At 47.3% G+C, this 67,487-nt stretch overlaps 4 protein-coding genes across 5 annotated transcripts; 3 read left to right on the top strand and 1 right to left on the bottom strand.

Moving 5' to 3' along the window:
- The first annotated feature begins 8,113 nt into the window (after positions 1 to 8,113).
- LOC135389833 (galactoside alpha-(1,2)-fucosyltransferase 2-like) lies at positions 8,114 to 13,382 on the top strand. Its single transcript, XM_064619869.1, has 3 exons — positions 8,114 to 8,241; positions 9,520 to 9,692; positions 12,390 to 13,382. The coding sequence occupies exons 1-3, from the start codon at positions 8,219 to 8,221 to the stop codon at positions 13,271 to 13,273; spliced, it is 1,080 nt and encodes a 359-aa protein (XP_064475939.1). The 5' UTR covers positions 8,114 to 8,218; the 3' UTR covers positions 13,274 to 13,382.
- Positions 13,383 to 19,697: 6,315 nt separating this feature from the next.
- On the bottom strand, positions 19,698 to 27,953 carry LOC135389832 (galactoside alpha-(1,2)-fucosyltransferase 2-like). 2 transcript variants are annotated; one of them, XM_064619867.1, is made up of 3 exons: positions 27,783 to 27,953; positions 22,927 to 23,086; positions 19,698 to 21,806 (listed from the first exon to the last, which is right to left on the bottom strand). In XM_064619867.1, the coding sequence occupies exons 2-3, from the start codon at positions 23,084 to 23,086 to the stop codon at positions 20,908 to 20,910; spliced, it is 1,059 nt and encodes a 352-aa protein (XP_064475937.1). In that variant the 5' UTR covers positions 27,783 to 27,953; the 3' UTR covers positions 19,698 to 20,907. The 2 variants fall into 2 exon arrangements, with proteins under 2 accessions (XP_064475937.1, XP_064475938.1); XM_064619868.1 differs by lacking the exon at positions 27,783 to 27,953 and adding an exon at positions 26,929 to 27,050.
- Positions 27,954 to 33,671: 5,718 nt separating this feature from the next.
- LOC135387714 (endothelin-converting enzyme 1-like) lies at positions 33,672 to 35,744 on the top strand. Its single transcript, XM_064616812.1, has one exon. The coding sequence runs from the start codon at positions 33,672 to 33,674 to the stop codon at positions 35,742 to 35,744; it is 2,073 nt and encodes a 690-aa protein (XP_064472882.1).
- A 1,950-nt stretch (positions 35,745 to 37,694) lies between these two features.
- On the top strand, positions 37,695 to 66,605 carry LOC135387887 (uncharacterized). The gene is made up of 14 exons (XM_064617084.1): positions 37,695 to 37,840; positions 39,380 to 39,460; positions 39,519 to 39,551; positions 41,656 to 41,685; positions 43,772 to 43,793; positions 45,233 to 45,333; positions 47,757 to 48,053; positions 50,456 to 50,684; positions 52,844 to 52,994; positions 53,462 to 53,604; positions 58,184 to 58,298; positions 60,960 to 61,127; positions 64,550 to 64,672; positions 66,360 to 66,605. Exons 1-14 carry the CDS (start codon positions 37,837 to 37,839, stop codon positions 66,570 to 66,572), a joined length of 1,710 nt encoding a protein of 569 aa, XP_064473154.1. The 5' UTR covers positions 37,695 to 37,836; the 3' UTR covers positions 66,573 to 66,605.
- Positions 66,606 to 67,487: the final 882 nt, after the last annotated feature.

Genomic DNA, 67,487 nt, shown 5'->3' with positions numbered 1-67,487 from the left:
AACATGTCTATTTTCTGATGAGTTTGATTTTTTCTTCTGATTTTCTGAATGATAGATTACTATGTTGTTTTGATCAGGAATATCTTCTTTGTAGTGGTATAGATTTTATTTCCTCTTGTGTTCGTGTCGTTCTTTGTTCTGTTTGTTGGCTAGGAGCGTGCTATGTGGTGAAGTGGAATATCTTCTTTGTAGTGGTATAGATTTTATTTCGTCTTGTGTTCGTGTCCCATAGTCTTCCAGTGTCTCTGCTGTTCACAGTTAATTACATACAACTATCAGAACTTCCCGCTATTGCAAAGATGGTTCTCACGTATAGGAATATTAGACTTTTTATAATACAAATTATAATTTTGTTTATAATCATGTTGATTAAGAATATCTTCTTTGATTAAATGTGGTGATCGTTTCTCGTTTTGATATGGTGTAGCTATTATTTCCCTACATGTCGGTTAGGTTCTATATTAATGCTATGTGTTGATTCGAATTATTGCCTTATGTCTGTGCTATTCACTTCAATAGAAATTAAATTTGTGTCACATTGGAATATTAAACTTAGCTATTGTGCTCGAAATTACTTACACCTATCAGATTCTAACATCTCAGACTTTTTATAATAGCACTTGAAATTTGATTGTAATCGTATTGATTAAGAATATCTTAAATGCGCTATCACTTCTGATTCATTGAAAACTTCCACTAATAAAAAATATTGTGTTTGATTTGTGATACCTATTGAATGCTATTGTATCATACCTGTAATAAGTATTGTTACGTGTATTGTGTTCCTTCTATTTCAGATTTTTGGCTAAGTTTTTCCCATTCACGCAGAGTTATAACATAATTCCTAAAGACTTTAATAAATATATTTTCACTTGTACTTTTGTGTATGGCTATCCTTTGCATGTAAACAGCCTACTGCACACCTGTTGTAGCTGGAAAAAATATGATTCAAGTCGGCTCAGGCTGAAAAAAATGGCGAAAGTCGGCGGTCCAGGCTGAAAATGACGAAAGTCGGCGGCCCAGGCTGAATGGTAAACGCGTGCCCTCCGGCCACACGACGCCCACCTGTCGCGGGAATGAAGTCGGCCCAAGTAGGAAAATTGTGAAAGAAGTCAGCCTAGGGTGAATGGTAAGCGCGCACGCAGCCCTCCGGTCACGCTCCGCCCACCACAGAAGTCCTCCACCCGAGCACCACCCACCTGTCGCGGGAAGGAAGTCGGCCCAAGTAGGAAAATTGTGAAAGAAGTCAGCCTAGGGTGAATGGTAAGCGCGCACGCAGCCCTCCGGTCACGCTCCGCCCACCACAGCAGTCCTCCACCCGAGCACCGCCCACCTGTCGCGGGAAGGAAGTCGGCCCAAGTAGGAAAATGGTGAAAGAAGTCAGCCTAGGATGAATGGTAAGCGCGCACGCAGCCCTCCGGTCACGCTCCGCCCACCACAGCAACCCTCCACCCGAGCACCGCCCTGTTACAGGTGGTGAAGGTTTTTCGGCTGGGTTTTTCTCCTTCACCTGATTGACATCACAATTGGCACAATTCCGAGCACTATTGGCTTTAATAAATATATCTAAACTTGAATGGCATTAATAAATATATCTAAACTTGAATGGCATTAATAAATATATCTAAACTTGAATGGCATTAATAAATATATCTAAACTTGAATGGCATTAATAAATATATCTAAACTTGAATGGCATTAATAAATATATCTAAACTTGAATGGCATTAATAAATATATCTAAACTTGAATGGCATTAATAAATATATTTTCACTTGTCTTTTTTTGTGTATGACCCTTCTTTGCATGTCTCTGCATGTAAACCACTCACCTGCTGTATTGGAAAAATATGTGAAGTCGGCCAAAGAAGTCTGCCCAGGCTGAAAAATGTGAGAGGGTAAGCGCGCACGCAGCCCTCCCCCAGCCGATAATCACGTGGACAACCCTCCGCACACGCGCCGCGCAGGGCTCAGGGGTCCAGGTTTCTAACTCTCACCCGATTTGTTTCTCAACCCCTCTTTACTACTAAGGGGGGCTCCAATTAAACAGTTCGTGTACTTTTCAATAAACTTTTGTTGGAAGTGCGCTTATCTGTTGTCTATCTTCGTCAGGACTAAGTGGTGACAGTGAATGCTTGGAACTCTTGCACGCGTGTAGAATGACGTCAGAATCAGGAGGGTCCCGCCACCTTGCGCGTGTCAGTAGGTCAAGTCCAGGAATGTTGCGTCAAGTCTGGGTGATGTCATCTCATCGCCCATGTAGTTGGGAGGGGCCGTTGTGAGGACCCCAGCTGAAACGAAAAGGAAAAGCAAGGAGTACCTTATCTAAGTAGTTAAACTCCTTATTGATAACAAGTTTAACTACTTAGATAGGGTACTGCTTCTTTTATCTTTTATTTATTATGGAATAACAGGCGGCAGGCATGAAAACCAATAGAAGGCGATGGTAGAGAAGACCGGCCGAAAGGCAATCCAAACGAAGAGGCTCCTGATTGGCTGGCCGCTAGTTATCACGACGCATTTTCATTGGCCGCATGCCCAGTGTTACCTGAATTATCTCAAAGCATGTGCTCTAGAGTGTAGCAGAAACCGATAAGCATCTATGCTAGACGGCACTGTTATGCCCATGTTTGGTGTGACTCATGTAACCTGTTCTGTTTGGTGATAAAGCATTCCGTTTTTGACTGTTCTTGGGGTTGGTGGTCTGTCTACTGCTATATCGGAAGCTAGAGAGTTACCGGATACAACACTTGGCGACGAAGACTAACTGTAATCCACGCTATGCCCAAGTTCGCAGAATTTCGTCCCACAGAAGAGACGACAGAAGTTTACCTCGAAAGGTTTGACGTCTTCTTATTAGCCAACAGCGTGAAGACAGAAAACAAGACTGTATCGCTCCTGAATTATATCGGTAAAGATGCGTACCACGTGCTCAAAAGCATCTTTGTGCCTGACCTGCTAACATCGCAAACGGAAACGCTGAAGCAGAAACTTCTAGGCCACTATGCTCCCAAGCGCCTGCTGATAGCAGAACGAGCCAAATTCCACGGAAGAAATCAAAAAGAAGGCGAGTCGCTCAGCGAGTTTGTTGTCGCTATCAAAGGTCTGGCGATGACGTGCAAGTTTGGCACATTCTTGGATGAAGCCCCACGAGATAGGCTGGTCGTGAGCTGCCGCGACACGGGAATCAAGAAAGTGTTGCTTGAACTAAGATGACGAGAACTTTGACGAATGCTTCAAGGTGGGCACCGCTAAAAAATTGGCAATGGCCAAGTCTGAAGAGCTGCGTCCGTGCGCTAACGAGACTTCTGCTCTATCGGAGGTGCATCGACTTCCTAATGCTGGGAAAGCAACGGCTCCGGTGGGAAGAAATCACCGTAAGAAGTTTACACCGCAAAGCAGGCCGAAAGGACCAGGGTGTTCACGTTGTGGTGCGACAGAACATACTGCCCAGAACTGCAGGTTCATGAACGAACAGTGTTTTCGATGTGGAAAAAGGGGACACTCCAGAAAAATGTGTAAGTCTATCCTTGTTCCGAAATTTAAGAAAATAGATTCTGTTGTAACGTCCGTGAAAAAGGCAAAGTTCGGAAGCGTGGAAACTAACCATGCGAATTGAAGGGCGGGACATTGTCATAGAAATTGACACAGGCGCGGCTGTATCTCTCATGTCTGAGCATAACTGTGGGGAATTCTTCCCACACAAAAGATTCAAGCCTACGAACGAGAAGTTAAGGACCTACACTGGTCAAAATGTAAAGGTCAAAGGTGTGATGCATGTGCAGGTAGAGCATGAAGGACAAAGAAAGGTTCTGCCGTTGGTCATAGTTCAGAGTGGAGGGACCAGATTACCCACGTTATTGGGCAGGGACTGGTTCCACGAGTTAAAAGTGGACTGGAGAGCGGTGAACAGCTAGGGTTACCAGTGGTGGCTGTGATGTAGAAAAGCTAAAAGCTCTCTGTACTCGACGGTGTTCGGGGACCCTCAGGCTGTTATAGGATCTGAGGCAAAGCTTGTGCCGAAGCAGGGAACTCAGCCTGTTTTTGTAAACCTCGAATGGTGCCATATGCTTTACGGGAAAACGTAGAACAAGAGTTGAACCGTACGGTTGAAAATAACATTTTGACACCGGTAACAACCACAGTGGAGTACACCTCTGGTAGTTGTACCAAAGCAAGGAGGAGATATCCGCATCTGTCGAGATTATCGGTTGACTGCGTGAACCCACCATTACCTACAGAGCATTCTCCCTTGCCGCTACCGAATGACTTGTTTGCTAACATGCGTGGTCGTAACGTTTTTACGATTCTTGACTTAGTCAGCGTATTTTCAGTTACCGTTGCATGTGGAATCGCGGCATGTTTTAACTGTGAATACTCACCTCGGACTATTCCAGTTCACACGGTTGCCTTTTGGTGTCGGCGGTGCTCCTGCTATTTTTCAAGCTTTAATTGATACGGTATTGAAAAGGGCTGCGCAGAGTGTCGTGTTATCTCGACGATGTGCTGATAGGCGGTAGTACGTATAAAAAATGCTCGGAGAGAGAGCGACAAGTGTTGGCACGTTTCGCTGAGTATCACTTGTCCATCAATGAAAAGGAGTGTAAATTTAAATTTTTCATCCCTTCTGTAACGTATCTCGGACACGAAATTTCGGGCAAAGGTGTCAAACCTTCTACTGATAAAGTTGACGCGGTCATGAACGCACCAAAACCGAAGAATGTATCTGAACTTAAAGGAGTTTTAGGTTTAGTCAATTTTTACGCACGCAAGCCTTTGCGGTTGTCATATGACGCATCCGGGTATGGGCTGGAAGCGGTACTCTCACAAGAAACAAAACCCAACATTTTCCAGCCGGTTGCCTACGCATCCCGCGCGATGACCACGGCAGAACAAACGTACTCCCAGTATGAAAAGGAAGGGCCGGCTCTCGTATTTGGGATTTAAAAAAAAAAATCACAAATACCTATACGGCCGCGAGTTTTAAGCTCGTGACAGACCATTCTCCGTTGACGTCGTCATTGTTTGACCCGAAGTACTCGTGTTCAGGCATTGCTACAGCACGCTTTCACAGAAGCGGAGGCTCTTGCTTGCGGAGTACCAGTTTACGATAAGGTACCAAAAAAGGATCGTCCATAGGAGACGCAGACGCCCTATCGCGTCCCCCCTTGCAAACGACGGAAGGAGAGGAATGCTGAACTACTTTCAGCCGCTTGAAGCCAGCCCACTAAACTGCGCGTTGGTCCAAGATGAAACGAAAAAGGACACGCAGTTGCAACAAGTAATGAAGTATGTTCAACTGAGGTGGCCGAAGAAACCGCCAGATGAAGTTTGGAAACCGTGGTGGCTGAGGAAAGAGGCGATAACAATTGAAGATAACTGCATCGTCTGGGCCACACGTATCGTCATTCCCAGTGCGCTGAGAGAGAGAGCGTTGGAGATGCTTCACGAGCAACATCCTGGCATATCGCGAATGAAAGCGTTGGCACGCGAACATGTGTGGTGGCACTAGTCTCGAAGCTGAGATTGAGAACGTGGTTAGGAACTGCGAAATTTGCCAGGAAGTCCAAAAATGCTGCGCAGCCGGTTGTTTTACAACCTTGAACCGTATGCACCCGGCCGTTCCAAAGAATTCATCTTTCACTTTGCTGTCAAGGATGGTGTGAATGTTCTTATCTTGGTGGACGATTACTCCAAATGGGTGGAAGTGGTGCCCATGCGTGCGACTACGTCTGAAAAAAAAAAAAAAAAAAGACTATTGAGCGGCTAGGTGTCGTTTTCGCGCAGTTCGGTCTACCGGAAGCGGTAGTGACTGATAACGGCCCTCATTTTGTCAGCGACGAATTCGAGTCTTTTCTTCGCATGCACGGAACAATCCATGTAAAGACGCCGCCGTATCATGCGCTATCCAATGGCTTGGCCGAGAGGAACGTGAACGAATGCAAACAACTCAGGGAAAAGACTGCAAATGCAAACAACTCATTTCTGGGCGTTTGAGGCTTACTTGTCTGTGTCGTCCCTAATTGTTGGTCTGCCTCGGCCAAATCTCGTTGTTTAGGAACGTGAAGACGGTTAAAAAAAGCTATCTTGAAAAGTCTTCTCGAGGATCGCAGAAATGCTACGAGGCGAAGCCTGCTGCAACAATTGTCAGAGTTCTTATTACAGTAATCGAAGCACACCACACAGCACAACGGGCTGTTCGCCTGCGAAGCTATTTCTGGGAAGGACTCCACGGACAAGGCTCGTACTGCATGAAACCGCAAGCTCTGGGAAAGGCTCGTCCCAGACAGGGGGCACTGGAACTGCACGGCGATCGCTAGCAACGACAAATAAGGGCGAAAAGAAGAGCCGACCAGAGGCGCGCGCCATCGAGGACCTTCCAAGTGGGTCCGTACGTTTGGGTGAAAAATGTCAGAGGGGAACATAAGTGAGCTGGTCAAAGGGAAAAGTCATCCGTGTGATCAGCGCAGTCACCTATCTGGCTTCTGTTCAAGGGAAAGTGAGGTTCGTGCACGCAGATCATCTCCGTATTCGTTATGCACCTGCAGAGGAGCCAGCATCCGGAGATGTCCAGATGGACATCTGGACCTGGACACCTGGACATGGACCAGCCACACGACTGATGTAAGCGTCAGCTCAAATACCTCGGATACAGATGACTCTGATGTGGAGAGCGACGGCCCTGGAAAACAGCCCGCGATAAGCGAGCAGTCGGATGATGAATTCGAGAGGTACACCACGTGTGCGGAATCTAGCGAACCTACACTGAGGCGAAGTAGCTGTCACAAACAACAACCGGAAAGGCTCGCGTATAAGCAACTTGGTGGTCCGATTTTGAAGTTGTTTGCCATTTTGAAGAGTTGCAATTTGAATTATGTCACATGTTTGAACGGTTTTGCAATTTTGATGTTTGAAGAGTGGAGTTCTGTTTTTGAGACTTGGAGTTCCTGGTTTGTAAAAACAAAAGAAAAAGAAAAAAGAAAAGGAAGGTGTAGCAGAATCCGATAAGCATCTTCCTGCTAGACGGCACTGCTATGCCCATGTTTGGTGTGACTCATATTTGGTGATAAAGCATTCCGTTTTTTGACTGTTCTTGGGGTTGGTGGTCTGTCTGCTGCTATGTCGGAAGCTAGGGGGTTACCGGATACAACATAGAGGAAGCAGTTGGCGCCTGCTTCGGTGCGCACAGAGTTCCTTAAACTCTGCCTAGGGCCGCCGCGTGAGTTTATCTGCGCCCATTCACCTCCTCGGGGCTCCTCTTCTCTCACTAGCTCCCATCTCCCATCCCATCCCACCGGCGCAAGGTGGGATCGCTCCATGTAAAGGCGAGTGAACGGGGCCACCTTCATCGGAATGAAGCAGGAGGTGGACATCCAGTTCTCTGTCAGCTGAAGAAAGGTCGGTGAAAAGTTCGCTCTGTGTCTCCGCCATGCTTTCTTCGACATCCATCTTGAATACTTCTCCACCAACTGACTAACAATGCAACTGTTGTTGACACCAACTGCGGTTGACATACGTCGCACTTTTAGGAAGTCCACTACAGCCGTGCTAGACCGCTGCGCCTATCGAAAAAACTCGCAAGAAAAGAGGGAAAAGAGTTTTCACTCCCGCATTTGGTAGCTGGGTTGCACAGAAATATTCTGCGTGTAACTCGTTAGGCACAATATACTTTCCTACTGCATAAAAATATGAAAATATATTCCAAAAGCCGGGAAGAGGCATACTTTAAAAGGTGTTTTATCTCCGGCTTAACGCAACCGTGGAAAAAAAAAAACAATTAAAAATGCCTCATCTCTTTTCGTGTGGTCCTGCCCAGAGTTGTGAGGCCAACAACGGCAACCAGCGCAACATCCACCGTAGACGTCTTCTGATCTTCTAAAACTCCCTACTATCGTCACAACTGCTCAACCAAGCTGAAGGACAGATGGAAAGTGAGACAAAACACAAGCGTCGTGCCAAATCTCGCATTTTCATTCGATTCATCCTCGCCTTTTTCTTTTCTTCTGTAGCATTCGTCCATCATTCTTGTCATCGTCAGATTTCATAATTCCGCCATATCAGAGAAATAGGCGACACATAGTTTGATGCAGCACGCACGAGAACGCCATCCTTTGCTTGGACGAAGAGAAGGAAGAACGAACGAACAACAATCCGACACAGGCAAGGTGGGGACCCAGGAAAGGACTCAACTGTTGTGCCGTCTGCTTTTGTTCTCTTTCATGGAGGCATTACCTGCTAAAAGGTGTGGTAACCAAGCTTTTCTCTCCCGGGCTTGTACGGTAACCTGCAACGTGGCGAATCAGTTCCAAACTATACGCCTTGCACTTTCTATGTATCGCTTTTGGCACACTTATGTCATGTCACGAGTAGCAATAAGGCCGGGAAATGCACGAGCAGAAGGAACTGATTTCTCAGGTAATTGCATCCGGGGGTCGGACTGCGTTGTACTCTGCTTCCAATACTCCATAAGCGTTTACTGTAGAAGTGTTTTTTTCCGCGTGGAAAATATTTTCGCGTTTTCGAGCAGAGCTGCTTTGAGGATTGATTCGCGAGAACTTAAATTCGCGACACAGGTTTCCGGGAGTGCTTTGCTCTTGCATATCGTGCCGCCGTCAATACTCGGGCATATTTCGGCACATATTAAGACATCCGTTGTTCACGTGGATTGCGGCATTCTAAGTCTATTCCTTTCTTCTCCTCACAGAGATAGGAGGAAAGGTCCTGTCAAATGGCCTTTAGGGACCATGTAGGAGGCAATAGTACTGGCCGTGTGCAAGTTAGTCAGTTTATTTTAGCAGTTCTTATTATCACTCGGGGCACTGACCAGTTCGGTTGAGATGTGGTACTATCATTCAAGCTGGTTTTGAGAATGCGGGGAAAGGCATGTTCTGGCTTCGTAGTATAGTGGTATATTGCATGTATAGTGCAAAGCGTTTATAGGAGTAACAAAAGCATGATGAATTTTCATTTCTTTTCATCTTGCCTGATGGGGTAAAACAACCTTCTGCGCTTGCTTGAACTGCCTATGCTATACATGGAGTAGAAAGTATCAGGTATATAGTCGCGGTATAGCGTCGAACGTCGAACGATTTTCGCCCTCATATGGCCAGAGTTATTCGCGGGAACTTAAATTCGCGATTTTGGAGGTGTGCGCGAAAAACGCGAAAAATAATTCCGCGCGAAAAAAACCACTTCTACAGTATATATATACACTATAGATACGAGCGTAATTGTTAGATGCATCCGCGCTGGTATAACTCCGTGGCTGGTAAAGTGTTGGAAAAAAAGTTTCCGGAACACACTCCAGCGCATTCCTTCCTGAGACTGACACGCTAGCAGCGAATGGTACCGTATATGGACTTGAAAACAGGAGACTGGGTTACCTAGGCACATATCTGTAAGTCCGTGCTGTCCAATTTGCTGCTGACGAGTCACTCTGAGGAAGGAACGAGTCGGAGCGTGTTCCGGAAACTTTTGTCCAACACTGTACCGATAGCTACCGGCTCTTCTTGCCTTCTAGACCAAGTAATAAACGAGCGGCGCTTACCAGTGCCAACTGCTACAGAACTGCGAAGATCTCTCTCGTCCTATTCGCCGTGTATGTTGTCCTGTACCGATATGTTATGTTCCACTTCACCTCCGAAACAGCCGTAACGTCCAGTTCAGGATCTACTCGTACAAGCAAGCTTCAAGGTAAACATTACATACGCTGTTGAACTATTATTCACGACGGTGTCTGGACTCTCGCTCGATGACCATTAAAGAGGTTGCGATAGATGTCCTTAAAGGGAGACTTCGCAAGGATTGGGAAAAAAAAAAAAAAAGAAATAGGTGAGCATCATACCGAACACGGACCGCACCCTTGATGCCGAATACAACATTCGCATCCATTTTGTGCGAGTACCAAATGCATACCAAAACCAAACCGAACCGAAACCAAAATGCAAAGCGCACAGCGGTTCCCCCGGAGGAAGATACTGTGACGTCACCCGGCATTATCGTCTGCTACAAAGCTTACATTCTTCCATGCCGGTTGACGTCAGCAGTGTTGCTTTCAGCGCCCGCTTGCTTCACAGAGGCGAAGCGCTCACTTCGTAATAATTCGTTCTAATAAAATCTGCGCACTTGGGGGAACGCGATATTTCGTATGTATGTTCCTGACACCCCAAGGGTTACTGCTGTGTCACAATCTTTGTGGTGATTTCCCACTTTAAATCCTGCACGCATTGTACTCTATACACCACACCTGAGCGAGAAGTAGTCTCCTGTGATGTCGACCTCTGCAAGTGGAGAGAACTTCCAAGAAGAAGGGCGTATATGTTTATGGGCATTGGTAGCTGTACTGGTCTCAGCGGGCTTCAGCAACTTCAGAAAGGGGGGGGGGAAGGCGCCAACGACTACCGAAATGTTTATGTCGTATAATTCCAACAAAACTATCTCTTTCGTATGTAGTTAGCCGCAGGCCGGTAGCTCGAAAGCATAGTTGCACGAATCGTGACTGCACAGGTAGTATCAATTTGTTTTGGTCATCGGCAGACCATCGCAAAAAAAAAAATAAAAATATAAAAATAAAAACACTGCATTCGAGAAGCCTATACGTCGATCAAGCAGATACTCCCTGTCATGTACCATCATCAGTCGACGTACATTCCCGTATACTCTGCCGAGAGCCCAAGCAGCACAATGCACTGAAAGTCGAGTGCAATAGGGGTGGTGGTAGGCCTTCAACAGACTCGCGAAACTAAAGACCGTTGATAAGACAAATACCGTCCACCCCTATTGCACTCGACTTTGTGTTGCTTGGGAGGGAGGGAGGGATGTCTCGACAGAATACGGATATCAATTGCGTCAACGTTAATGACCGCATGAACCATTGTAGTCATAAAAATGGCGGCCCCAGACACCGTCTTATGATTTCTAAGGGTACATTTATGCTGCAGCATCGCTGCTCGCTGCAGCTTCAAGCACATCGCTGCTCGCATAACCGCAAGGGTGCGTTTACCCTGCAGATTGCTCAAGATGCTGCTCGCTTTCGCTATATCAGTCGCCTAGCAGCGTTCACTGTGGAAGAATGGAAACGAGGAAAAGTGGGAAGGAGGAAACCGACTTCATCACAACCAATCGCAGGTCGGATTTCAAGACGCCAGTCATCAATGATACCAGGAAGACAAACATGTTTATATTCCTAGGTGCAGCGAGCAGAGCGGCAAGCAGCGGCGAGGATAAGCGAGCAGCCAGGCTGCAGGGTAAATGCACCAACAGAAAGCTCTGTGTTTGACTTGTCATCGCCAGAAGTCAGGTAGTCCCCGGGCATGTTCAAACATGTTTGGCAGCATTGTTGTGGCGATGATCATGGCGTGCATCTTTGGCAAGCAGCGATGCTGCAGCATGAACGCGCCCACAGAGATACATGTGTTTGTTTCGTCATCGCCAAACAGCGATGTGCCATGTGCCAGCAGCGATGCTGCAGCATAAATGTACCCTAATACTCTTCACAACCACCGTGCAAAATATTTCAGAAGGAATCTTATCGCGCGATTGATAATCGATTTTTTTTTTCTATCCCACTGTTGGCCCTGAGTAAAGGCCGCAGCGAGCTCTCGCTTGACCTGCATAAGAGTAAAGGCGCACGTGACTTGCGCATGCCTGTTTGCGCGATAGTTGGTTGTTGCGTGCAAGCATTTGCCCATTATGACGCTTTTGAGTAGCAATCACACGCTATGTAGAGTAAACACTTTATGCAGAGTAGCGTCAACGTAAACACGGGTATCACGACGCAGCCTGCGGTTCGGTACACTCATAGAAAAAAAAAAAACACCTCTCTGCATTCCCAGCACCGGCGCAGTCCTGCGCCCCACTTTCTCCATTGGGGACGCCATGCTCACGTGACGGATGACGTACATAGAGGATTCTTGGGGCAAGGAGTATGCGAGGGAGAAAACGAAACCGGATGTCTTCAGAGGAGCAGTGTTTATTCGGAGGCTCGAAAATCCATTTTGTGAGCTGGAACTTTCCCCACAGCATGTATGCATGTGTCGCAGTTGGAAAAAGTCAACTGAACTGAACTGTCCCTTTAAGGAACCCTCAAGTGAACAAAATTGTCCAGAGGACAGACCACCGGGACATGGCCTGTGGTGTTGCTTATGATTAGAGCTGTCTCGCGCGACTAAAGCCACGTACATCGAATATATTTTGAGATCTCTCTCATTGTTCTAGCAGGGCTACAACAACCAGTTGCAGTCACCGTCTGATGAGTTTTTTTTTTTTTTGTTCTCTCTAAATCACTCTCTCTTCACACTTCTCTTGTTCTCTTGCCGCGGAGGATATTTCTTAGAGAACGCCCGCTCCATACCCTGCCTGTGAGAGATGTTAACCAGGTAATTAATCCAGGTGTCTGGACAGCGAGGAACATCGGACGGCTGGGCAACCAGATGGGAGCATACGCTGTACTGTATGCCTTAGCAAAGCTGAACGGACGTCGGGCATTCGTTCATCCCGACATGTACAAACGTCTCCGTCCCTTCTTCAAGATCACACTGCCAGTCCTCGCCATGAAGAACGTCACCTCCATACCGTGGAAGGAATACAACTTCCATGACTGGATGTCTGAAGAGTATACACACATCACGGAACGCTACCTCATCATAAAACAAACCATCTGTTCCTGGACATTCTTCCACAAGTTCAGGAAAGAAATACTGCGTGAGTTCACCTTTCACGACACGCTGCGTGAAAGTGCCTGGAGAACCTTGTCGTACCTGGCCAACCGCAGCGGTCAACCTTCGTCGTCGCTTCCGGTATTTGTTGGTGTCCACGTTCGCCGTGGCGACTTCGTTCACGAGATTCAACGCCCTCATTATCAAGGAGTGCTGGCGGACGAGGCTTACTTCCGTACGGCCATGAGTTATTTTAGGGCGAAATACAGGCATATCTTGTTCGTGGTCTGCAGTGATGGCATCGAATGGTGCAGTAGGAACATCGACTCGTCTATGGGCGACGTGTTCTTCGTCACGAGACGCGTTTCCCCAGCTATGGACTTGGCACTCCTCGCTCAGTGCAATCATACCATCATGACTATAGGAACGTTTGGATTCTGGGCTGGATATTTAGCCGGAGGTGAGACCATCTACTTGGCCAATTACACTCGCCCGGGCGCACCGCTCTCTAAACGTTCGAAACCGTTTGCTTTTCACCTTCCTCACTGGATAGGGATCCCCGCTAATCTCCAGTTGCTGAATGTGTCGCCATATGTGAAAAATCGACATCATCGTTAAGTGTTAATATACTTTACGTGGTAAATCCGAATGTTATCGCAGTTTCCAGTGTTCTGGTAGTGGGTACGAATATTCGATTTATCTGTGCTAATATAAGTTGTCAATGATCGGCCGGCCGCTCAGTGTCCTAAGGTCCCGTATGATAATGGTGAGTGAATGTATGGCCCTGTAACGGCGGATCGACGTACACAATTAAGATTTAGTCTTCTCGAAGCTGTTCTGGGGTGAAATTCTGTATATCGTAGGGACTGACTGTGTACCGCACTAGTACTGTTCACTGCATCCCCATCGTCATTCCTCGCCGTTCGCCAGCGAAGCTCGAGAGATGGCGCACGGAAGAGTGCCTTGTAAAGTCCCTATCTACTTGCGGCTAAAATTACCAGCTCTAGCGAATAGTAGTTACCTCAAGTAGTTCACCATACCTGAAGTTGGAGCAGGAGGGCGACACTTACTGTCAGGGTTTCCAACTGCTTTTTTCCTTTAATCGCACGTTCGAGGTCAATTTCAAAGCAAAAAAAAAAAAAAAAGTTATGCGAAGCACACCAGATGGCGCCAGTCCATACACATCACCCAAGGCATCACCTTTGACCAGAGCATTCAGTCTTTCCTTGCTGAAGGAGGAGAGAGAGTGAATCGCGAGACACGCATGTAAGGGTGTGCATGTGAATGCATTTAAACGATGGGGAGGCGGGACACCGGTGCCTGATGAAAATTCGCAGACTGTGGCCCTGCCTGTAAAAGAAACAACGAATTGATAAATGGCAGTTGGGAACAACAGTGGGGTGGGATCCTGGAAAGAGGTGGGCCCACACCCCGATAGTAAGTATCTCCCTGTACATCATATAGTGCCCGTTATAACTTCAGGCAGTGGCGTATCTAGGGTGTGGCAGGTGTGGACAGGTGCCATGGGCGCCAGGTGAACAGGGGCGCCATTATGTGGTCGGGTGTGAATGTGCCAGGTCGGGCACTCATTGAATCTCATTCATTCAAATTCATAAATAATCTAGAGCACCCGCCATTAGAGAGGCTGTAGTGTGAGACCTAGTGCGGACCACACGAAAACGCATCCCCAAGGACCATGTCGCCATGGGCGCAGGTAGCTCTAGATACGCCACTGACTTCAGGTGAGTACCATTCGCTAGAAATGGTAATTGTACCTGTGTAGATGTCGCCACATACTATCACGGTGTACAACTGCTGGTTGAAAGCTCAGTGCACACACGCTACAGCACTTCCACCCCAAAGTTTGCATTTGAGCAAGAGACACGTCTGTAAAACCGGTTGAACGTAGTGTCTGACGACCAGTCGCCAACCTTAAGGTAACCCCCTCATCCCGTGCCCCGGAAGTCGCAGCCAGTGGAATGTGCTTCGAACGCTGAAGTGTCGATGTCTGCTGGTCCTAATACACGCCGCAGCCAATTTGTTATGGTATCGCGAGAAGCTGGCCTGAAGGGTTGCTGTGTTGTCAATAGGATCTGTGAACAATCCTCTCAGAGAGCGAGGGTCCGCGCAATATAGGATTCAATACATACCACTGGACAAAGAGGAGGCTCCTGTTGGAGATTCTTGAACAAAGACTGATGGCCGGTCACCTGAGGCTCTAGTCGACTTCCGTAAACCCTCAACTGTGAGTTCCCAGCCGAATAAGTGGCGTTTAATACCCTTCAAGGACAGCACACGTAGGTCTGCTGAACGGCCTGCGGTGGACGAGGCTAGAATCATGGCCAACTTGTTGGTGAGGAGGCGCAGGGGGAACGGGTTATTCGGTCCCATGGAAGAGGTACATGTGGTCACTGTTTCTACGGGCCAAGTACAAGGGGTGTTCAAGTCAAACCGGGACTTTTCGTTTTTCGCAAAAGTAAAATGAATTTACAGGCAAGAAATTACTTTTATTTTTCAACGTAATCTCCAGCTGCACTAGGGCACTTGTCTCAGCGTTTCACGAGGGCTTGGATGCCAGCGTAGAAATGCGTAGAAATCCTTACCGGCGCGTAGCAACCATGGTCGTTTAACGAGGGCTTCGATGCCAGCGTAGAAATCCTTACCGGCGCGTAGCAGCCATTATCGGACCGCATTCTTGACCCCGTCGTCGCAGCTGAAGTAGCGGCCCCCAAGGAAGGCATTCAGTGGCCCGAAGAGATGGAAATCGCTGGGGGCGAGGCCCGAACTGTAAGGGGGATGTGGCAGCAACTCCCAGCCAAGTTCCTGTAAGGTGCGTGTCGTGAGATGCGCGGTATGCGGGCGTGCATTGTCCTGTAGGAGGAGGACCCCTTTGGTGATGAGGCCCGGCCGCTTTTGCTTCAGCGCCTTATGCTCATCCCTGAGACCCTGGCAGTAATATGCACTATTGATGCACTGGGCACAAAATCAACATGAACAACGCCAGCCTTGTCCCCGAAAACCGTGGCCATGACCTTACCCGCGGATGGGGTGCTTCGGAACTTCTTGGGAGCTGGCTAGCCCCGATGCTTCCATTATTTTGATGAGCGTTTAGACTCAGGAGCGAAATGGTGCACCCACGTTTCATCGTACTGGATGATCCGGTCAAGGAACGGCTGTCCTTCAGTGTCGAAACGGTACCTTAGCTCTTGGGAGATTTCCAGTCTTCTCTGCCGGTCAAACACGGAGAGCTGACTCGGGAACCAACGGCCACTATAACTTTCCGAAACTGGAGATGTTCATGAATGATAGTGTTCAACGTTCCCACAGAAAGGTCCGTCTTTCGAGCCAGTTCGAGACATGTTATCCGTCGGTCCTTGAGGATCAGGTGCTCCACAAGTTGGATGTTCTCAGGAACTCTGACACTGGGTTCTGAGCCGCCCCGGCCGAGATCCTCCTGTACTGATGTACGGCCATCTTGGAACCGTTTGCACCACTGAAACGCTTTGCAGCGGTTAAGTGTATCGTGGCCATACTGAGCCTGTAGTCTCCTGAGAATTTCAGATGACTTTACGCCTTCATTCACGAGAAACTTCATGATAATTCGTTGTTCGATGTGCGCGCTCACATCGTTGTCGGCTATATTGTCCAGCACGTGTCTTCTGTTTTGCACAAACTTTGGACCACCACGTGGTGAACGCAGAGGCCTGTCACGTGCGACAATGACGAAAAAGAAGTAGCCCGAGCCATTTGTACACTCAGGAGACAGTCCCGGTTTGACTTGAACGCCCCTCGTAGATGAGTATCTGGGGCGAGGGGGGGCGAGATTGAAGTAGCCTGCATACGGCTGGACGTTCCCCCAGGGGATAACCCTCACAGCTTCCAATTGCCTGAGACAGGGCTGAGCAACAACAATTAATTGTTCCGTAGGCACGGTGTTGGTCCGAGTGGAGATGGGCGAGGAAATTTAGGACTTGGGGCAGAGGGGGAGAAAGGGGATTGACTGCCCGTTCATTGCTTCAGCCATCCCACTTTCGTCAGCAGGAGTCATACACAAGCCTTGTGCCCCTGCGCCATGAAGCTGCAATGATCCCCGAAGCTGCTCCTGAAAGGCCTGAACGAGTGCTTTTTGCTGGTTAGATTCCACACTGCCAGACGTAGAACCTGGTCTAAGAGGTGGTGGGCCGTACCCCTGGGGTTCCGCAGGGGATCCTGGATGGCTCTAGAACCCGAGGCTCCTGGCAAGCGAAGCGCAGGAGGAACAGGTACCAAGGCTGAGACGGCCAGATAGGGGCTAGCAGTGTGAGGGAGCACTTTGACTCGCACATCTTCCGTAGACAGCGATTCACCATGCTGAATGGAGGTAAGCCGTAGATACCCGGGCTTGACCAATGTTGGCTGCAAGTATCCACTCCTGTGACTCCCGGATCCAGTTTCCAACTGAAATAGTAACTGGATAGGCCTGGTAACCTGGTAATTGGATAGATCGGCAAACAGGTCAACCCTAATTGGCCCCCAAAGCCAGTTGATCCGTTGGGAGACGGACGGGTGTAGCTTCCAGCTGTTGCCGTCGAACCGGAACCGAGACACCTGAACCGCCACCACATTCAAAATTCCGGGAACGTGCTGCGCTTGCACCGCGAGCCCCTTGGCCAGGCACCAAGACTTGCAGCTCGAGGACGGTGCGGTTGAGGCGCATAGGACGAGTGCTCCCCATATGATTGATTGCTGTGAAAGCTGCCGTGTTGGAGGAGAATAAGGCCGAAGCTAAAGGTGAACAAGGTCGCGCCCGAAAGCCACGGTCATAACGATGGTCCCTGAAAGGGACACGACTCTCGATCCTGCTTTCCTTTCACTAGGAAGCAGCGAACAAATGTCCATTCGTGGAACCCAGTCCTCCCCATCCGATTTGTTTCGGTTTCGGTCTGTCTACCAACGTCATGATGACGTTTCTTGGGTAGAGGTTCATTGCTGAAGCTATTGCGCCAACCGTTAAGCGAAGGGTCTCTCATCAACTCCGACACCAACGTCACTCTTTCTACACTTCGGAGACGTTTCTCCTTTCGAGAATCTGGACAAAACACACTGTTTTTATTCCAGTGTAGATTTGCATCATTTGGTCGCGATATTTCTCTGTTCACGACGGAAGCTCTGCTCTACTTTTCCCTCGTCAGCCGTGCCGCCCACTTGCGTCGTTCCCGGCGCCCAATCCTCCTCCACTTTGCGATGTATATAGTGTCTACTTCATTATAGTGTCTATATAGTGCGAAGGATATAGTGTCTAGTTCATTTCTTTAGAAAAACACTGTCCTCGTTTTCTTAACATCTGATCTGACTTTTTAGAAAAGAGGTATACTTGTACAGTGAACCCTCGTTATTATGACCATGGTCGTTCCCGAAAATTTTGGTCATAATGCGGAATTGTCATATTAACGGGGGAGATTTGCGGAGGTTTCACTGCATTGTTCCCCAGGTGTATGGTCGTAAAGCGCGTATGTCAGATTATCGGGGGTCATATTAACGAGGGTTCACTGTAATGTGACTTGTAATGTAGCAGGCGGGGCGTCTTTCTGCCGCTTGCCTTATGTTGGCACTTTCACCTGTGTAATCCCCTGCTGTCACACAGTCGATTGGATCATCGGATGGACCATGTTCACTGCAGCTGCAGAATCGCGGAGAACCCGGCATGGCCGGCCGTTAGCAACTATTCTTTGCACGTACGGTTCTAACAGTTTTGCATCCTGCGTGGGCGCTACCATTGACATGTCATAACGTTAGCAAACGCAATTTTGTTTGGGCAATTAGCTGCAAAATGCCTCGGTTCGTTGCACACAAAACATACCTACTGCCTGTGTTTTGTGCTTTCTGGACTAATCTTTCTATTCTTCTCGAGTTTTGAGGCGGCTAACCCATTTGCGTAATCCCTTGCCGTCTCGTTGACCCGATTTCTCGCAATGCGCCTGCGTGGGAACCGATTCCACTTTCTCCGTTCCTTTCATTTCGTCACTGAACACTTCAGAGTTGACGTCCTGAAGATTTCGACGCGACGTGTGCTCCTCAGCAAGCTCTGCGGCCTTCTGGTCTCTGGAAGCCATTGGTAGAACTGCTCAAGGGCCACGTACTCTACAACTTTATCGTGGTTATACAAAAAACCTCCGCACTTTTGAGCCACTCTAACAAGTTTGCCTTGAGGCTGTATGCGAATTCGGAGTACGATTTGGCCGTTTACTTTTCGCTTGTGCGGAAGCGTTGCCGAAAGACTTCCGTAGAAAGACTTTTTTTTTTTTTTGCGGCTTTAGTTTTGTCGTAGTCCCCTGCGTCCTCTTTGCTAAGCCGGGCAATGGCGTCTGCGTCCTCGCATGGGAGCAAAGATGTTTGTGGAACCATGTTTCTCGATCGAATCAACCTTTTTTCAAGTTCTCTCGAAGTTGACGAGGAACAGGCCAATATCCTCTCCGATTTTGAGAGGCTGCAGGAGGTCTTTCACCTTTAGTCTGTCGTTGTCTCTGCCGCGGCTCGTGTCAGAAGCGGAGCTGTCTTTTTCGAGTCCCAGCTGCCAATTCTCACTTTTCCCTTTCGAGGCGTTCCCGTCTCGCCATTTTCCTCCTCCTATTTCTTCTCCAGGATTAACTCCCAACATTCTATGATTTCTTCACCATCAGAGCCCTGAATGAGCTCCATGATCTTGGGCTTCCGTTTCACGTGCCCTGCACTACCTGCCAATTCCTCGAGCAAAAGTGCGCAAATCTAATTCTCGTAACCTGTTGATATCCATGATTCTCCCCTGATTGTCAATTTCCCTTTAGGCCCTTTTAGGACTTTTTAGTAGCGCGTTAATACTTCAGCGCTTCCTACGGAGACACCTATCCTATTTTTGCCTACTGACTATACTCACAGTCTGGCTATAATTTGAGTGGAAAATACAGAAGACTCACCCATGCAAGAAGTTACGGCCCTGCGGAGCCCATCCCAGTGCTGCCAACCAGTTCTCGTAATGCGGGATCCATACGGTAGCGTAGCGGAGGTAGTCAGGCAGGGGCCCGTCTCCAACAACAGCAACAACAACAGAGATTTATTTACATGTTCGAGATTGCGAAGGGAACAGACAAGGAGCTGATGAAGCCCAGCGCTTTTATACAAACAGACCGGAAACTGACGTCACTTATACATAATGACAGTACCGTTCGTGCGTCAGGTCCGGTCAACTATATCACATAGGAAGAAGGCCACGGCTCTTTTGTTCGGCTGCCAAGGTCCGTCTACGGTCGGCGGGAAGAATGAGTGACGTATCCCTGTTCGTAGACATAATGCTCCAGAAATATAGGGTGTGTCCATGTATTCACACGAGCGACAACCTCACGGAATATTCTAGTGGAAGAAGAAGCGGAAACACTGCTTACAGAGCGGAAGTTCCGTCCCGTGTTTTGTTGAGCATTCACACGGTGCAGAATATCGGGAGTGGCGGACTCCGCGTTTAGCAGACGACACTTGGCAGACGACGCCGTCAGCGTGTTTTTCCTGTCATCTGCTACGGAATATCTTGTGGCTGTGTAGCAGGATATTCCCCACGGTTAGCAGTGTACGTGAAGACACGACGTTGAGCGCTCAGAATCACGTGACAGCAGAAAGCTATGGCACTTTTCGCATCTTCCGCTCCTGGGGGAATGTCGCTCGTACGAATACACGATGTCTGGACGATGGTGCCTTGGAGTATAGGCCAAGTCTGAGCTGCACGTGGCAACACAACCGCGTGGTTCGCTGAGTCGCAACACTACACACAACACTTGTTGAAACCCTTCAACCACGCGCGCAGCACCCTGCACAAACTTCTTGATTCCCCGCTTGGGCACAACACGTACCTTCACAAAGATTAAAAGCCGACGACGGTTCATGGACTGCGGAGCAGTGCCGCTGGCTTCCCGTACAAACCACTTTCACTTGTCTTCTACCTGAGGAAAGGTGCTCCTGTTTCCTGCGTTCGCTGGTTTCATCCCGTGGGGATCCCGCACGGGGATCTCTGCTTTACACGCACTACCTGTCCCATTTTCCCTAGTCGCAATCCACATGCAACGGTTTCCAAACGTAGCTTCCAAGTCCCTTTCACTCAATGGAACTCCACCCGCGTTCCTGCGACGGCGTGGCTATTCTGACCATCCACAACGGACACTCGCTTGGTCCGTGATCCCCAACGTGGCTTACGCTTTAAACGAATTCAACTAACAGCATGCCTACTATTATAACACAAGTACAAATACTTAAAGTATTACAGAAATATTAAACAAAGTGTTATCACTGCCCACCTCCGCATTCCGCCTTAGAACCGGGGAGAGGTCGGCCTCAATACCGACCCACTCTGGTAGATACGCGGCAGGTGGAAAAAAGAAATTCAACATCGGTGAGTCAGGGAGCGTGAAGTTAGCCAAGTAGACGACTTCCCCACCGGCTAAATAGCCTGCCCAGTAGCCGAACGTCCCGAGTGTCACTATGGTGTGGTTACATTGGACGAGCAGAGCCAAATCGTCGCCAGGAAATATTTCGTCCCCGTCTCCAGGGAAGTAGATGTCACCCAACGAAGCGTCGATGTTTTCTTTGCACCACGCGATATCGCTGCTGACCACAACGAATATCAACTCCTTGTAACGTGACCTAAAATAACCCGTGGCTCTCTGGAAGTAAGTCTTGTCTGCTACGACGCCCCTGTACCGTTCATGCATGACGCGTACGTAGTCGCCGCGTCTGACGTGGATTCCGACGAATACGGGCTGAGTTGTTCTATTTCCTCTGAGCCCTTGCAGTGTTTTCCAAGCCTTGTCTCTGATGTGTTCGTGGAACGTGAACTCCTTAACGATTTCTTCGCGAATGCTGTGGTAGAAGGTCCAGGAACAGGGGAAGCCTTGGAACCAGACATACGGGTCATGAATATGAGCATAATGCTCGTTCATTCTGTCTTCTAGCGTGTAAAATGTCCAGTTCATCGTCTGAAGTGCTTTCCGCTCAATGACTGGAAGTGTGATGCGGAAGTATCTGGTTAGGACTATGTGCATGTCAGGATGGACGTAAGCCAGCCGTTGGTTCACTTTAGCCAACGCGTAGAGGGCAGCATATCCACCCATCTGGTTTCCCAATCTCCCTCCGTTGTGTGTTGTCCAGGCACCTAAAGAGAGGATGCAGCGTTGTATGAAGGGCTGCCTTGTCTAGCTAGCGTGAGTTCGTCAGGAGAGAATCCCCGGAGGCAGCATTTTCATTGATTCGACTCTGATTTTAAGCTTTTCTTAAAGTACAAGGTACCGTAATTTCACGCGTATAAGCCGCACCGCAGATAAGCCGCAGGACCCGTTGTTAGCAACATTTTGAAAATTTTCTGATAGATAAGCCGCGGGCAATACCACGCGACTGATTTTTACGGGACACCAGTGGTGCAGATATAAAATTAATTCTGGGATCGGCGTGGTGCGTAACCAAGGAGGTCAGTTCTATAGCACAGTTGTAGTGTTCTATTAAGATGGGATTGTGCCGTTGTTGCGTGTGTGTTTCATGGATCGACGAGTCAGTGGCCTTCCAGAAGACACTGTCACCACTTTCGTTAAAGCTGCATGGGGTAACGTACCAGGAAGGTCAGTCTACTCGAATGTGAAGGCACCCCTGTTATGCATTGTTCGTGCATTGGCAGGGTGGTGCTGTTCCCGAGACACTGTTGGCCCTTTCGTTAAAACCGGGGCATGGGGAAAATACCCCGGAAAAATGCTCATCAGATAAGCCGCAGAGCGCAGGCCAAAGAAAAAATTTGCGCGTAAGCCGCGGCTAATACGCGCGAAATTACGGTAAACTTGAAACATGAATCAGGTAGCTTTTCTGATCAGGACAGTCATCACCTCTCACGGACATAAGGCTCGTTTTACCTTACATTCCTATAAAAGCCGCCAGGAGCGTATCGAGGTTGGTACTTAGGTTCCTAGTCCCCGTGTGAAAAAGTGCGACTGTCCATTTCGCGTTAATGGTCTTTCCCATTCAACCCTGGATCGAGTAGGAAACCACATGGGACGTCTCATCCTATCCGGTGAAACAATGCTATCTGCTCCGTGACTTCACTTACTATCTCTGTCTACATTTGAAGTGTGGTCTAGTGTTATCTCATATCGGTGTTGTACGATATCAGAGGGAGGGCATGAAGACACCCATGAGTATATGGTAAAGAAGGCACGCTCAAGACTCCTTCTGCCGTGCTTTTCATGCAACGAACACGAGGATATTCAAATTTCAATCCAGTTCCGTACCTTTGGCTACTGTGGCATCGCCCGGTCCTGGTGGCCATGTCGTGTCCTCGTAAGGGTCAACACCATGCAGGTCGAACGCTGGGGTAGTCAGGTTGTAAGCCATGTAAATTATGATTCCGACCGCTAGCAGATAGAGCAGGCAAAGTTTGCCAGACAGCATCTAAAAGAGACGTATTTGAGGAAGAATTTTAGGCAAAGGTTGCACTGAAACCTCCGCTCAGCAACGTCTAACTGTATGCTTACCCCGAACACTGGCTAGCTCGCACAAAGTCATCTGCCGCAGATACATCATTAATGATGATGATCATTAATGTAATGTATCATGAACATACCGTACTTACACACAACTGAAGGTGTTTTTGAGGAACTTGGTATAATCAAAGCGCACAATGTTTTCCCTTACATGTTACTTTGCGCATACAAATTTAGAAATGACACATACAAGAAGTTCCTCGAAACTCTATCAGAGATCCAACAAAACTGTTCTAGTGGTCTCATCTGCCTCCGTCCCCGGCAAAAGTCCCCTTTTGCCGTACAAACTGCGGCAGGCAAACACTCCGTTTCAATCTGCCATCTGTTCTCAACACATACTTAAACGATCAGAACGCAACAACAAACATACTAGACAAAATCTATCTTCGAACCTTCTTCGTCAATCATTAGTGCACTGATACGGTTAATTCTCTTCTTTATTATTTCACATTTAGTGTCAGCCACTAAAGGTTTTTAAGTACCTGCAAGTAGCACCATTCTATTGTGGTTTAGTATTGTACAAGGACGTTTGTGGGTTTTTAATTATTTCAAGTGTTGGTAGTTTGTTGAACAATGTCCGTATAAACACATGCTGCTGGTGCTGAAATTAGGGCGTTGGGGCCTTGCCAAGTTGCTTAAGCAACTTTTTTCCCTGCCGCCTTCCATGTACATAATAGCTCATGGTAAATAAATTTCAATTCAATTTCAATTCAGTGTCTGTTGGAGTCTCTATACATCAGTGTTGTACGTAGCGCCGTTATATATATATACTAGTAGCGGCGCTACCGTATCCGTTACTTGTTTCGGTAGCGGAGTAGAGATCGCGCGCCTTTTTTTAAATAGGTAGCGTAAGAAGTATTTCCGTTGCAAAATTGCGGCAGCGCAATCTTTGAGCGCTACCGCTACTTCCCGATCGCAGGTTCGCGACAGCTCGACTTCGATCTATCACGAAGCCTGCACTCTGCCTGCCGAAGACCGGGCACATAGCCCGAAAAGAGGGCACAGAGGTCGTTATCTTACAAAGAGGCTGTGCCCTCCACGTGTTCCCTATTTGGGATTAACCTTCTTGGTTGGTGTATGGTTGGAGTTGTCCGCAAACTGAGGTCACTCCTACTGCATTGTGGAGCCGTCCCGGCTAGCTGTAAGTCATGGAACCCTCATGCACCACATTGCAGCACATACGCTTAGGTGCTTGAGCGTTTCCATTTCCTGTCCGCTGCAATGGAGGGACCATGGCCTGCTACAGCACAAGCATCTTTGAGTATATGGAGGAGAAAGAAAACGGTAGCGTGGTGTTTAGATGTCTTTTATGCGCCTCGGTGGGAAAGCTTATCTGTGCGTCAAGGAAGTCCAATAGACGATTTCAGAAATTGCATGGATGGCCCACCAGAGAGCGCCGTGTTGCGAAAGCCCCGCTGCACCTTGGGATTTAGTTTTCATGAGTCAGAGAAAAGAAGAGCGCAAACGGTTTCGGTTTTCTCTCTCCTTCACCTCCCGCACCTTCGAGCAACAGGCAGACGAGCACGAATGTAAACCATTTCCCACGACGCATTGCGCGATGCGCGTGACTTGGGCGACGGAGGGCCCCCGTGCGGAGCACAAGGGCAATATCTGAAATCGCCTATTTGAAAAAGCACATCAAGGTATGTTCACTAACTTAAGCTCTAACTTAAGGTAAGCTCAGTTCTTTTTGTAACAACGCTGTAGACCTTTTTAGCTTTAAGCTTGTTTTGTGCTTTATTTGCTTTAGGGGAACAGAAAAAAGATATACGGGATATCTACCCAAGCGGCTTCAGTAAATCTGTAAGAGTGGTCTCGCAAATTACAGCCTTCGGGCGATCTACGTGATTTATTATTTTGAGATATGATTTTATTATTTTTTGTTTGTTTTTATTATTTCGAGACATTATTTTATTTTATTTTTTTGAGACGTTTGAAGTACGTCATCAACGATGTTGTTCGTTTCTCTCCTAAAAAGTAGCGCATGAAATATCGCGTTACTTTTTACGAGTAACGGTAGCTGTATTCCGCTACTTTTAGGAACGTGTAACGGTATCGGGGTTTCGTTACTTTTTGCTCAGGTAGCGCGTATCGGTATTGCGCTACCTTTTTCGAGTAGTAACAGTCTTATACAAAGAAAACAGGGAGTTAAAAATTACTTTAAGAGTGATAGTGCGATGCCTGTTAAAATACTCAGAAAGGTTTCAAGTTTCACTACAGTTAGGTTGCATTACACATCAGGTAAGCCCAAGCATAGTGTAGGTGGATTTGCCGAGGCAACAAGAGAAAAGTATAGCAGTATCCAGTACGGATCTGTGTGTGTGTTTTCCACCGAGGTATCTGTGACTTAGATACTTTCTAAAAGTAACTTCAACAACCCTGAATAGGAAATGCCCTTCCTGACGGAGTGCTCGTCGCTGGCACAGTTTTTCTTTTTTTCTTTTTCACGAAGCATCAGCCACGACGGCAGCTGTGGTTGAAGAGATCTCCAAAAATCCAGTGCCCACACTTTGCTGCCGACATGCTGTGAAGAGTGTGAGAAAGGTCACACATAACTTGAAAGCGACTGTAAATATGCAGTGTGGAATTACATCACCCGTAACGTTTTTTTCCTTGAACGCAATCTTCCATGGTTTTGAGAACAAATATGAGAATTGCCAGAAACACGTCTCCCCAAAACGTCGGGAACGTGGCAGCTCCCAGGTCGTGAGAGAGACCCAGGAAGAGCACACAAATAAAAAATTGAGGAAATATGATCTTCCTCGTCTCATGTTTTGACTCATGCCAGTTGTCAAAGGAAATGTATTCCGGGAACATGTCCCTGTCCGCACTTCCGTGTCCAGTCAACGCGATACGAGGAGAGCTTCGACTTGGCTGAGACCTACTAGATTATAGCGACCATGTCATAATCGGCAAACCCAATGAGGAGCACGATCCGCTGGGGGCGCTACTCATCGGCCCGCGAGATCTGCATCACGATTGGATAATGGGAATTTGAATTTTGAACACGCAGAAGCGGACGCACAATTACCGTAGCAGACGACAGCAACGCGCAGAAGCGGACGCGCGATTACCGTTGCAGACGACACCAACAGTTCCTATGAAAACGCGTAGAACGACGATGAAAATCAACTTCAAAAAGAAGCATCGCTCGTGGGACATCCATCCGCTTGTACAGAAATCCTGAGGTAAGCTAAAGTAGAGAGTACTGTAGAAATTGAGGAAGCAATAACCGTGCCGATGAGTAGCGCCACCGCTGGCCTCCAAATGCGGCGCTGGGAAGGGGTCCGTATGACGTGGTCGCCATAATGTAGTAGGTCGTGGTAGGGATAAAACTCGCCGGGACACGTACCATAGGCATATTCTGTTGTAGCGGAAGCTCTCGCTAATACCGTCATCTACAAGGTAGCAGGAACATAATCAGCGCACCGACGGATCAAACACACACATTATAGCCAACGCTCCAAAAACCAAACTTTACAAAATGGAGGGTAACGCAGTCACCGCGAGAAGGCCTACCAAGTACCGACCAAGGTATACCAACCTTGTACCAACTGCGAGCGGAGCAATGTGGATCAGATTCCATTTGCGTGCGCAAGAGAAGCTATAGGGAGCAGTCCTGGGACGGTTGTAATAACGCCGTTATGTGATTATCAAGTTCAACTCTTCTATTGTACGTTCCACAATGCTATTCCGTACAAAAGACACGGTTTCTATAGCGAGAGAGTATTAGAAAAAGAAAATTCATACGTTGTCTTCATTGGCAGATGGGAGATTTCCTCATTACGACACATCCATTCGCCATTTTGACACGAAACTTCACATAACGGCGTTGATCACAATCGTCGCGCATCGCGGAACAACGCGCACTGGTTATTCTTCCTGCGTTGCGTTGCCAGTGTATTTGAAACAATGAGCATTGAGTACAGGATATACAGGTCTGCTTCCGGCAGCCTATGAGACGCACGCCACGCTCTAAACACCAACGCCTTTAGAACCGCTTTAGCTTTCGTAAAATTGCTAATGTCAATTATAGTAGCAGACCCACTACTAGCAGACTACTATGGGTCTGCACGTGTTCTGTTCGGTATTTATACCCTTGTTCATTATTGAAATAAACAGCCAATTCCAACTCAACTGCACACACATACAACAAAAGAAAAGAAGAAAAATGAAACACTCCGAGTTCTCGGAAAAAAAAAAAAAAAACTCCGAAGAACGCCATCCGAATATGCCAAAAAGTAAAACCCGAAATCCCGGAGCCTTAAATATAATACATAAACTACAATACACAATAATGATACAAGAAATAAGACAGTATAATTGTACAACGTACAAGACACAATAATATTATACAGGGTGTTTGCTCTAACGTGTCCAGAAATTTTAGTTAAAGCGAGTGATAAAAGATCGAGAAACGAGCGCTACTTTTCAGCTACTTGACTAAGAAACAGGTGCTACTATCGCAGTACCTCAAGTTTCTTACTCGAGTAGCAGAAAAGTACCACTTGCTTTTCTTTTATCGCTCGCTTTAAGTATAATTTCTGGACACGTTAGAGCAAACACCCTGTATACATAGCGCGTAGAATATAGTAGTACTTAACTGTACAATATTCCCGCTAAGGCGCAAATCATGGCAGAGCGGGTATACGGTTCATCAAGTCCGAGATGGCTGCAGAACACTCAAAAGTATGACACTGAAGCTTTCCGAGTTTAAAATATGCGTACAAGAACAAGCAACAATTATACATGGACGCAAAAGGGAGCGACAGAGATATCGGGAAGTATGCGAGGGTTGAATAACAAGAGAGAGAGAGAGAGCTTCTTCCTCCCCCAACTGGGTACTACACCTCTTGTTGTCTGCTCAGTTCGGTTGAAAACAAAAACGAAATCGTAAGACATCCTATAGACGGCCTCCGATCAACTGGATTCGTTATCAAGCGTCATATTCGCTTCCTCGCAGACGACAGGCAATTCCCTTCATACTTCCTTACCGGTTTGCTGGATTTCTGCCAGTCTCTGGTTTCTTACAGTTATCTGTACCTGTCAGTACTGAAATTTTGCGATTTTAAATCGCTAGTTTGAGCCTCGTACCGTTCGCTTTGGGTTTTGTCTTTTGTTGCCTTTGTTTCTTGGGGTTTGCCTTCAAGCTCAGGGGCACGTTGCCGACGTCAAGAGATCAAGATTTGACTCGACATCACTGTCGAGAGTGGCATATCCATCAAAGCGTTCCAAGTGTACTAAAGGAAAAAAATTAATAAAAAAAGGTATCCCATAATGGGACATTTTGAGACTTGTGTACGTGTTTTTTTTTTCAGTCTCAGTCTTCATTATGGAGAACATTTAGTACTTTTTGTTTGTAAAAAACAAAAAACAAAAGAAGCAATCGGGATGAGGGAAATACTAGGCGAGACTGCCTAGGGGTACGAAGCCGATGAAATAAGGGGGACTAAGTTGCGTACTCCTGGGGGATATCATTGAACAGCTTAAAAAAAAAAGGTTAATGACTAAAAGACCAGCCTTAAGCAAAAGAGAACGCTTGCAAAGTGGCTCATATAGAAACAAGAGGGTTTCGTGCACCAACAATGTAGTCTGCGACATTCCTTTCGAGCGCGGAAAACGACATACGCATTTTGTAAACGGGAAGATGCATAAATATTAGGCTACGCGAGCATTCAGGAGCCTTAAAAAGTACCCAATGATACCCCATTTTGCGGTGCACAGTAGAGGATGCGACTGTTCTCCCGTTAACGTCAATTCAACATCAATTCAAGGGTGTAATTCCGTAGACGGCTGATGGCTTTTTCTAATTAGCCGGAGTGTTCAGAAGAGAAATAATGCACTGAAGTGAGAGAAGACCATATAGCGAATATTAAAAAAAACAAGAATTACAAGAATTTGTGGTCTCGAAGTTATTTTATATGCATCTGAACAACCCGATCTGATGCACTAGCTTGTAGCGCTGGAGAAACACTGGGGTGCTAAGCCTAACGGATTCGAAACTTGTCATCTTGCGAAAGGTAGGGGGGCTAAATCACCTCACTTTAGTGAGGTTAGGTTAAGTTGGGTTCTACAGATTTTGGGAGGGGGGGTCTGAGGGGGCGTTAGAGTCGTGATGACCGTACTTGGGCGCCAATAAAACATAATAATAATAATATAATAATAATATAATAATAATATAATAATAATATAATAATAATAATAATAATAATAATAATAATTATTATTATTATTATTATTATTATGTTGTATGTCAGAAAGCAGTAGGGAATGCGAAGAAGTGTATCATATATACTTGCTTTCGCTCTTCTGATCAAGGCTGATCAAGGATAAGTCAGTGTATCATACCTGCACAGTCTGCACATTTGTGCACAATTGGACGATTCTGCACAATCACAGCACATCCGATTGCCTCCGTACAGGTTTGGGGCAAAAGTTTACGGAACACGCGATAGCGACGTACGTACGGTTTCTTCGGTGGGGACACCCTATAGTGGCTGCCGGAAGCGGGTGAGTTCACTGTTTAGGAGGGGTGGAATGGTGCCCTCTTAGCGACACACAGTGATACAGTGATTTCCAGAGAAATTCACTGCTTGGGAGCGGGGGGGGGGGGGTATTCTTGGTGAAGATTCCGCTTACGGAACTTTTTCTTAGACACGGAGAGAATCGTGGCACAATGGTGACATACCTGCACAGCCTTCCCGGTTTATTTGTACATGTTATTACGTTAGAGCACAGTACATTAGAATACAGATTCATTATGAACGGCATTTCAACGTTAAGATGCATAATCACACGACCGACAAAGAAAAGAGACTAGCACCTTGTCTCACGAAGCTCAATGAACACCTTGCAACCAACGGTGAAAACCTTACAATACCTCGCTTGATTGAGCTGGGCGCAAATGGTTCCTGACGGTCCACATTGAGTTTGCGTGCCCGCAAGCGTTATTACTCGTATATGCGCGCAATATATTCACTGAATAGTCGCTTTCAAATGATTTTGGACAAATGCATAGTTCGATCATCTGCATGACTGTGGTCCTACAACCCAAGTTTGACAGTAGAGTATGTAATTTGCTGCGCCGGACTCACTACCAGAACGTGTTGGTGACCGAGCTGGGTGGGGTCACCTGAGACATTTCAGGGGGGGGGGGGTTGCAAAAATGCAGGGAGGGTGCACACCCCCGTGGGGGGAGGGTGTAGGGAAATCCCTGCAGTGATAGTTTCGGTGTCGCTTCGGTGTGCCCGGGGAAGAGGAAGCTACCGCTGCGTGTCGCTAACAGCGCACCCTTCCGCCCCTCCGAAACAGTGAACTCACCCGCTTCCGGCGGCCGCAAGGGCGCCGCACGAAAGAAAAAGTACGCTGCTCGCGTGTTCCGTAAACTTTTGTCCCAACCCGTACGTGTAACTGCACGTTATGCCATCTGATTCAGTTCCAATATTCACAGGTAGGGGGGGGGATATGTTTATTAAGAAAAAAAGAAAGGGCACAGGTAGGGCACGCTTCATAACACTGTGCCAAGAATCCTGGCTAGTGTTTTACAAAAAAAAAAAAAAAAAAAAATAGCTACCAAACAGTGAAATGCAAAGTAACAACAACTAAACTGTCAGTGTACTTGATGAGTACTTGAAGTACTTTGCCGAGTACTTTACATCAGTGATGGCCACTAACTAGCTCTACAGTAGTTTAACTATAACTACTAACTACTTCGCAATCGAGTAGTTTAACTAGTAGTTCAACTACTTTTCAGTGGAGGTAGTTAAAACTACTGCTTTAACTACATCTCTAACTACTTCACGTTGTTCATCAACACCAATCCCATTCTATAGCGTTCTTGGACACCTAAATATGAATCACAAGCAGCGATAAAAGTGAAGATTTAGTACACATGCACGGCACAATTGCTCTGCACTTCCCTTCTCATCAAACAAGTAGCTCGAGGTAAAAGTCGTAAGCACAATCGTGCCGTGAAGCTTGCGGCAAAACCGGAAGTAGTTGGCGCCTGCAGTAATCTAAGTACTGTAGTTAACTACTCGAAATAGTAGTTTAACTAGTAGTTGCCACTACAGGTTCTGCAAGTAGTTCATAACTACTTTTTAACTACAATCAGGTAGTTTATCTACTGACCATCACTGCTTTGCATGATGTACATTTACCATGGATACCTTACCGTGTTGCCTTCTGGAGAGCTCCGGAAGCGACTTCCCCGAGCGCCTTCTCACGATGCCTCCAGTGACATGACCAGCCATGTGCAATCTATTCGAACGGTCGCCCTTCCCAAACTGCACGTACCGACGTTTTCTGGGAAGTTGGAAGACTGGTAGGGCTTCTATAGAACCATTTCCGAGACACCATTCACGAGTGCCCAGGGCTGCCCGGAAGTTCAAATAGCTAAATAAATGAAGAAGAGCGTGGCCAGAGCCGCATTCACTTACACTCTATTTGACGAAACGAAATTGGTTCACACATTGGAGTACAGTAAACGATAACAATTTGTGCCTTATTTCATTGGTCTCTCAATGCGCAACACGACGAAGTCATGAGACGAAGACGAAGCCATAAGACGAAGTCTTCAGACCCGACGAAGTCAGCCACTCGTTCTGAACGCACCACTATATCCGCCATTTTTCTCAGACTCGGCTTGGCAATCTTTCGCGGGCACCTGCGAACAGAGTCGCAGTCACAGCATCCCGGCGATGCCGTTTATGCCAGCCCGATATTGTCATCAAAGAGAAATGTGTTCGCGGATTTTTTTTTCTGTGTTAAAGTCACTCTCCCCCGTTTTATACTGTCTCCCGACAGAAATGCCATCCCACGAACAGTCTGTCAAGTCCTGAACTGGAACGATGTGGCGAGCTGAAGCCCGAAGAACACTACTTTCGAGCGCCGTCGCGTTGTCGAAGCGACAACGAAGACATGATTCCGTGCGACACGAGCACTTTCCGTTTCGTTGTAGCCTTTGATGCACTGCAAACAAAAAAAAGTGCATTTAGTGCGATCGATTACTACTATGCCTGCACGAAACGATTAGTGCATAACAAAAGAAGATGCTCATCGTGAAATCGCACGCACTCATGCGAGCCTGGCTTGGTTTGGTTTGGTTTGGTTTGGTTCTAAGAAAAAATAAAAGAGAGAGATTTTGGCTTCACCAGTGTGAGGCCAGCAACTCACCTGCATCAGTTGCACCTCGCTTCTAGGAGTTCATTATGTGTGTGTGTGTGTGTGTGTGTGTGTGTGTTTCAAGTTCGAACTTGGTCTAGCTGAAGTGTGTCAAATAACGCAACGCGTACAGCTCCGTACGCGCCGTCAAGGTACTATCTGTCAGACTTTTATAGTAGATAGATATGAAATACACGTACATTTTGAGTGGCGAAAATCTGCAAAATACGGAATATCTTGCGTCAGGCGTGTAATTCAATAGAAGACGATGGTATCCAAGACCATCCGAAAGGCGACTCAAACGGCGAGGCTCTTGATTGGCGCAATGGTAGGCATCGTAACTCGTATTCATTGGGTCGCATGCCCAGCGTTACCACCGATCACCGTCACCACCACCTCAAACTTTTTTGACTCGCTGATTTTTTTACTTTCAAGTGTTTTCTGGAAGTAGCCGGCTCCCGTGTTTTATAGGAGCCACCATATCCATATTTTTCTTTCCTAACTCCAACTCCGTTATCTCAAACTATGGACTCTATAGTGGCGTTGACATCAATCCGACAAAACAGTATATCGTATCGACTTATCGCAGCAAATCATCTCCGACAGGGCCACATATCAACCAATCCCCCGGGTCGGGAAAGGTGCGAGGAAGAATCGATAACTCGATACGATACGCCTCTGTCGCATTCATGCGGCCGCGGCAAATGAGCAGCTATGTGGGCCTGCTACGGCCCTCATTGAAAAGAGACGTGTCCTCCAAGGAACTGCCCAGAAGGGCCTTTCCGACGGCTAGACGTAACGGCAAGCGCCGCGTCTCAGTGCACCCTCTCGACGTCACCAGTCGCGTTGTGACACCGCGCCGGATCTCATGCATGATGTGGCTCAGTAGAGGGGGTCACGGTATAGCAACGCACAAGTACAACAAAAGGTTTGCTTACAAAGGGAACGTCCTGTGCCATGGCCCAGTGACACGGGTTAGAATCCAGACAACGACTGTGCTGTATGGTTGTTTTCCATGGGTTTTCCTCCGACGCTTCGAGACGAATATCGGCACAGTACCCTTTGAAGTCTGCCCTGGACGCACGTCCAGTCCTTCGATAGACGTGACGTCGACCGCCTGAGCATGACCGGCTATGGCAAGCAGTTCCATGACCATCGCCATCACCACCTGCGCCACATCCATTTATCCGCATCGTCATTATCGTCGTTGCTCGCACTCGCGCGTTCCCACGACCCAAAAGGATCGCGTTCCATAACTACAGGTCTTCTGCGCTGACGGTTTCTTGGCGTCTCGATAACCACAGGAGGAGGGAGCTTTGGTAGCAGCAACCATGCAGATCTACGTTGTACTGCTGGTGACCTCATCCACTGTGTACTACGCCGTACTACTGTCCATCGAGGTTTGGGCAAACAACACATTTCCATTTTGTTTCCACCCCTCGAAATGCACGGACTACGATGGCGAGTTGGGCTACAGTATAAGCAAACAAGACGAACCCTGCGACGGCCTGTACGCTCACGTCTGTAAAAACTGGCCTTTCTTGTATCCGGGTTTTCAAGACCAGCGGCATCTCCTGTCTGTACGGTCCCGGTACACGCTCGTGGCGGAACTTGTCAAACAGCGAGACAGTACCGTATCTGTCCTGGATAGAATAGCTGTCGGCTTCCAGCAATGCGTCCAAGTCTACTCTAACAAGGAGCACAATGTGCGTACAGTCAACGACCTATTTGCCAAGTACCATTATGAGTGGCCGAGCTTGCAGCTGCGGAAGGACTTCGATTTTCTGGAATTCTTAGTGGGACTAACCTTGGATTACGGCATAGCGACCTTGTTCAGGCTGCTCGTGTTGCCGTACTTCCGCACGGACAAGAATTACGCGCTGGCCTTGTCGCGATCGAAAGGATTCCTTCAAGAGGACTACGAACCCGGATCAGACATCCGTCAAGTTAATATCGAGGCATGCATTACAGCGTTTAAGCCAGACTCGTACGTATCCGGTATGGACAAGAAGATAACGTCGTTCTGGGATAGTGTCACGTCGGCAAATCGCCTGAGCGATACGGAATACGAGGTGATCTACGTGAAGATAGCGGATTTCAAGAACGTCACTCCTACGATTGGATACGCTCATTGGGTAGACACCATCAACAACCATCTTCCTGACAAAGTCCGTGTATCTGGAAACGACGAAGTACTGGTCGATGGCGGTGTAGTGCCTTTGCTACGACACGTCATAATCCAATTCAAGGGCAAACTCGAGGACGTGATGCTAGCTGTTGGATTCAATTTGGTAACGAGACTCTCCGCAGCGTTCTCCCTCCCCGTATACCAGTGCATGGACGATAGGTTCAATACCAAAGACACAAGTTCGACACACAAGTTTGTAGAACCTGCGACTTTAAGTGCCGAGCATAGCACCTCTTGTCTCAACTTTATGGACACGCTCGCTCCGTTCGCCGTGGCGAGAACCCTGTACGACGACGTTCTTGACGGCAGATCTGTGAATATGACGCGGGACATAATGGGCAATGTTCGCAACGCAATACTAAAAACGTTTGACAAGATCCAAGACACTGCAACTCTGACGAGTGCCAAGGAACGCTTGGCAACACTCGTTGCCGTAGTAGGGTTGCCCTCTCGCCTCGCAGAGATGAGGACCATCGAAGATATGTATTCGTTTTTACCACCATTCAACAGGGCGTTCATAGAAGATTACCTCAAGGCGGGTCGCCTCAAGATGGACCGCATGAAAGAACTGCTGGCTGCGTCCGCCGATGCGACCAGGAGACAGGAAATCGAAGTGCACACTATTCAGCGAGAAAGCGAGTACTTGCTGGCTGCACACGTGCTGTATGTACCTGGCGTACTGCTACAAGCACCCTTCATCAGCCACGACCTTCCCCTATCTGTGGGCTATGGCGGTATTGGGCACGATGTCAGCGCCGCCACGATGAAGGCCTTCGATCCCATTGCGAGCTCAGTCACCAGCACGGGAGAGTACAAGCCACTGTACGACGAGGCTATAGAAACGCCACGCATCAAGGCCTATTACGAATGTCTGCATACGGAAATTGCCCTGGCCAAAGGTGGTAGCAAGGCGTTGGCCGGGGCTAAGTGGCGCCGAATATTCGCTGACAGTACAGGTTTATCGAGGACTGCGCTCGCCTTTAAAAGCCTCAAGAACAAAGGCAGTGGCTTGTTGGGCTACACGCCCGAGCAGCTATTATTTGTGAGCGCGGGTTTCAAGTTTTGCGGGGAAGACAGAACGCGCATATGGGATGGTGAATTGCCGCACGTACGGGCGACCCTCAGTGCTACCAACACCAAGATGTTCCACGAGGCCTTTCGCTGTAACGTATTGGCATCTAGAGGTTCGTGCAGCGATCCTTGGGCTCCTACCTGATTCAACTTAGTAATGAAGATTATTTTGAAAAGCGGTTCGTGTCACCTTGTGGTTCTTCTAACATTCAGTGACGTTGTCACATGGTACACACAATGTTTGCTACAGTAGCGAGTTACTAGTCCCCCCCACCCTCCTCGAGGTAGTTTCGTAGTTTCGGAAGTGGTGCCATATTCTTCCATACGTATGACGTCGCCGTTCTTCAAAACTTGCATGGGCAGAATGCTCCAGCGCTCCTGTTCGGACTACAAGAATGGTAGCCATATGTTGGCGATAACTTCGAAGAACGACCGTTGTGTAAAAGCGCTGTGGCACATCACACACTCTATTACACATCAGAGCACTCAAAACAAGAAGGCTCCGTAGTCACGGAGATAGAAACCGTTGAACAAAGTTCCGCGTGATGGTGAGGCGAGAAAAAAACAATTCCTATTGAATCTACGTGGCCTCGTATAGAATCACTTCCTGCCTTGATGTCGGGTTTCGGTATTCGCGGGGAGGATTTTCTCTGGAGCACATGAGGAACATCTTTGCGTTTATTAGCAAGACCTTCCTTTCCCATAACTGGACGAACTAGTACAGTTCCCCATGTACCCCATACCCGTCGGCCCTTCCATGAAGGATTACCGCCAGAACCCTCCGGCCACGACCCTCATGGGCCGTGCTCTGGCTCACGGACTGCTCGACTTCTCTGCTCTGAACACTCTCCCGAAAACCACGCACGCTCCACCGTGGGACAAACAGCCATCTCAAACCGTTAAATTATATATATATGTATATATATATATCTTGAAAAGTTGGAGTTGGATCGGACGGCTACGTAATTATAGTTGAAATAAATGGGAGACAGAAGACGAAAGTAGGGGAAGTAACAAAAAAGGGGTTTATTAAAACTTAAAAATCATGAAAGTTAGGGAGAATGTCTACGTTACGGCGGAAGCTCCGCCTTCTTCGGGACAAAAGAGCTAAATGTGGCCACGAGGCTGATAAGGGGCTTGAGAATGACGTGATAGGTTGGGGGAAATTCCCGCCACCTGGCGGTTGTCAATTGGGGAAATTCCAGAGCGTTTCTGTGTCAGGTCCAGGAGTGGGGTCATCGTCCTTGTGGGTCAGTGGGGACCTTGATCTGGCTGAAACGAGAAAAGGCAACAGGGTCTTATCTAGGTTGTTAGACTTCTTATTGTTGACAGCATGCCAGGGTCCTCGTTAATGGCCGATCGGAATTTGTAAATTAGGTAAGATTCCCGTAGTTCCCGGGAGCGGTCGGAGGTAAAGTTCGACTGGAGAATAAAAACTGAGGCTTCGTTGATTGAATGTTCTGGTTGTTTGAAATGGCGTGAGACTGGGAGATTAGGTTTCTTGGTAACATCCGATCGGTGATTGTTGAATCTAATTCGGAAAGAAGTTTTTGTCTGACCCACGTATTGGGCCCGGCATGTGTTGCATTGGATTAGATAGATAAGATATAGATAGATAGATAAGATATATATATATATAAAAGAGAAACACTTCGCTTGGTCCAGTGTCCGTCCGCTCACAGAACCTGTTCGGAGCTGCATTAATTAGTACATGACCGATTCCAGGGACACGAGAAAACGTCGCACGTTCTGCGAAATGCTGCCCCCGCCTTGCACGTTGTGCCTGTCACCTATCTTCGATGCTCCCCTTCTCTGGGGCCTTTATCCCCTACTTTTCTTTTACACAAGTGGCCAATTCTCGTTGAGCCTGGATGCCTTATCTTACAACATGCGCCAGGACAAGATGAAGTATACACGGGGTGTGTCAGCCTATTTTGACCTCCTGGGGTTCTTTGGCCGATGAAGTACGGCCTTTTTTTTGCGAGTGCATAATAGCATAGTTTTTGGTTGGAGTCTTAATATGAAGTGAGTTGCAGCGTCACGCACATGCGCAGTAAGAAGAAGGAAAGAAGGAGAAGAAGTAGAAGAAGAAGAATCTCGCGAGGCCTGGACGTCACATTCTGAACCAGAAGACACATTTATTATTTATTATTACACATTTGAACGCCGGATCAGCTGCTGGGTACGCTCAGTTTTCGTCTATCGTCAGAGATCCTACCAAGGCTTCCAGCATCATAATGGGTAAGTGGGTTCAGCAGTACAACTAGCGAAGCCGATATTTCTTAGGCTGCGATGTCTGTCTGCTGTAGGTTACTGATGGGGTACCTTTCGTTAAAACTTTCGCTTCCGTCGACACGTTTTCTTGTAGCTGAACTATCACACTAAACTTTTTTACACCCTTTTCAGTGTGAGGTGAGTGTACCTAGAGTCACTAAGTGTACCATAACTCACACTCCTTTGAGTGTAAAAGTTTGTAGGTGTAGTGAAATACACCTACCTCTCAGCGTGTATTTCACAGCACACGCACATACATACCTCTGAAAGGGTGTAACATCTACTTAGCGGGTATACGGCTTGTTGGTCTATACACTGCTCATTGGACGATACCCTATAGCTGAAACTGCTTCAATTTTTGGTAACGTGTGCAGCTTTGTTTCCAAAGTGAGTGTATCATGCATATCAGCCGAAGTAAATGCATAACATGAACATGTAATGCATTGTGTTCACGAACTGGTGCCATATCAGGCCAATCACTTTGAAACATTACATAGATGGGATGATGAACCAAAAGCTCACTTAGAACGGCATTTCCTTCCTCTCACATGACACACCTCTGTCATATGTTTGTTACGTTCCCGTATTTCGTTTACATTGCGTGCCTTCGATACTTTGTGTGTGTGTGTGTGTTATTCGCTTTTGTTGTTTCGCTACTGTTGATATGCTGTGATGCTATCATTTCGTCCCCCCCCCCCCGTATGTAATGCCCGTATGGGCCTTTAAAGGAGTTCAGAGGGCCATCCAAAAAATTTTCAGATTAAGACATCTGATGAAAGTGTGTGTGTCATTATACCGAATAGCGCGAAAGGTTTTGATGTGTGCAATTTGTTTCCCAGAAAAAAACTCACATAAATATAGCTCGGCGCGTTCACCCTTAACTCGCCACTCCAGCTATAACGAGGATGAGGAGGTATGACGGCACGTCACCGATGACGGCATAAGGAGACTCGTTCTGGTTCGCCGGTCAGTGGGGGTCAGCGCCTTGTCCCTTTGCCGCCGTAAACCTGTTTTGCCAGTTTTCCCGGAGAAGTGGGGATAGAAGGAGCGGCCGAAGTATTACCGAGCAAGGAGAAAGGCTTTATCAGAACCCCGAACATCCGAGTAGCAGACGACAGCGGAGTAGCAGACAACATTTCTCTAGGCCAATCAGCGAGCGTTCTCCTTAGAGCGTCAGCGCGAGGTTCCAGGCAGATCACAGGCTGGTACTGCTCTTCACCACCGTTGCGCACGGTCGCTTTTTGCGGCGTATTTTAAATTCAATTTCCGCGATAATTATGACTCTGTGGTGTAAATTACTTCGCATGGTGCATCTTACTGGCCTACTTAACAGCTTTATAGGAAGAAAACTGGGTGTTAAAAATGACTTCTGTGCTACTTTAAGGTATAAATAAAATAAATAAAAATAAAGTAAAAATGTGTAGTGCTCCGCACTGTGGTGAACTGTAAACGGAGTGATACATAAAGGGACACTTCGCCACAAGTTCACGTCTTCCCTCTCTGCAGCACACGGGGTATACGACCAGCTCTACTCCCAGGATTTCTCCGTCGTGCCAGATGAGTACGCTGTGCAGCCCGGATACGACGGTAAGAATACATTCGGCACGAGGGTAACCGTTTTCGTCACATTTATTTTCTTTTACAGAGGCCGGTGGATCTCCCGAAGTCTACCCTGGAGGTGAAAATTCAGTTAACATGGATTCATGATGTAACGTGTAGTGCCACCCTTTCCCTCTAAAACAATTGCACAGCACGGTTCACGTTGTGTAGTGCCGAGTATGGTGAATATGTACCAGCCACTTTTGTACCCGCTACCAAAACAAAGTAACTGAATACCGCTACCTGCTACTCCACGAAAAAAGTAGCGCAATATACTAGCTTCGCTTCAGATTCACACGATACCAGTACCGCGACGAGATAACAGTAACGTAAATACTATGCCGCTACTTTTCCGCCATCGTAGCCTTCTGTGCGCAACACGTTACCGTAAGAATATCGTTGCGGAATGTTCTAAAAACTGTTCAATATTTATCTTTTTAACAGCTAGCATGCAGCATAAAGTATGCCGCTATACCTACGATACGACAAAGATATACGTATTATACTTGATGCGCATAGATCATGCGCATTTACGACATGATTTAATGCACATAGCCCATATGTGCATTTAGTAATTTTCCCGCCAGAATGTTTCAAGCACAAGACTGGTTTTTCTGCAGTAACAGTATCTTGTTCGAGATATCAGCGAATCCCAATCTCAAACTTTTCCGTCTGATTACTGTATAGGGATTGATCAGGTTTTCCTGTGGTCGAGTACAGCGCAACTGCCATCATAAGCAACCACACATCGAATCACCAATAAGTAGTTACAACAAGAGGGACAACACTTAAGACAGTCTAATAGCGAATTCGGGTGGTCATTTCGTAGCAAAACGGCCGAGCGCTCGGAAATTGCTAGGTCGGCGACCGAGCTGGATCACGTGATCGTTGCCACCCGAACATGATTGGTAGGAATCTAGCGGTTTTAGGTACTTGGATCACGCTAGGGGCGTCGCGGTCGCAAATCTTCGAGAAGTTTTGTCGTCTGCTAAACCACGTGATTTCAACATGCGGGCCAATGAGGGCACTGGCCACCGTTGCAGTGCGGATGTGACGACACCGGATACAGTTGAGCAATCTGCTACTCGATCGTTTTGAGACCGGGCAAAAAAAGTGCTAGCTAGCAAATTCCGAGCGCTCGGAAAGCGTCACCCGAACGTGCGAGATTTGCTTCATTTTGACCAAGCGAACATGAGTGCTCGAGATCTGGCAAAAAAAAGTTGCTCCGAAATGACCACCCGAATTCGCCATAAGACTAAGATGAGGAACAATAAAAAAAAAAAAAAAATCTCCTTCGTCGTTTCGTTCGGGTTTCTTCTTCTTTTTTTTTTCTTTGTGTATGTGTGTATGTTTCACGGCTCCATATGATGAAAAGTAGCGAAGAAAAAAAAAGTCTGTCGCCGCCCATCTTTGTTGCGGAAATACTTTTTCCATTACAAATTTATAATGTAGCGGCATCGCCACTCCGCTACAGAAAAAAAAAAAAAAAAGGGAATACGGTAGCGGGGTTACAGTATTACGCTAAGCAACCGTATTACGCGGCGCTTAGTTACTCTATAGAAGTAGAATACGTCGATTATGTTATAGTTCGACCAACGTGCTGTACAATTACTTGCAGTGTAAATAATGCTTCCAGGGACTTTTTTTTCTTTCCTTTTTTTCAGAGTCGTTTTGACAGGGCGACTTCTAGCCTCAGAGTACATGAAGTGCTGTTACATGCTGCATTGGTTTTTATAGCTCAAACATTCATTGTCTTTTTTCGCTTAGAGACGTTCAATCACCAAACCTCAATCTCATACTTGGACAGTCTTAATCTCGTCCCGATTCAACGCATAATATACCCCTGCCACACATGCACACTTCAATGATCATTGAAACCAATCGCCATTGAACGCGCGCGTAGCGCCATCTAGGGTGTAACGTGTCAACCTTTCAGGAAGCATTGGATCCCATGCTTTTTGCGAAGTTGAGACTTTACACGCTTGGTGGCGCCACGCGCATGTTCAACGACGATTGGTTTCATTGATCATTGAAGAGTGTACGTGTGGCAGGGGTATTAGAATGAAACGCAGCAGTGCGAATCAGCCGAAGTTGCAAAAGTTGATGCAATGTAAACCGCCACTGCTGATTAGTCCGCAATGTGCAATATTTCCTGTTTGATATCGATTATTTTCTGCTCTCAGCGCAATCGGAACTCTCCCAGCAGGATCAAAGTGAGTATACCTAAATCCTACGGAGATAAGTTTAGGTATATAGCTGGCGATAGCGCGTGCAATACTTGTGGCATAATTGGGTCGGACGCCGAAGAAATGTCGTGAGGGAGACGTAATGCTGAAATAACTTGGAGGAAAATTATGCACATCGAAATTCCCGTCCTCGAGGCGAAGTTGAGCAGGAAAAGGGGCTTGGACACAAGCGAACTCGTACAGCTTGGGACAAAAGTTTACGGAACACGGCACCTGCGTATTTCTTCATCGGAGCGCTTCCCTGCTAGCTGTCACGAAGCTATCGAATAGAAAACGGGTGGCGGGCTATTCGATCCATCTCTCAGTATGTATGTCCACTCGTTTTTGCAGCTAGGTTGTCACTCCATTGGAGAAACTTGACACCCCGGTGTTCCGTAAACTTTTGTCCCAAGCTGTACGTGTTGGGCTAAAGTAAACACGCGAGCGATGTATTTTCTCTTCTGTTTCTCCTCAGCGGCGAACGGTCGTCTGTCTCACTCGTTTAGGAAAGGGGGGGGGGGGGTGAGTGCGAGACCAGCCCAGTCCACTTCGCAAGCACTTTTTCCATGCATTCAAGCGATACCGAAACTACCGCAGCGCTCGTCCATCCCTCTGAGCGAATCGCTCTGCCCGCTTCCGGACGCCGCCGCTAGGGTGTCGCACCGAGAATGCACACCAGAACCGTGTTCCTACACTCTTAAAAATGAACTTCACCGCATAGCACGCTCCTAGCCAACAATCAACTCGAATGATATCGCTATGTGCCCAGATTTGTTCAAAACGGTAGGCATACGCCTTTTTTTGTGACACTTATGCGGTTCATAATTGTCACAAAAAAACGGCGTACGCCTCCCGTTTTCAGCAAATCAGGAGAGAGAACGATATCGTTCGAGATGATGGTTGGCTAGGAGCGTGCTATGCGGTGAAGTTCATTTCTAAGAGTGTAGTTCCTAGCTCCTTCTGGTTTTCGTCCCATTACTGCCCACGTCAAGGACCTCTAGCGTAATATGTGTGGTTAAATGAACGCTTGATGTCGCCTGGCAAGAATGATACAGTTCAACATAAAAAAATAAATTTCAGTTTTCATCATAAATGCAAAGAAAGCTGTCGGCCGTAAGAAACCGCCAACGTGCCGGCACGAGTGAGGGACAAAATGGCGACTCTGTCTGAGAATGTGGCTCTTCCACCAACCACGTGGCGTCACGTGACGCGTCGTGATGTCAGGCTCCGGCCAAACTCTGGCCAAACTCTCCCTATACACAGCTCTGACCATTGCAGTATATGCACAAAAACGCGATTCTAGGAATGCGCGCCGCCATTAAAGAGACCATGACATGACGCGTATTCCCGGGATCCGTATTTTTTTCATAATTTCAATAATTTGCATTTATTATTTCACAGATTATGTCACGTGTCCCCTCTCCCCACGCTACTCTAGCCGCTGTCTTCCTGCCCATTTTTGTTTCGCCTACTCGAGCCTTTCCAATTGTTTCGTCGAATAAACTGCATCGCTGGTTTGCATCGGCTCACTAGGAGCATCCTCTAGCACCACCGTTACCTTATGTTCAAGCCGTACTAATGCGCGGGAGTCTGTGCGAGTTAGGTACTATATGAAGCACAGAGGGGTAGCTTTATGCGCACTAAGATGAGTAGTAACTGCTATCTCGGGAACTACACTCTTAAAAATGAACTTCACCACATAGCACGCTCCTAGCCAACCATCATCCCGAATGACGACGTTCTCGCAACTGATTTGTTGAAAACGGGAGGAGGAGCCTATTTTGTGCTCATTATGCACGGCACAAAATAGGCTGCTCCTCCCGTTTTCAACAAATCTAGGGCGAGAACGTTGGCTGGTTGGCTAGGAGCGTGCTATGTGGTGAAGTTCATTTTTAAGAGTGTAGGAGCGGCAGTTTACGCATTTTTTCCTTAAAGCGCGGTATTATCTGACTGTATATGAGGTACACTTTTCTCCCTTAACGGCAACTTGCGCTGGGAATGCTCTACTTCACAACTGATAACGCGGTGCTCATGGTAACCGATAGGCTTTAGCGTCGTCTCTTCCTTCCTCTAGTTTGGGCACACCCTCACACCGAGTAAGTATACCTGTCGGAGGATTTTCGACAATGGCGTTGAGAAAATGTGAGCACGCGAGCTAGCGGTGCCATTCGTATTGGAAAAAGGCATATAGGTTTAATGGGTCTCTATCCTATAGGATCATATACATCCCATTTATATATGCATAGGACTGATGTGATATCCCATATGCCCTATATCACTCCATAAGAGATTGATATGCGATCCCATGTACCCCATATGAATATGGTATGGGACTGATGAGTGGTCCCATCTACCCCGTACGGTATGGTATAGGACTGATGCATGATACATGCCGTAGCTAACGGCTTATGTGTGGCGCTGCGGACGTTTCGAATAGTGTGGATGGCGCGTGAGGTCTGCATAGCGTCCCAAGCGATTGTGGAGAAATTGTTCGTTGTTGCTGTGTTCTGCTTACGGAAAGCAGTTCTGAGGTTGAAAGATGGACACAATTCAAGGCATCGAACCGTTGAAAAACCCAATCGTAGGGACCGGACGTTCCTTGTAGAGATGCACATTACACTGAACCCGGAACTATAGCTTTTATGCCCTCCCGAAGGACAAGAACGAAAAGTTTTGTGTGTCTAACTCAGGATTGGGAAACAGCTCACGAAATATGTGATGATTTGTAACAAACGCTTCACAAACGAACTCGAGAGACGCGCGGTTCAAACTTCGCCGCTGTGTCGCTTTTTCGACGAACTCTATATTTCAGTTGTTACTGTATAGTAGGTTTACATTCGTCGGATGCTTGTGACACAAGCAGTCACTCCGTGCAAACCGAGCCTGGGGTGTGGCATAAAATGGGGGGACATTATTTTGGTTACATCTTAACAGCTTCACTTATCATTGCCGACATTTGTCTTAAGTTGAAGTAGCACACTCTTAAAAATGAACTTCACCACATAGCACGCTCCCAGCCAACCATCACCCTGAATGACAACGTTCTCGCCCTAGATTTGTTGAAGACGGGAGGAGGAGGCTATTTTGTGTCCATTATGCACGGCACAAAATAGGCTCCTCCTCCCGTTTTCAACAAATCAGGGGCGAGAACGTTGTCATTCGGGATGGTGGTTGGCTAGGAACGTGCTATGTGGTGAAGTTCATTTCTAAGAGTGCAAGGGTAGAGGGTACATTGGTAAAATAAATTGGAGGACGATTAATGTAACTAATGCGGCGGAAACGCGTTAGCATTCAGCAGACCAACCCATTGACCAATTCATTTTCACCACCCTCTTAACTGTACCGCCAAGTCTACGACACGACAGTTAACAAGCCAAGCGCACTATCGTTAAAGGCCACATATGGGAATACCAAAACTGGCAGATACCGCTCTCCGGTGGTCGTAATCGCTCGCTATCGATACTTCACTATCGACACTGTCGGTGACAGCGGCTCGGAATATGACCCCTGGTTTATAATGTTTCTCGCAACGCAGGAAAAGGGATGACAATAACATCGCCAGCATCACCTTTGGTGTCTGCATCCTCCTGCTGATAGCGACTCTTTTGATCTACCTTGTACTTGCTGTGTCCACCGGTGAGTTGACCCCGGACACACGTAGCACCTTACTTGAGGCGAGCTCATCACTATAACGGCCATATTCTTAAACAGTCGTCGACCATACACCCCGCTTCGACGCAAGTCAGTGGTTCCCCTTCACGTGGATGAACCCCTCACCTGATTCAAAGCCGGGTGCCAAAATATAAGCGCTACGGTATACCCTAGCACGCACGAAGTGTTTCCTTTCACTCGTGAGGCGTGAAGGTTCATTTTGAAAGTCAAGGGTCGTTGACGAGCACTACCCTAGCAGCCCGCCGACCTTTTGAGCTCAACCCATAGTTTCCTACAAGAATGTAAACGGAGTATAGACTTCTTTGGGTCTCCGCGATGGGGACCATGGTTCTGTGATCAGCCAGTCGGCTGTACACGTGGGTGTTTCTATTGAACTCAAACTCTCATGCTGTTGCTAACCTGCAGACTCCAGAAGACAGACCAAGGTTATGGACGGTATACGTCCTGCTACACTACGTTATAATTTCTTGCTACACCCAAGCGACGACCCTTGAACAAAATAGCCTCGTCGCTTGCCAATGCAAACCCGCGAGTATGCGGAACGCTTCCACTAAACTGGGCTTCCGACAACACGTTAGCGATGGATGCCCGGTGGTGATCAACAGAGACTCTTCGTGAACCGAATGCGTAACACGCCATCTGCTCTCAGACTTGTACAAAATACTGCGCAAAAGTATTTGACATAAGACAGAAAGTAATTTAAGTAGAGTACTAAATACTCTAAGAAGTATTTAAGATACTCTTTAAAGTACTTTAGTATTAGCAGTAAGTGAAACGCGTATTCTGAACGTGGCCTTACAAATGAAGGGAATAAACTTCATCAGCCATGCATATCTTTCATTTGCAACGTCTTGGTGTCAAGTAATGTTGGTGAACCCAAGTAAACTTTGTTGATATGTTCTGACCCAAAACTTCGTAATCCCTCCTGTATGTCGGTTCGTGTCTTTCAACCTCTGGCACATGTTTATTGCTTTGATGACCAAGGAAATAAATGCCGGGATTACCTTGTACCTAATCCCCTGGTGATTCACCTGGCAATACGAATAGGAACGGTTTTCTGACGAAGTTGGCTATTGACGAGCAAGGCCAGGCTCTGGACCAGCCTATTGTACAAGAGGATAAATGACAGATTCGCGAATTCCCGAAAAAGGAAAAAGAAGAAAAAGGGGGTTAAATTCCAGTGAGCTGAAAATCTCGGCACGGCGGGAAGCGTGCTGGATATGGCTTGACGAGGAAGGAAAGTATTTTGAGTACTGAGTAGCAAATACCGAAAAAAGTATTTTAAATACATTAAAAATACTTGTCGCAAAAAAGTATTGAGTAGAGTACCAAAATACCGGAAAAAGTATTTAAAATACTGTATTTTGAGTACGTACTCAAGATACGTACAAGTCTGTCTGCTCTCCATCAACGCTACTCAGCCTCTCTCGCTGATACAGTACAGTTCAGTCATAGTTGAACCACAGTTCGATGGTGTTTTTATAGCAGGGCAGAAGTTCTTAGCTTGGTAGGTGCTCTTATAGTGCTCATAGTATAGGGCCCTCCCTAGTGATACTCAAGGTGGTTTTCTGATAGCTTCCTTGCTTTTTATTAGTGCTTTGACGTGCTATGGGAGAGTACGAGTAGACAACGAGAATTACGAATAGAATGCGAGCGGGTTGCTGAAGAACGCTCAGAAGATGTAGGAATGGGCCACGTATTAAAGCGATTGCTCCAATTGACCGTACACTCTAAGGAAAAAGGGGTAGAATTTCCGACCCAAGCGGGTAGAACGACAGTGTCTCCTCTGTAGTTTGCTTCTAGTCTTCTAGTCTCTAGTCTTCTTCTGCAGTTATACCCAAAAGGTAAAATTGGTTTGAGTAGAAATGTGGTTGCAGTACAGCTCTACCGAGACGGGTAGAGAATATTCTACCTTTTTTTTCTTAGAGTGTACGTGTTGGGCCCTATGATATATGAGAGTTCGTTCCCACAAGAACGTCAGTACACATGCGAACGATGCTTCGTTTAAATATTGAAATATATACTTGAAAATGAACAAATGGAAATGCGCAGTAAAACAAAAAAGATATCTTGGCATCATATCATTGATGCCGCTATACGGCGCCGCGTCGTATCACTCTAAGAAAAAAAAAGGTAAAATTTTCTACCCATCTCGGTAAGAGATGTATTGCAACCACATTTCTACTCAAACCAATTTTACCTTTTTGGTATAACTGCAGAGTAGAAACAACCTACGGAGCAGAAACTGTCGTTATACCAACTTGGGTAGGAAATTCTACCTTTTTTTTTCTTAGAGTGATATAGTAGCGTAGTGGAGGTATCGCAGTGGCTCCGTTGCTTACGAAATACTGTGCACACATAGAGTAACAATGACCGTTCTTTAAAAGGACCCAGAGACACTGGAGTTAGCGAAGGCGGAGGCAGCGGCATGGGTTCAGCAGATGGAAGTGATGCCGACGGCAGTGATTATGGGTACCTAGACCCACCGTCAGCCACGACCACCGTGGAGACCCCCACGAAGACAACGACAGAAAGTACCGCAGAAAGTACCGCAGAAAGTACCGCAGAAAGTACCGCAGAAAGTACCGCAGAAAGTACCACTGAAAGTACCACTGAAAGTACCACTGAAAGTACCACTGAAAGTACCACAGAAAGTACCACAGAAAGTACGACGACCGCAACGAGTAAGGTTTCCTTTTCAGTAGTAGCGTATACAAAGAGGGAAGTCTTGATCACCCGGAGACGTTTCCCACGTTACTTTAGTACGGACGTTCCCCAGGGTGCTTTGTATGCTAGCTTTCCTAAAGTTTTGCAAGTTTTGCAAGTATTGGCTCACGATAGTGTTATCATAACAGTGTTGTCATTTAATGATTCCTGCGGGGTAGCCACGAATCGCACCATTGTCCGTTCTCCGACGCGTACTTCACTGAGCACGACAGTCGATGGCGCGGAATTCAGGAAATCTCGTGGTGTGTGAAAAGAGACGATTGATCGTTGTTGTTAGTGAGCTGAGTCCAATCCACCGCCATTTCAGTCCATTTTCTGCTACTGACCATGATATGTCGCTGCTACGTTCGGCGCATACGGTATGTATCGCCAAAATCCCACAAGGGTACACATCAGAGTCCGAAAGCAAACCCAACGGACCAGTGGGACAGGCAGGGTATACAACTTCATGGATCCAGGGCATTTGCTCACCGGACAAACGTCGTTAATAGTTATAGTTAAACTACTGTAGAAGTAGTTAAAGAAGTAGTTTTAACTCCCTCCCCTGAAAACGACTCCATCGCGAAGTAATTAGTAGTTATAGTTAAACTACCGTAGTAGTAGTTAGTGGCCATCACTGGCTGATACAACGTATCAGAGGTATGTGATATCCAACGCCTATCAACGCTTATTACCTCTCACTATTTCACACAGTGGAAAAGATGAAAATAAATTATGAAACTGTCAGGGTGGGCTCATGCTGACCAGCTCCGGTGGCGCAGCGGTAACGCGTGCGCTTGGAGACTGGGCGGTCCGCGGTTCGAATCCGCGGGCCGGCTGTGCCGTCTGGGGTTTTTCCTGGGTTTCCTTCAGATGTGTAATAGGCTTATGCCAGCACAGTTCCCCTGAAGTCGGCCCATGGACGCCACTTCACCCTCTCCTCCACTTCTCCACTCTCTCCACTTCACCCTTTCCTCTCCTCCTCTCCACCACCTTTCCCTTCCCGAGAAACATGCCGCCTAATCAGGCAGCCAGACCTCTCTGGTTCCTCCCAAGGACACTCCTCCTCCTCCTCCTCCTCCTCCTCCTCGGCTCATGCTGAAGTAGAATGGGCTGAGCACATGCCCGGTCTCTGTGAGCAAATGTACGGCGAGTAAATGTCCGGTGAGCAGTTGTCCGTTCCCCGAACTTCATTGAACCACGAACGCTGCATGCCACGCTATGGGGAGTTGGCCGAGGTAGAGCAACACAAGCTCAGGAAATTCTTATTGCTCATGATTGAAAGCAACTGCGCTCGAAATCGATGCAGCGATTAATCCAGGGGAGCTGCCGCGGTGTGCCTCTGGATGCGCGTGTTCTGTACATGACCCTGTGCCGGCTCCTCGTCATGAACGACAGAAGTACACCCCTAAAAATGAACTTCACCACATAGCACGCTCCTAGCCAACCATCATCCCGAATGACAACGTTCTCGGCCCCTGATTTGCTGAAAGCGGGAGGCGGAGCCTATTTTGTGCGCTGCATTATGCACGGCCATTATGCACGGCACAGAATAGGCTCCGCCTCCCGTTTCCAACAAATCACGGGCGAGAACGTTGTCATTCGGGATGATGGTTGGCTAGGAGCGTGCCATGTGGTGAAGTTCATTTTTAGGAGTGTATATACCGTAATTTCACGCGTACTAGCCACGGCTTATGCGCGACGTTTTTTTTTTCTCACGGGCGCCCTGCGACTTATCCACTGGTGCAGCTTATCTGATAACTATTTTTCCCTGGTATTTTCTTCATACGCCGGTATTAACGAAAGGGCTGACAGTGTCTCCGGAACAGCACCGCCCTGCCAATGCACGAACAATACGTAACATGGGCACCTCCACATGCAAGTAGACTGACCTTCCTGGTGCCTTCCCCCGAGCAGCTTTAACGAAAGTCGTGACAGTGATTCGTGTCTTCTGGAAGGCCACTGACCCGTCGATCCACGAAAAAAAAAGGAGAAAAAAAAAACACAACACGGGCATAATCCCATCTTGGTAGAACACTAGAACTGACCTCCTTTGTTGTACACCATGCCGAACCCGGAGTATGGACCACAGGTTGATGGCCTTCTATGTGGTCTCCTTTGTCGCACAAATCAGTCGCGTTGTACTGCCCGCGGCTTATCGGCGAGTGCTGCTTATACGCCTGAAATTACGGTAAATCCGGTTGAGTTCGCATGAAAATTAGTGCCAATAGTAAGCCCAACTGGCGTGCTCTCATAGGAGCCCCCCCACCCCCGTGTCGTGTCTATGCGTTTCATGTCATGTAGAGACCCATGACTCGGTATGCGAAACGTGCAGCAGTGGAGGATTGAAAAATGCGCTCATAACCCCCTTTTTCCTCAGCGACGTACGATCCATTCATCTACCAACCGCTTCTTTGCACCGCCGGTGAACGTGCACTGCGAAGGAACGCGTACCCAGTTTCCGGCATCTGCGACATTATCATCTTCACGCATGTGAGCGTCGCAAACAGCATACTTAGCTCCCCCAATGGTTTAACCGCCTTCCAGACCTTCAAAAATGTCGCAGCGACACGGTCGGAAGATAGATTCGCAGTTTCCTTTGACTCGAGGTGGGTGCAAATACGTGACACTCTGGGGGCTTGTTGCACATTAGAAAAAAAAAAAATGGAGGAGGAGGTTTTCCGTGACGAAGGCAACACTTCCTCGAATCTCTAACCCTCGAGTTCGTAGATATTGAATTGAACTGAATTGAATTTATTGAAGATATGCGAATGTAAATTACACTGGCTATGTACAAGGGATGGCCTAGATATAGATATGATAGATGACTTAGATAGATGACTATGATAGATATGACTTCATCCGTGAGGGAATCTTGCCTTCGCTTTATACACAGACTTGTGCCCGTTACTCGAAAAAAGTAATTGATTGCCGTTACCTTTACTCCTACGCAAAAAGTAATCGATTGCAGTTACCAGTTACTGTATTCAAATGTAACTGAGTGAGGAGTAGAAAAGTAACGCGTAAATAACGAAAATTATACCCCGTATTTTTGTGCCTTAGAAAACAAAGTAAGAAAGAAAATGTTCAACAACGCAACAGCTGAACTAACACGAAAAACAAAAATGCGCAGGATAGGCACGTAGGATCTGTACGTCTACTGTATAGTTATCGCAAGGGAAGACGTTGACCCGATTGTGCAAGAACATTGCGTGGAACTTCCCCGCATGACTCACTAAACCTCCAAAGCTTCAGGTACCACCACACTGGTGTAGGAAGAGATTAGGGAGAGAGACCCTGAAATTCCAGAACTTTATTTCAATGACCTCCGCTTGCTGTAGTAGAACGGCCCAACAAAGGCTGACGGCTATAGGGTTGCCTGGAGTCACTAAATAAGCTTCGCTTCAGAGTATCGACACTGAGGTCCAAGGGAGAGCAGGAGCGCCATCTTGTTTCCGCACCACTCCGGTATCATCCCCATTTGAGGATCAAAGGCGGCTAACATAAAGCTCCCTGTGGGATAGGGAAGCGTGTATGATTGTTGCGCGATAACCCATGTATTGTCAACCAGAGCGTCCCAAGGATGTCAATGTGAGCTCAAGACCGTCAACTGCTGCTTGCGAACGGAAGGAGCATTTCGCCCGCGCACGACAGATGGCATCGTGCGCTAAAGTGCGCGTGCGCGTGGGTAGCGTGGCGCGAAAACAAGATGGCGCATGCTCGCTCTTGGAACTCAGTGTCGGTACTCTAAAGTGTCGCTTATTTAGTGACCGGGCACGAGGAACTTGACTTTGGGCAGAACCTCTGAAAGATAAGTTAATCTCTGCCGGAAAAGTACTCATTTTACTGAGTAATCGATTACTCCAAAAAGTAATTGATTACTCGAAAAATTACTTTGACAGTAAAGTAGCTGACTACTGGAAAAATTACAACGCGTTACGCACAAGTCTGGCTTTACATGAGCTGATGCGTCATCAATTTATTTACAGGTACTTTACACAAGCGTCGGTACCGGATGACAGGTGTGGCAAATATCAAAAGTCCTGATGCGAAGAAGTGTCGCGTTATCATACTGCAAAGCAAATTTTAGGTGAAAACTTGAGCGCATTTAAAGTTAGCAGGCTGCTACTTGGCGAAGTAAGACCGCGGGAGTGTTCATGAAAAACCGTCTTGAGTGAGGACAGGTCTTGGTGCAAACTTGCACAAGCCACGATGCGGCTTATGAATACCGAGGTATGGGAGGGGCTCCAGGGACACGGATAACGGCACAGAAGGAACGAACACGAAGCTGTATCTATTGATGAAAGCAGATATCTAGGAAGTGATGCTTGCGGAGCGAACTATCCCTTTGAGGACTGGACAGGACAGACGTACATCTTGTAACGTTCTCTGTTCTCGCCCACTGTTGTCTCCAACAGTAGGGAAATGCTGTCTATGTGAAGCATAGCTCGGTTGCTCGCGTGATTGCGTTTGTCGGGTTACGTGCTTTTTTGAAAACTGATGACTCTTCACTCCCCTAATGCTAGCCACTCCCATGCCGATGCAGTTCAGTCGGTGGCTCCCAATTAATACAAAAGGCAGGCCACATCTATTCGAGAAGAATAAAGCATGCTACTGCCCTGTCGGAAGCGGTCCCCAACCTGTGACACTCTACCAGCAATCGGCCCACGTGCGCCGCTGAACGCGCGGGGACTTTGATGACAAACGCGGTCAACTTAGCCGTGTGTTCAACATACCTGCCCTGCTTCATAGCCAAAATTTGTTTCAGGCACATGAACGGAACTGAATTTGAAGGCGTGAACGGCCGGGAGCTCGTGCGGCTAGCGTTTGCTTCTAATATCAAGCACTTCGCCGCTCTGTCAGTTCCAGTCAATTACGCTGCATTGGAGCCTTTTGATGTAATCAAACCGGCTATGGAGGTGAGTGAAGGTGTCCAGCCTGAACGTGCTTGTTTCAGTCTTGTGGGAACACAGCGAAGAATACATGATGAAGGAACATGATGCTCATGGTGGACAGCCAGGGACCCTTTTCTTATACTAGCTTTGCGCTTTCCAACGGTGAAGCAACTTTCAACGTGACGCTGGTCACAGACAACACTTAATACGACAACCTACGTGCTGGTAATGAGATGTTAAGACGTATGAGCAATCGTTTAGTCAACTGTGTCGTTTTAACTTATTGCGCACTACTTGGGTTATGCCGATGCGGCATCAATCATCTTAGTCGCGCTGGTTAATTGACGCTCTGTAGGAAGCAGCAACGACGTAGCCGGGGTAGCAGGTCATCACACGGAAAGGCATCTAGAATGCTCCCTTCCGCCTAGTGTTGCTCTGGCAGGGATTTGCAAATTTGTCACAGTTATTGTAGTCACGTGATGCGGTTTCAGATCGTTAAGGAGAACCAGGATCAGTTGAGCACAGCATGGAGCTACCGTGTATTAGGACTGAAGATGTTTAACTACGACGAGCCTGGATTCACAACTAAATACAAGGACGCATTCGTGGCAACCATTAATAGCATCATTGGGAGGTAAGGACTTTTCTTCAATCTTTCAGGCACGCTTAGTGTAATGTACCGGATGCAGCGAACGTCTGAAGCATGAAAACCCGCATGTCTACATACTGGCTCGGTACTCTCAATACTTAACGGTGATACTGGCATACACCTGACTACTGCTGACAGTAGTATGCACTGCAGGCGAGTACAATACAGTACAATTCGTGCCATATGGTGTGTTTAATGCGCGTTCGGTTTTTTTTTAGATAAAGAAGCTACAGCTAATATGTTCTTTTGCTGGCCAGTTATATGACTAGCGGATTGACAAGAGAGTATGCAAGAGAGTAAACTACTAGACGACTGATTACTTAAAGGGATTGTGACACATGTCATCCCTGATAAACGTGAAAGACCGTTCTTTGCACTGGTGTGAACGTGCGTGGAAAGTCTCACAACGAAGTGGGTAATACGAGGAGGAGGAGGAGGGAGGAGGAGTGTCGTTGGGAGGAACCCGAGAGGTCCGCCTGCCTGATTAGGCGGCATGTTTCTCGGGAAGGGAAAGGTGGTGGAGAGGAGGAGAGGAGAGGGTGAAGTGGAAGACCGAGCGGAATCCGCTCGGTGGGAGGATAGCTGCGTCCATGGGCCGACTTCAGGGGAACTGTGCCGGCATACACCTATCACACATCTGAGGGAAACCCAGGAAAAACCCCAGACGGCACAGCCGGCCCGCGGATTCGAACCGCGGACCTCCCAGTCTCCAAGCGCACGCGTTACCGCTGCGCCACCGGAGCTGGTTGGGTAATACGCTCTGCAAGTAACCGAGCGTTCTGCGCATATCTCCTCTCCCAGTTACTCCACTCGGGAAAGCCCCATTGGCTAAGGCGGCGCCCTCCCTCTTCCCTCTCACTGCCTCCTCTCATGAGCAGCAGAGACGCACTTGCACAGCGTATAGAAGCGAAGAAAATGGGCACGGCGAATACCGAAACTCACGCGACTCTGACATCATAGCCCCAACGACTAAAACCGAAACGAATATCGGTTACGGTTATGGTTACGTGGATACGGGTTTTAATAATTGTGGTTACCGGTAACCAATCAGTTGAACCGGTATTCTTTTATTTTATTTTTTCTGGGATGTATCTGCAGGCTGCATAGATGTCGCAAAAGAGCTACAAAGTGCAAACAGGTTAAAATGAACATGTTTATCTGTTGCGCTCCGAAAGGGTGGTGCAGTGCCAGCTGCCAGGTCGAAGAAACAGTGAACTCTTGAACATGAGAGACCCGTCGTATCCCGATCCCGTCGTAGGGTTGTGTGTGTATAAGTGAGAAAAATGTAAGAGTGAAAGGGGGATTAGTGAGAGAGAATGGTTGATTTGTCCCTCCAGATGACACGCCCTTGGAAGTCGCTGGGGTGGTATGTTAGCTTACCTCATTTGGTAGAGCCCTGGACCAGTAATCCAGAAGATGTGGGTTCGAGTCCTACTGCTGGCTAACCTTTTCGGTGACTTCCATCTTTCATCGTTCATAGTGCACTTTGGCCATGTGCGACATTCCCCGTAAAATGATTTGTTGTGGTCTCTGTTATCTCGTGTAGAGTCAAAGTAAGCGAAATAAGCTACGTAGCTTATTTAGTGACTCTAATCTCGTGCAAATTCATTTCGCTCGTGCTGTAACAAGCCACAAGCAGGGTGTCGGAGCGAACCGAAAACCAGAACCGAAAACCGGAAAAAACCGCTATTTTGGTGCGAACCGGAACGGAATCGAAACCGTATATGTTTTTTTCGCTCAGGAGGGAAACCGAAAAATTTATTTAACGGTTTTCGGTCCAAGAAAAAGTTTCGCCGGTTTGGACTACGAATGAGCGAATGAAACTTACGTCGTGTGTTCTGAAGTCATGTCACGGATACTTTACGAGGGCTTCGGTTACGGTGGAATGTATGTCGGTATACTATGACCCCTTGGTAACGTTTTATCGTTCGCGCACATAGACTTACAGGTACATGTGACCGGTTGTAACTCCCTACCAATGCGCCGTAGTGTTCGTTTTAATTTCATCCGCCCAAACCCTCCTGAACTAAACACGACCCAAGGGGGCTACGTAACGGCTTCTCTATCGGTAATGTCGTGCAACGCGTCCCTTGTTTGAAAACAGCGAAGTGAATACATTACGTATCCGCGAGGGCAAACGCGTACGAAATGGCGCTTCTTTTGTGGACAGGACACGTAGAAAAGAAAACGGAGCCGTCGTGGTGCTTGCTGACTAGGAAGCAGCAACAGACATTCGGATGGGACGCGATCGCACCAATTCAGCAAGAAAGTACTTTACGTATGACATCACGACAAACAAGTCGGTCTGTGCCATGTGTGCGGAATAAACGGGTTTACGTTTTGTAACATTGATTTTTTTTCTGGGAATAAATATGCACACGAGAAGCGGAACCGGTTCAAAACCGGTATGAACCGTTATTTTTTTGCTCCGGAGCAGAACCGGTACCGAACCGTTTATGATAGAACTGGAACGAAAACCGGAACGAAAAACGTTTCGGTTCGACACCCTGGCCACAAGGCAAGAAGAACTGCATGCGTCCAGCGGTTAAGCAAACAGATGTGGAAACAACCAACGTGCAAGGGGCGGATCCAGGATTTTTCTGAGGGGAGAAGGGGTCCAGCCATGAACAGCATACTACAATTACAATTAAAGCATACAATTAAACGCAATGTGAAGACAGAAATTAAGGAGGGGGTCAGGACATCTGGACTCTCCCTCTAGATCCCCCCCCCCCCCATGACCGTGCCACACTGCGTCATACGAATCGCAGAGCGCAGTTGGTGGTTTTGTCTTCCCGAACAATGTGGACACTTTAGTCTCAAAGTAATCGATTACTTGGTAATTGATTACTGAAAATTGTAATTGAATTACTCAAATAAATTACCGGACGAGAAAAGTAATCGACTACGTTATAAATTGTACATATGTACTTCCTCCTCTACATATGTACTTTCAGGAAGACGTAGAAAAAAGATGTAGCTGTAACATGTGTAACGCAGGGGCGCATCGAAGGTCAAACCTGTGCATTACATCTGAATATTTTTAGCTATTTGGTACATGACAGGAACAAACGGGATATTTACGTCTCATTAATTTTAGACGTTCTGGCCACTAGAACATGCATAAAGATTTTTGTTTTTGTAGTCGATGAATAGGAGCATTTATGATCAGCGGTACAGACAAGAAGAGTGGCATCCAGGTGATTCATGTCACAACCTGCACTGATGGTCAAATACGAGTGCTCTAGCACTTATACGGAGGAGAGTTGGGGACCACAGCAGATGGCCAAACTGGTCACTTTTACCAGAGTAGAAATTGATCTGAGTGTCTGAAAACACTGTGCAAGCAGAATGAGATTTCAGCATCACTAAAGGGCTCATCGAACATTAATCGTGCTTGCATCCTATGCAACAAGTCCGTACACGCTACGGATGGTGTCTGATGGCACTGTCTGCGTCCAAGCTAAGGACGTTTGGATAAAGAGCTGCGCTTCTTCCAATTTTTACGCTTGTTGTGTGGTGGTCAGGTTCTGAAATGAACTGTTTTCTGCGGGAGCTGCGTGTGCTCGGTGTAGAAACAGATTGAAAGACCAGTGAAACATTCGCTCAAGCCGGCGTAAAGGTTACCTTTCACTACAATGATCAATGCGAGCTATGCATCTATTCCTGAGGCAAAACTGACCCAATTGAGCCTCCACAAAGTTATTATTATCTCCGTCATTGTATAGACAGCTTTATACACACAACAGTGATCTACTGTGTTTTTACTATACCTTAAGAAGAAGAAATTTTTTTTTGTTATTCCATCGCCCTCTCGCTCTCTCACGCACGCGCACACACACACACACACACACTCTGCCGTTCCGTTGGCATCACCCTCATCAATGATAGCTAGTAAGTAATAGCTTAGCTTTGGCAAATCTCCCTGGTTGCCGTTTTTAAAGATCCACAACTTCTTTTTGTTTTGTTTAGAGGTACTGGTTGTCTATCAGCTATACGGTCTTATACAAGTTTTTTGCCACATCAGATCATGGTTTGTGTCGCATTTTTGGAAGTATATGTCGCATTTTTCTTAGTTTTAGCATATGGTCTTTTGATTTTTAACTAGTCATAACTTTTGGGATCCCGAAAAATCGTCCCTGGAGAAAACGTCCCCAGGAGAAAATGTCCCCCGGAAAGAACGTCTCCGGTGGGAACCTAGGTTAGAACCAGGTCCTAGGTTAGTTTTCAGAGGTTATGTTAGTTTAGGCTTGTTTTTGACCGTTCACCATGCAGTTGAGGGGGGCTATCCACAGCTCGCACACGCCGTTTGACGAAAACTACTTTTCTTTCGGAGAGGGTTTCTCCAGGGACATTTTCTCCGGGGACGATTTTTTCTACACCCATAATTTTCATTACAGTTTTGGCGCACTATAGCCTTAGTTGCTTGTGCGCCATAAAACCTCAATCATTATCATCATCATCTGTTGGATAACGGCCAGTGTCTGAGGTGCGGCAGAATATTATTTCCGTTGGCTCCTGTGCATAGTCATAGGGCATACTGCCACAATGTAGATCATTTCAGGTGGGAGATCAACATCTTTGTCATGGAGACAGCCATCAACGATAGCGTGCCGGACTGCAGAAATTTCCCGACCTCAATGTGGAGCGACCCCTATCAGACGTATCAACCCTCATTTGTAAGTATACGCAAGTGTTACCACGCTGTAGGAAAAAAATGAGTAAATTTACTCCTCTGAGGACTACACTCTTAGAAATGAACTTCATCGCATAGCACGCTCCTAGCCAAACATCATCTCGAATGATATCATTATCTGCCCCGATTTGTTGAAAACTGGAGGCGTACGCCTTTTTTGTGACAATTATGAAATGCATAAGTGTCACAAAAAAGGCGTTCGCCTCCCGTTTTCAACAAATCAGGGCAGATAACGGTATCATTCGAGATGATGGTTGGCTAGGAGCGTGCTATGCGGTGAAGTTCATTTCTAAGAGTGTAAATGCATAGCCACAAAAATGCTTCCTTTCGGGAGTAAATGCACGGGAGTAAATGAATGTCACAGAGTGAAGACTGCATTTCACGCTCTGTTCTAAAAGTTCTGGGTGCATAATTCGTGTGCATGTAAATACTTTGAGTCAAACCGTCAACCGTGATGCATCGAGATAAAATCTTGCGACATATATAGGGGCACAATTTGCGAAGAAAGATGCGCTAACTTTTTCTGATACTGCGTGTGCACTCTTAAAGGGACTATGAAATTTCCCGAACCCCCATACTTTTTTTCGATGGAAACTGTTCTTCCCGCAGAGAAACTAATATGCCACAAATTTTTCCGGACGAAATCGCTCTACTCTGCGAGAGGCGCGCGCTGGAAATGTCTCTTCCGCGTTCCTCCTCTCCCGCGCATATTTCCCTGCCGATGGTGTAACTGTACGGACCGCTCTTCGGTTCCCCGTTACGTCACCGGTGTTGCACAATGGCAAGTAATGCCGCGAGCTCGCGCTGTGGCTGCCGCCACTGCCGAAATCTGCCGATCGCGCGAAAGCTGCTGTCATGGAGATTTCCACTCCCGATGAACGCATACGCGGGATCCTACGGCGCATGCTCCTGGCGGGATTCCTCGGCTCGGCAACACGTCACGATGACGTGTTGCTGAGCCGGCCGTGGTCGCGTCAAGTTACCCGTTGTGTCTCCGCTCGGCAGCTCGTCACGGCGCGGCGCCAGCTGTCCTCCCTTCGCCGCTCCGTTTAAATTCGCTCCCGAGAAATCCGCTCGCGCGACGAAAGTAAAATTTCGGTTCTAGACTCAGAAAAATGTCTTCTTTCGAACGAAACGAAGAAAAAAATCGTTTCATAGTCCCTTTAAAAAAGGGTGTACTTTAACTCCTTTTTCTTGCCACATATATCACTCCCTTTTGAAGAGCACAATTATTCTCAAAAAGGATTCTCCTCACTCCCTTTAGGGAGTGGGGTTACGCTCTAACTCCCTACTGGAGAGGAATATTACTCTCCGGTAGGGAGAAAGGGAGTAATGTTACTCCTTTGTGGGGTTTGGGGAGACTCCTTTTTGAGAGTAATTGTACTCTCCAAAAGGGAGTGATATATACGTGGCACAAAAAAGGAGTTAAAGTACACCCTTTTTTTAAGAGTGTGGGTGGAAAATTGCTAAGTTTGCTGAATTATATTTACAGCCTTATGCTATCAAATTGACCAAAAGTGCATATTTACGTTGACTGTTGCATTCGGGAGACCATTTTGCGAAGTTGAGTGACAATTTGCAGCCCTGGGAAGTAAATATCGGGGTTAGGGGACTAAAATGGGGAGTAATGGCAGTCTAGGGGAGTAGAAGCTGCAATTACTCCCTATTTTACTGCATTTTTTTTTTCATCGAGTGCAGATGGTCGGCGTTCCAGTAAAATGTATCTTTCGCTCGGAAGGAGAACCGAGCAGTAGTGGTTAGGGGTGGCCGCTTTCCGCGCCGAGACTGGGAGGTGACACGGGTTCGAACCCTGTAACCGGCTGTGCTGTCTGACGTTTTCCCTGGGTTTTCCAAAGACTTTCCAGACGAATGTCCCCAAGCAGCACAATCTGCAGAAAGTCGAGTGCAATAGGGGTGGGCGGTGTGTGTCTTATCACTGTTCTTTAGTTTCACGCGTCTGTTCAAGGCTTTCCACCTACCCGTCCATCCCTATTAGACTCGACTTTCAGTACATTGTGCTGCTTGGGTTGGCACAGTTCCCCCTGCAGTCAGCCCAGGACGCATATACTAACCCCTCTGTCCCCCACTCCTTCCTGCTGTCCTCTCTCCATCTGTCCACGTCTGTACGCCGCTCATAGCCACAGTTGCTTCGCGGCGCTAACGCGGAATTTAAAAAAAAAAGAGCCGACCAGTATGAAGTTGTAGTGAACAGCACGTGCCGCGTTCTTATGCCCAGTCCCGAATAATTTCTAGTTTTCCGGGGCCCAGACCAGGCCCGAGAAATATAAAGGTTACCCGGCCCAGTGTAACGGACTGTAGAAGGTGACCGTGGCTAACTATAAAAGTGGGATCGCATACCCTCGAGCACGACCTAGATCCAGAAAGGTACAGGCCCGGCCCATAATGTAAGACCCGAACCTATAGCCCAGGCCCGCAAAAACGCTTTACGTACTGTGCCGGGATCGGGTTTCCGGGTAAGCCGTGCAGCCTTCTACTAAGTTTCGTCGGCCTTTTCCAGTGTCATGTGCAGATCGCCGCGTCCACAAAGTTCATTCGCGGCCGCATCTGGTCTTGGCCAGCCGCTGTGTGACAGTTGGTTTGCTCTTCCCAGTACAGCACTAAACTGGGTATCTCAATTTTGCAGGTCAAAGGAATCGCCGTGTTAAATGGCGTATCTATACCCGAGAACATCACCGTGGCCTTTGCCTTCACGATGGGGGTCCGTGCCTTCCGGTTTCTGAACAGTCTACCAGCCAACGAATCGCGCATAAATCTCGCCTGCTTGAGAAGCGACGTTGTATCGTACTCTCAAGTGAGATATCGTTTTCATTTTCTTTTTTTTTGTTCTTGTAAAATACGTGAGCCTCATAGCAACATCGTACTGTCACTCGACAAAGCATTACGCTGTCCCAGTGTCCCTTAGTTTTCAAGTGCGTTGCCACAACACTAGCAGATGTTATGTTGGCACTCCACCAGATCCGGCAGCTCGTTCACACTGTACCACCACGTGCAAGAGCAACGTGCTACGCGCAATGCTAAAGAGAATTAAGCTTCACAGAACACCACCTTCTGCATACGGAGCGTGACAGTCACCTAGTGACAGCCCCCTTCATACTTCTCTCCCATCAACACGGACATATAAGCATATCCTGCGAGACCGTATGGTATAGTAGCGCCTCCGGAACCTGCGTCCGCTTCGTACATCTCAATACCATGACCCAGTCGACATGCTTCAGTGAACCAGAGCACATTCTGCCAGACAACATGATGGTCGCTGCTCCGCTGCCTGCGCCCCCTTCAGGTTGCTCTGTGATGAGCCACGCGTCAGGTCCCCCAAGGTCGCCATTTTCCCATGTATTTGTTCCTATCCCGATGCGTGCAATGCTGGAGGCCGCCCTTAGATACCCCATTGTTACCAGACGTTGGCTTGCGTTTGATTGTAGCGCGCTAAAGATCCAGTTGAAGCACAATCCAAGCCAGGCCAAGTCACCGAAGTAGAAATGGACAACTGCGCCTGCGGCGCATGGTACGACAGGTACGCTATGTGATGCACGCAGCCGTGCACAGATCCTTCCGATCGCTCAACACGTTTAAAAACGGGACCAAAAAGTGAAACACGACACAGAAAGTTGTTATACGCGTTTTATTTGGACATATAAAGACTAGATTCATTCGCAGAAACAACAAAAACATTTTGCCGCTAAACTTAGCGCGCTGAAGTGATCCGGAACGGCAACAGTGGGGTATCTAGTGGCGGCCTTCTTCGTTGCACGCTTTTCCGAGGTGAGTTTGGGGGACCTGCACGCGTATTCTATCATTCTAGACGATAGTCGCTGCAGCAGCATGCATCGCCTTTAGATCACTCTTCCATGAGCTACGCACATTTTATCAGACCATATGATCGCTCCACTGCACTCTGCGTCCCGTTCACGTTCTGTTATTCTAGACGATTGTCGCTCTTCCCCAGCCTGGGCCCCCTTACTCTTTGATGAGCCAGGCACGATCTATCAAGCCGGATGATAGTCGCTCTATACCACAGCTTACGTCCCCTAGCTTCAGATGACTGTCTGATGACCCATGCACATTTCATCGAGTCAGACGATAGTCGCTCTACCACAGCATGCATCCCCTTGGAGCTTGCTCTTTGATGAGCAAGACACATTTTATCGAGTCAGACGATAGTCGCTCTACCGCAGCCTGCATCTCTTTCATATTACTCTTCGATGAGCCAGGCAGATTCTAGCTGGCCAGATGATAGTCGCTGTACCTCAACCTACGTCGCCTTTTGCTCTTCTAGGAGAGGAGTATTCACCGCACACAACGAGAGCTTTTTCTAATCCAGTTCAGGTCAGTACTAAGCCCGCTGTCCACAGCTACCCCTGTCCGCTCATTGGTCAATCCAGCTCATAGGCCCGCAACTGCTTACCTGCTGATTGGTCCAGGGGTCACCACATCTTATAGTCCTCATTGTTCACTGGTCATGCATTGGACACTTCCATTCATATCTATGCTCACTGATTGGTGCGGGACAGACTAACCAGTGGTGTAGGCGGGGTGGGGTGGGGGAGGGGGGGTTCAACTCTCCAGAAATCGTACCTTTGGTAGTGCATTTTGGAGAGGGAAACGAGGGTGAAATCCTCCTCCCCCATTAGTGATGTTCCCAGAGTTATTCTTTGCCTATGATTCTGAGGCTAACCATCACGTAGACTAGACCCCATAAGCTATCCGTCATACATGTCCAAACTTTTCGAGCAGATTGTGTACGCCGTGGCTCATTCTGCGTCTCCGTTCGTCCTCCTCGCATGTGTCGCTCTGTGCATGAATGGTGTCGCTGATGAAAAACAGGTTGTCGCGTCTCTTATCGCTTGCAGACGTTCTTGCATGGAAAAATGTCCTTGTCGAAAACAGCACGGCTCACAGGGAATCTGTCATACGTCCGACATAAGTACTACAGCTTGTAACCGTTCACTCTGTCAGGGTAGCCGACAAGTTCACATTCAATCGCCTTTTTGGTCCAGCTGCATCTTCCTCCACTGCTTGTGTTGTACGGCCCAGACTTTGCGTCCGTACACTCTTACCTGGGTGATCGAGACGGACTTCTCTCCCCAACCAGGATGGTTCTTGGTGCCAGCTCCAACTGTTTTTGATGGGCATTTGTTTCGTACGTGGCATGCAGTGACAATAGCATCCGCCCAAAGTGTTCTGGTTATGCCAGCACCTCGTCATATTCAGAAGTGTTTTTGTTCATACTTTCGGCGACTACATTTTGTTTTAGCGTTCCTGGCTATCGTTAGTTGACTTCATATAGCATACACTCTGAGAAAGAAAGGTAGAAATTCCTACCGAAGCTGGTAGAACGACTGTGCTTCCACCATTTTGGGGCCATTCCACGTGCGCCTTCTCCTCCGCGAGTATAAGTGGTGGCGGCCCTTTCTCTTTCTCCTCTCTCTCACGTTTGCTCTAAGAAGAAAAAAACCTACATTTCCTACCCAAGCTGGAGCAACGACACTTTCTACTCTGTAGTTTGTTTCTAGTTTGCAGTTTTACCCAAAAGGTAAAATAGGTGATGGACCAGGCATGATAGTTCTCCGAGGTAAGCTTCGGAAACCTAAGCTCGTCTCACAGTGCCATGTCACTCACCTACCTATCCTCCTAGCTTGCTTCCTTGAGTTACCGAGCCATATGCATTCCCAGTGCGAAACGTTGGAGCGATGTCCTGGGCCCATAACCTCTTAGGTTGCACAGCTACGTATAACATAAGGGCAAGCAAGCATGTGGTGAACGATATCATTCTCAGAACCTTTAATAGCTTTCGCAGGTTACTGCACATGAGACATTTTCACCTATATATCTACCAGACATTACCATTAGAGGATTTCCCCTAGTTTCCCTCTCCCAAATGCACTATCAATAGTATCATTTTGGGGGAGTTTGAGCCCCATAAGCCTCCACTTCCTATGTCCATGTTCGACACTCAGTTCGTGAGGCTGTCAGCATACCAATATGGGTCGAGACCACCTAATGCCACGCCCAAAACAAAACTTGCAACACCCTCAAAATATCTGCCAAAAACAGAAAAGCAGCAAATATGGTAGTCACATCTCCCCTATATGTAACACCAACACTCCTTGAAACGAAAATCCCGGGAATGTCCCTCGTATAACTCAGCTACGGAAACGGCTTCTTTGTTCTTGTGTAGCTGAAGAAAGAGACTGATTTACTGAAATGTTTCAGCTCTGCGGTGCCGCAGGACAGGATAAAGTGTGTTCCGTACGCTTGCAAGAAATGCTGGCATGTTCTTTCCCGTCTCAGCAGCTCATGTACACCTTTGAAGACGCAGACACACTAAAGGATAAGGTAACAACAACAACAACTTTATTTTCGACCTTGGAGAGTGGGGAGTTTCATCGCCACAGGCGATACTCTACCCCATTGCTGGATGGAATGGGGGGGAATAAAGTAACGAGCCCCTTCACGATAACGATCGAATAAGGAATACCTACTCGGATAAGGTAAATACCTACCGTCCTTGCTGAAAATAAGTCAGGCATGAAAGTGCTCTCAATAGGTAAACAGGTAATAGGAGGGTAAATAGGTAATAGGAGGGTTTGGCCCTCCTTTTTTAGCAAAAGAAGGAGGGCAAACCATTCTGGTGGTTTCTGGGAGCTGGCGAGCTGCACACGTTGGTTCCGTGGTAGAGGGGAAAGCTTTCAGAAAGCTCTTTCGAAAACCCGAGACAGAAACCGGTACGGGGATGCATACGACGCCTTCCTTCTTCAAAAAGCAAAGATTGACAGAATTTTGGGGAAATTATTGAGAATTGAAGAATGGACGGTGTTCTTACGTGGAATTTTCTGTAATCCGTGGAAGTTTTTCGTGAGCTGTTTCAGTGGACAGCGGTACAATCAGTTGGAGGAGAAGGACACGTGCGCATTATTTAGTAGTGATTATCCTCCGGGCAAGGGTACCTTCCTGACCGTTTCAGGGTTATGACCAGGTCCCTTCTTATCCCGCGTTTTACGGCTGATAACAGCGAAAACAAGTGCTTGACGCCAGTACAGCTTCTGCAAAGTGCTCTGCGCAAAAGGTTCGCAATACTGACCCACACGCTGCCCCACGCTGTTTAGTTTTAGCAATGTTTGTTTAGTTTAACAAAATTTAAAATTTCGGATGATCATTTAAGGGTATGCAAATGAGCCGCCCATAACACAGTCCATGGCCGATGTCCTAAGGGTCTTGAGCAAAAGGAAACTTCTTCGATGGTACTACCTGTTTACGAATTATTCAGCCGGAAGATAATTTGTAGAGCACTTGTTATCTAGCCAAGGTAATTTACAAAAGGTATGTGCGGAGGGTATACAGGGTGTTTGCTCTAACGTGTCCAGAAATTATTTAAAGCGAGCGATAAAATAAAAGCGAGTGGTACTTTTCTGCTAGGTGAGTAAGAAACAGGTACTGCTTCACTAGTAGCACCTGTTTCTTAGTCAAGTAGCTGAAGAGTAGTGCTCGTTTCTCTTTTATCGCTCGCTTTAAAAAAAAATTTCAAGGGTGGGTGTAAGTGGAGGAACCGAGCAGGACTGGTCACTCGTATATTTACTGCATGCCCCAAAGCGTCAATAAAGGCAATAGTCAAAGAATCCTAGATTCCCGTATGTGAGCGACAATAAGGGGGATTGTATATAGGGCCTGACTTTTTAGGGTTAAACCAGTATCCGCCCGATATTTACCCCCCGAACGAAATCTGTAAAATTCGGGTTTAACCCGAATCTACCCGAAAACATCCAGGTCGCGTGGCACACTCATAAGCGTGCATTAAAATAAAGTTTGTTAGTTCCATGTTAAGACAAATTTTTATTAAACAAAAAAAAATCACCCGAATACACCCGAATTCCTGACGACAGAATATGCCGTAACGGGATTTAACCCGAATACACCCGAATTTTCAAATGAAAAATATTTTTTCATTTTTGCCGAATTTGGCCAAAAATAAAACCCGAAAAAGTCAGGCCCTAATTGTATATTAACTACACTTCCTTTCCTCCAGGCCATGTGCGCCTTACAGAAGTACGGCCAGCGAAATATGGGTTTCCTTCTATACGACAGCGAGTTGGACTACGAGACCGTCCCCGCCTCATCATCCGCTTGTCCTGGACACGCAAGTGCCTTTGCACGTATGAATCATGTCAGGGCTATTGTTGATCTGTTCAAAAATAATAGCTTGCCGTCCGGCTTCGATTACTCAATCTGCGTCGATTGAGCTTGATAATAAAGTGTGTCTCTGGACAACAAAGTCGTTGTGCGAGTTCATTTACAGAAGACCTGTACAACAGTGAGTGGTTCAGTTGGCCATGACAGCTTGGGGATCCCCCGATTTATTGCTTTCTTTTTTTCTTATTTTTTCTGCCAATAAATTCCCCCCCCTCCCCGATTTATTGCTTCCATATGTTTTGTCAGACGTGTTGGAGTGACATTCTTGAGTGCGCGTCCCGTTCAAGGTAATTCTAGGCCTCTTTCGGTGAGCCTGGGCACGGCTTTTTTTTTATCGGTCGGACTATTTGTGGTAAGGATTACGATGGTCTGTGAAAGGGACGCGACCTTCGGTCCTACTTTTCCTGCAATAGGAGGCAGTGAACAAATGCCCATTCATGGAACCCAGCCCTCCCCTTCCGATTTGTGTCGGTTTCAGTCTGCCTACCAACGTCGTCATGACGTCTCCCGGGTAGAGGTCTTCTAGCCGTCGCACACTGATGCGACCGGCTAGGAAAGATATCCTCCAGACCAGGTATGTTAGATGCTCAAATGACATATCTGGAGCTGTCGTAGATTTTTAATAAAAACAATCCGTGCCACGTATAAAGCGACACCCTGTATAAGTATATTCCAGTTGCGATTTTCGTTTCCACGCAGCTCGGCGTAGCTTTATGCGCACTTTTGCCGTCGTGTATACTCGACTGGCAACGCTGGTCTGGTTAGCCAGTGTTGTCCGCAATTCAAAACAGATACAGCTGTGAGAAGCTTCGGTGTTGTTAGTGAGTTTTAGTAAGCCCCTTTGCAACGTCCTGCTGCGGTACACTATATGAGAATCCGGAACGTTATCACGATACGTGAGACGAAGTGCTGTTGAGGTTTTAGTACACCGTGGAAAGAATCTGTATGGTACACGGCACAGTAA

This window comes from Ornithodoros turicata, chromosome 3, assembly GCF_037126465.1.
Source record: "Ornithodoros turicata isolate Travis chromosome 3, ASM3712646v1, whole genome shotgun sequence".
In the NCBI taxonomy this organism is placed as follows: domain Eukaryota; kingdom Metazoa; phylum Arthropoda; class Arachnida; order Ixodida; family Argasidae; genus Ornithodoros; species Ornithodoros turicata.
This window is presented reverse-complemented; position numbering and strand designations above follow the sequence as displayed.

Coding starts and splice junctions, on each gene's coding strand:
- LOC135387714 (XM_064616812.1), top strand. CDS start 33,672: ATGCAGATCTACGTTGTACTGCTGGTGACCTCATCCACTGTGTACTAC.
- LOC135389833 (XM_064619869.1), top strand. CDS start 8,219: ATGGAGGCATTACCTGCTAAAAG. Junction 8,242..9,519: donor GAGGCATTACCTGCTAAAAG/GTGTGGTAACCA, acceptor CTTGCCTTCTAG/ACCAAGTAATAAACGAGCGG. Junction 9,693..12,389: donor TCGTACAAGCAAGCTTCAAG/GTAAACATTACA, acceptor TAATTAATCCAG/GTGTCTGGACAGCGAGGAAC.
- LOC135389832 (XM_064619867.1), bottom strand. CDS start 23,086: ATGCTGTCTGGCAAACTTTGCCTGCTCTATCTGCTAGCGGTCGGAATC. Junction 21,807..22,926: donor CGATGCCACAGTAGCCAAAG/GTACGGAACTGG, acceptor TCCTCTCTTTAG/GTGCCTGGACAACACACAAC.
- LOC135387887 (XM_064617084.1), top strand. Junction 39,552..41,655: donor TCCCGAAGTCTACCCTGGAG/GTGAAAATTCAG, acceptor TTCTGCTCTCAG/CGCAATCGGAACTCTCCCAG. Junction 61,128..64,549: donor ACGTTGTATCGTACTCTCAA/GTGAGATATCGT, acceptor GAAATGTTTCAG/CTCTGCGGTGCCGCAGGACA.